Genomic DNA, 72,089 nt, shown 5'->3' on the forward strand with positions numbered 1-72,089 from the left:
CTCACTGGCCGTAACATCACTATAGTTTTTAACAGATGCAGTGATATCAAGATTGGAAAGATGGCTCCACAGTTAAGGGGACTGCTGGCTCCTCCAGAGGACCTGCACTGAATTCCCACATAACAACTCAAACCATCTCTAGCTAGTTCCAAAGGACCTGACATCCTCTGCCCTCTGAGGACATAAGACACATATGTGGTACCCAGATACACCTGCAAGAAAACACTTATGCACATAAAATAAAAATAAATGAATCTTTTAAAAGCTTTAAAAATTTCAATGATACAAAGTCATACAGTGTAGCCTATCAAAAAGGAATCAAATGAAAACAAAGAGGAATTAGATTTTAAATAGCAGTATTATTTGGTGTCACTATGCAATGAAGTTGTTTATAAGCAAAATTGAATGGTGTGTCTGGAGATACTGAGCCAGTCTTCTGTGCAATAATAGAACGGATTATAACAGTGCTTCTGACTCTGCTAGTTGGTTATTATTTTATCTTATCATTATGCTCTGCTTCCTGCTCTGTACTGCAGGGAACTATGTTCTGCAAGCTAACATTTCTAGGCTTCCTTGACAACTGGCTTTGGCAGAAAGCCAACCAATGGGAGATTAGCAAGAACCTGGAGCTTCAGGGAAGGAAGGTCAAAGGGGATGCTTTTCCTCTGTGATTTAGCCTGGTGTGTTCAGGCTCCCTCCAAGTGACAGCAATTGAGAATTCTGTTTTTGACTGTGTTCCTAGAACCCAGGTGAAAATAGATATTCATTCCTAAGAATGCACATCGCTGGGTCACATCATCTTTCCATACCAGACATCAAGGTGTCCCTGCTCCATTATCAATGCTCTCTTTTGTTCTCCATGACATTGTGTGGGCTCCATTTTTCTTATTAGACTGATAGATCCAGCACTCCTCCTTGAAGGAACATATTATGTTCTTCTTAATAATGGCTCTTTAACTTAGTTAATTTCAGATTAGTTCACTCAAAGCTCCAAAAGACAATACCCTGCTAGGGATTATAGCAATATGTGTGGGATGGGGCATAGTCAAATGGTTACCTGTGTGTGGGAAAAAAAAAAACCAAAAGACACTCATGTGATTCAGATGCCTTCTCAATGGCATACATCCTTCACTCCTGTGGATGAAACTTAGTGGGATAGTTTAGGTTTCTTCAAAACATTATACAGTATAATGCTGCCTGACTGTGTGGCATCCACTAATCTTAGCAACTAATAATGTTTCTAATAGTTCTGTGAGAAGGGGAAAAAGCATAAGCAAGAAATCTGTACTCAGGAATGCGGCACATCTCTGAAATAAAGAAAACATTTGAAATTTCTAGCACCACTCAAACGCTTGCAATTGAGGTGAGAAAATCTACTTGTGGAGCCAAATGAAGAATCAATGCAGTCATTCCTGGGATTTGGGCTGAAGGCGAGCTATACAGAAAGATTCCTGACAGTGACTTTTAGCACTGAAGACAGACCTAGGTCCAGCACAGGGGTGGCACAGCAGGTGAGAACGGACTGGAGCTTGCACTTCATTTGCAGTTCAAAGTCGATGACTGCTCCCAATAGAGCAGGCACTGTTTCCATAGCCAAAAACATGTGCTGGGGGGTGGGGGAACAGGTAGAAATTGTGTGGGTTTTCCCTAGGTGTAGCATACTGATATACCAGTTACTGTGGAGGAAATTGTGAGTAGGATATAAATGTGATATTTTCGCTTAACAGATACCAAAGGTAAGGAACAAGGGAAGGTTCTGGCATCCTACTCTATTTAATACCAACTTCTACTATTTCTTAGTTGCGTGGCATGGAACAGCAGCCTACTGAGCCTCGGCTTACACATTATAGAATGAAACAACTGTTGCTGCTTTTTTCATTTTGAGAAATTTGAATGAAATAGTGTATATGAGTTGGTACATGCTATAAGCTCAAAGAGAGTTCATTAGAGGTATGATAATTACCATTATGATTTCCTTTATATCCTGCTGAACATGATAAATGTGCACAACCCTTTTATACTAAATGGTTTTCCTTTTTGACTAGGAAGGTGATCTTGTGTGACAATGACCATAGGGATACCTTTCCAACAAGTGGCTTTGTTACGCCAGATGATAAAGTGGCTAGTTGTTTTTCTTTTATTGCGACGTGGTGGTTTGTTTGTTTGTTTGGTTGGTTGGTTGGTTGTTCTGTGGTTTTGTTTAATGCTGCTTTTTTTATTGTCTTGAATGCTTACTGTTTATTTATTCAGCTCCCACCTCGCTTTCATCAGCAATCAATCAACATAAGAACAAGAGGGAGCTCCATTCCTTTCTGGCCATGGATCTGGAACATTTCCATTCTCAAGTTCAAAAGCTTAAAGAGTCCTACACTTACGCCAATCCTTTTTAATCCCCTTAACACAATTTCTGAGTTAACAGGTTTTACAGCCCCATTCTGATGACAGACATGTTGATTCTAACTTTTCATCACAGGTACTAGGACCTGTTATGTAGGACGCTAACTCCATTTGGTAGAATATTGGCTCCAGCTTTTTATCTGTGAAATAAGAAAATAAGAAACATGGATCAAATGACCACATTTCCTTTCTGTACTAAAATCCTGTGATTGCTTCATCCCCTCTGAAGACTGACCCATCTCCCTGAGTAAACATCAGTTGCCTACCTATTTGTGAGGCTTTCTCATTTTTTTCTCACCCTCCACAGGCTGCTAGAGATGAAGGTGCTCAGAGAGATGTTATATGGGGCTGTGTTTGAAGTCTCCAGACTCCAATAGACTCATATTGTGGTCCATTTCTTCTGACCATGTGTCCTCCCATTGTCCTGCTATGCCAGCCTAGCAACATCTGTGCTGCCTGCTACAGATGTCACCTCAGGGAAATATTCACCAACTCTGGAAGACAGGCATTACCTTGCAGAGTTCTTCAGCTGTTTGGGAAAACAAATATGCTCATCCAGATGGGTTAGCAGAGCATTTCCAAACTGATTCCACTGCTCCTCTCCTGCACTCTCTGCACAGAATCTGCAGAGAACAAACTCAGAGAAATGCGACCTCGTAACCTACCTACACTGTTGGCTTAGGCTGGGCATATGTTCTTCCTCTTCCACAAACCATTTGTTTCTGCAAGGCTGCCTGATCTAATCACAAAACCACTGCAGACAGAGGCACAGAACAGCAACAACAAAGCAGTAACTGCTCCATCAGATAAATTCCACAATCATTTAAGAGAACAAAAGGTCAAAAATTCACTAATATACTTGATGTGAGGGTTTTTAATAAGTCAGTTCAAATTATTTGAACCAAAAGAGCTATGCAATTTCATTTTAATAATATGGACAATGGAATGGAGCAGGAAGTTAGACATCAATGACATGAAGTCCCTGGTTAATTACTGTTAGTTATTAAATTGTACAGTTATTAAGATAGTTTCAAGCTATAGTTACTGAAATAGCTGGTGGGAAGCAGGAGCTGTGTCTTCCCGAGTGCCGGGGTTCTGCTGCTTCTGCAGGCAGATATATAGTGTAAGCGTGTAAACTGGGCTTATGCACAGCGAACAGTGATGGTGCCTGCTCCTGTCACAGGATGCTGCTGCAAGACTATTTCTCTTTCCTCCTTTAGTCTAAATATGGCGATGTCAGTGTGAGGAAGAATGTTACACTGGGAAGTGGTCCTCCATTTAATGTTTTCTTTTATGAGAGTCATCTTGGTCATGGTGGTTCTTCACAGCCATAGAACAGCAAGTAAGACAGAAGTTATATCATTTTCCCCTTCCCATTTCTCCCTCCAAACCCTCCCTTGTCCTCTCCCATTAATCCCCCCATTATCCCATTCTTAACTCCCTCTCAAATGTATGGCCTTTTTCCTTTGAGTACTAGATAGATAGATAGATAGATAGATAGATAGATAGATAGATAGATAGAACCAGATGAGTGCATTTAGTGTTGTTTGTATGTATACGATTTCTAGACTGCCCATTTGGTATTTTACAACTAATTAGGGGATTCATCCTTGGGGATGACTAATTCTCATTTTCTCAGCAGTCTTGGTTGTCTTTAGTTCTTTGTCTAGAGGTGGGAGCACCTTAAAAATCTTCCCCTTCAACATTAGGGTATATCTATTACAGTTCTCATTTGGGGGTCATATGTAAGCATTCATATTGTTTTGGTATGAGGGTAGCTCCCCTGTCATTACTAGGAGACACAATCTCAGCATAGTTCTAAGTCTCTGACTGTGATGGTCTTCCTCCCCTGTCTTCCATGATGTTCTTCAAGCCTCAAGTAAAGGAATTGTGTTGTAGATATATCATTGGCAATAGATACCCCATGATTGGTTGTTCTCTGCTTCTTACCCAGTTGTGGTTTTCCTGTGATGGTCTCCATTTGCTGCAAAGAAAAGCTTCTTCATTGTGAGTTGGAAGTTATATCCATAAGGCCAAGATGATGTCTAAGCCACAGGTCTGTAACTAAGCCAGTCAAAGGAGATGTGTGAATCAGAAGTGCCTTTCATTCCCACCTAGTTTCTAGATTTGTAGTGGTATTTTCATGTATTTGTGCTTACTACATTCTAAGATTTCTAAAACTCTACATTCAAAGATAATAAGGAAAGGGCTAAGTTTCAAGATAGAATTGGCATTTTGTGAGGGTCAGTTCTTTTGATCAACATAAAGCCATAGTATAGTGAAGAAAGATAATTATGAAAGTCATGTTATTCACACCCATGAACTGAGAGGAATCAGTGTCAACTTGACCATTTCTATTCAGTTTATGACATCTTTTAACTCACACTTGTGTCTGATAACTGTTCTAACAAAAAAAGAGATAAATACAATTCCTATTGCAATCTTTCTATTGAGAATAAAAGATTTTCAATGTTCTTTCAACTCTGGCTATTTCTGCTCTTGCTCTAAACATTTCTATGACCATCGCTGCAGGTGAGAGCACACAAACACAGGACTGGGTGAGAGAGTTCTCCCCCACTAGACCTATACATTGAAAAGAAAGTCAGCGAGGAAGTGATAATTGAGTGAAAAGAGCACATGTTGACTATTCCTTCCCCTTCAGCCCTCTCTGTTACAGTCCTGGATGTGCACAAATGTAGTCAGTGTTTGAATTTTAATCTTTCTGAAAAAAAAGAAAGCAGTTAAATAGATTAGGAAAACAGATTTTGTAGGTTTGCAATATACAGACATTAAAAAAGAGAGTGTGCAATACCCCTTGCTATACTTAACATTTGGGTGCTTAGCTTAAATTATTTGAGAATAGAATAAATTACTTAACTTATAACTAATATCCTAATAATATACTATAAAGTAGAGGGAAAAATAGTCTTTGCAACTGTATAACAATACAGTATTAGAGTTAATTTAGGAGAATTTGATTATATTTAAGGTCTTTAATTTTAAAAGTTAAATCAGAGAATGGAAGTTATTATTAGAACATAAGAGGACTATAGAAGGAAAATCTTACAGTAAAGAGAGGCTAGGCTAGATGACCTAAGGTATTTTTAAACTCAACAAAATTATTTAAGTATAGATTGCTAATAAGCCAAAGTAAGATTGGATGAATTTTAATGAAGAACAGTTTTAGTGATGTTAAATAATTCTCTACAATGGGAATTATTAATCTAAGTTCTTTGAGAGACAAATTAAGTCATTGAATTTTTCAACAAGTAGGAGCTGAGATTCTAGTTGATGCCAATCCTGATTTTCAAGAACTTTTAAAGGAAGGTAATTCTCATGGCACAGTATAGAAATCTAAGAATGGTTGGAGAAAACTGCCTCTTTCGAGTTACAGATGTTAACCTTCTTTAAAGATTAGTCACGTCTTTTGTACTTTAGATTCTACACTCAATCTCAATTCACTAAACTCAGTTCTGATGGATTATTTTAGTGTTTTGTTGTAGTTGTTGTTTTAATTTTGGGTTTTTTTTTTTTTTTTTTTTTTGGTCTATTTTTCTTTTCAAGTTTTCACACCCCATAGCAGTTTAACTGAGCTTACACTGCCTGGTGACTTAATTGGGTGAATGAATATGAAGCAGATGTGGTGGTTTTGCTGCCATTACTCTTGTCTTTTACTACAACCACAAAGAGATGACAGCAGGCTAGCCTAATGCCACTACACAGCCCAGTCCCAGAAGCAGATGGGATTTAGACCACAGAATCCCAGAAATTCAATTATAAGGTAATTGCAGCTCTGAGCCATGCTACTGTGCCATGGGACATAGGCCATTTTCTTTGAGGTTAGGCTAAACAGTTCATCCATAGAACTACCAGCAGATAGGCCATTATCTTCTCATGATCAGGAAATTTGACTCTGATTTGCTAAATTTTAAGAAATAGTTGATCGTCTCTATCAAAATTAAAATACAACATGAACTAGACCTTAGATATTCCAATATCAAATGATTTTGTCATTTCATGCATAAGTAGTCCCATCCATTAAATGTAATTACAATCATGTAGTTAAAGCATATTGACTCAGCTGCATGTGTCCAAAGGCTATGCTAATCAATTCGAATCCAAGTCATAAATCCAGTCCCTCAATGGTGTATTTTCCTCAAAACAGTCAAACAAATGTCATTTAATTGATTTTTTTTTATTTCAACTATAGTTACTTCATCAAGAGGTACCCAACATCATGCTTGAAAAATTAAAATATGTTAAAATTTCAGAAATCATTAGAAGAATATAATTCTTTCTACCTTGGATATCCAGAAATGTTGCTGCTGCTTCTTAATTCCACTTAATTACACAGAAGGAAGAGAAAACAAATCACAAAAATGTAGAACAAGCTACAAAATATAAATCAGGAGTCCTCAAATATATTTAGTATTTTTCAAAATCATTATTCAAATAGCATAGCTAAACAAAATAACAAACGCATGTGCATTTCAAAAAAACAATGGAATTAGTCATTTATAACTCCAAGTTAATTTTAAATTATTTTCATAGATCATAATCCAAGCCAGAGTCATAGGAATATGGAAATGATTTCTGTAAAACATCAGAATGTATTAATAAAAATATAGCATTCTAATAAGAATTACTCATTGTGTGTTGAATTTAGTATACAAGAGAAATTGTGCCAATTTATTTACAGCTATTTGCCTTACAATAATAATACCTGAAAACACTGGCCATTAGGGTATAGGCTGTACTTTGAAGTAGCAGTTCAGGTATAATCATGAGATGTTACATAGATTTGGTAGACAGAGAATATACTATTTGATCTAATTAACAATGAAAACCAAAGATAATAATTATCTAACATTCTGATTCAAGTATATTTATTTTCTACCTAACTTCAACATGTCAAGTATTTCCAAAACTTATTTCACATGTGGCACAAGACCCTGACAGTCACCCTATGGAATTTTATAACTTCCTCGATGTGTCATGAGTCTAAAACTTAAACATCCATTTCCCACTTGAATCTTTGGATTAATTATCCATAGAAGGAACTTATCAAGGGTGTGACCAATGAGGAGAGCCTGCTATTGACACACGGCAGAAGATGTTGGAACCTTACTCTCTCTGGATGTACACTTAATTTGTGTACCAAAAGAGTGGTGGATACACCATAACAAACGCTAAACTCCAAATTTCATGAATACCTTCTTGATGTGAGTGACTTCCCATGTGTTTGTTTCTTTCATCTTCGAGGAATGTAGCTAATCCTGATGCAAAATCTTTTCCTAAGCATTAATAGATCATCCATCAGACAACCCAAGTCAGTTCCCTCCCCTAAGCAGGCAAGCTTCCTTCTGGAACACTCACTAACTACACGATTACTAATTTGTTCATTATTACTTCAGTGAGGGAAGTTATGTACCTTTGGCTTGAAATAGTTAATGATTCTGCTAATTGTCTAATTTGCTCCTGGGAAACACTCTTGACTAGAATAAGCTCGCTGAATACAAGATGATACAAGCCAGATGTCTTGACTCTTCACTAAAGACTCAGAATCTGCAGAAGAGCAATTTCTTCCATATAAACTCAGTTGGTGGAGATGCAGGGAAACAGCAATAATCCAACTAGGAGAATACAGAACCACACAATGCTGTTACTGTTGCTTCCTGGGGCTTTCAGGTACAGAAGAGTCCTAGAGTAAATACTCTTAAATTGAACAGTCTGAAACAGAGCCCATTTTATTTGAAATTTAGTAAAAAGAAATATTTTGAATAGGAATTGTACATTTCCTTTACTTAATAAAAACTTTGAGATAAGCTGTAATTGTCATGAGCTACTCCAGAACATTCTAGTACAAGTCAATAACTGAGTGTAAAATTATCCTAGATGAGTCTAACACCCAATGCTAGTTAGTCTTTTGTCAACTTTGACAGAAGATAGAGTCACCAGGAAAGGGAACTATCAGTTAAAAAATCATGTCTACCTCATTCACCTAAAGACAAGACTGTGGGGTATTTTTTTAAATGACTGAATGGTTAACATTAGAGTTAGGATTAGGGCTTAGGGGCTAGGGTTAAGTTAGTGGGAGGGATCAGTCCCCTCTAGGTGATGCCAGGGCAGGTGATAATGGGTTGTATAAGAAAAGTAGCTGAATAAGCCAAGAGCATCAAAGCAGTATGCAGTATTTCTTCACAGCCTTAGCTAGCTTCAGTTCCAGCCTCCAGGTTCCTGCTTTGAATTCCTGACTTGACGTCTCTTCATAATGGACTACAATTATAAGCTGAAATATTTCTTTTCCTCCTCAAGTTTCCTTTGGTCATGGTGTTTATCACTCTGACAGACCTGTCTATTTATGGGGAAGACCGTGAAAGTGTTTTGAACTTTGGGCTGTAAATGCTGATGAGTGCTCAATGCTTAATTTGCTGTGTTGCCCAAGCTTGGAGGATAAGAGTGCTGAGAGAAATGTAGATGATGGAGGCCTGGCTTGAGACGACGTTTCAGGGGGAAACTGGAGAATCCCTCAAAGACCCTGTCTGGGCCATTCGAATGATATTTTGAAAGAAGAATACATGGTTTTCTGCTCAGTTGAGCCTGAAGATTTGCCTGGGATTAATAAGAGACCAACCACTAGAAGGAAATCTGTGCTCTACTGGGACAATTTGTGCTTGTTAGCTGGGCTGAAAAATCAGTTGTGGTTAAGAGACGTGTCATTGAGGTGAAATCTTCAAGGAAGTGTCTCCTCGGGGTCAGCACATGGTAACTGTGGTCCAGAGGGGGCTAATGATGCATCTTGAGTTGGCTGTTGAATTTGGTAATGTGTCAGATTCCCAGGTGGTGCTGCCTTTGTCAGCATGAAAGCTGTAGGATTGAAGGATTTATGAAGAGACACTAAGGCGTGCCACTGTGACAGACCATTGGCGAGTTATCAGTTGCAGTGGAAGCCTGAGGATTGAAGGGGTCATGAAGAGAAGCTGAGACTTGGCACCATGAAGCAGTCCCCCAAAACAGGTTAGCAGGCCATCAGTGAAAATGCTGCCTCAGTTTATGTGGAGACTTCGTCATGCTGGGGGGACCAGGACTGTGGGATGTCTGATGAGAACAGGTGTGACGGGAGCTGACCTGAATCTATAAGATAAAGCTGTGTGTGTATGTGTGTGTGCTATGGAGTACAGAGCTAGGGAAGTAAAACTTCATGAGAATTTTGGCTCTCTAGTTTTACCAGAAAAATAGGAGCTGAAGTCTAAAACTGGCCAAGAGGGAGGAGTCCACCTCAGTGGCTTCCAAGGCTAAGTAATTATATCCCATAATAAAGCAAAACTGTATTTAAAGAATGGTATTAATGGGTAATATGAACAGTACCATTAAAATATCTGCCAGGCAGTGGTGGCACACGCCTTTAATTCCAGCATTTGGGAGGCAGAGCCAGGCAGATCTCGGTGAGTTCGAGGCAAGCCTGGGCTGCCAAGTGAGTTCCAGGAAAGGCACAAAGCTATACTCAATTTGTCACTACTTTTTTGTAAGGTTGATGTTAGAAATTTACTTGTTCAATATTTGGAAGACAAAGTTGTAACTTCTTCTCATTGATATTTATAAATTTAATTACATCCCAATACAAAATACAAGACAAGACATTTTGTTCACTTTTATTTCTTATTTGTATTTGTTTACGCGAATGTTGACCATCTGATTCAGAAATTTACACTGAAAAAAAAAAAAAAAACATTCTAGTAACTAAGCATGATGGTGCATGTCTCAGGACTTGACAAGCTGAAACAAGGAGTGAACATCCAGGCCTACTCAAGGCCACATAGGGAGACCATGTCTCAAATTAAAAAAAAAAAAAAAAAAATTAAAAAACCAACAATAACAAGATACCCATTATCTTGAATGGACATACTCAAGTTAGCCAGTAAACACTGGAAAATTTTTTAACCCTATCATGGTTGGGGATATGCAAATTAAAATTAAGATACTATTATTTACAAACCCAGCATACAATTAAAAGTAAGACTTACACTGATATGTTTTGACAAGAAATCTCTCTTGCTATGTTGATAAGAGAACACATTTTCACAAATGTTGAAATAATTTGATAATATCTATTAAATTTGATAGTATCTATTAATATATTAATAACCTAACATTTTAATACTTGGCATATATAAAATAGAATAATATCATTGCTAGGTGTTATTTTCATAGCAAATGGATAACAACTAAATAATCTGCCAAGAGAATGAATAATTAAATTGTGATATATTGCCACCTTGGAATGTTAAAAGCATTCAAAAAAGCCATATAAAAGATGAAAGATGGAAGTCATAAACATTACAAAGAAAAAACAATGGCTGAATTTTACGTATGAACATGTAATCAAAGAGCAAGCAAAATATTAGTTATGTATATCCAGCAAAATAAGGATTCGAACATTTCTTTGTTTCTCAGTCTCCCACTATCAATTTTGTGAGGATTAATATGTGTTTTGTGTTGTAGTAGTGTTTCTTTTACAAACTTGGTTGCCTTTGTGTTTGGTGCATTAATGTTAACATTTACAATGTCTATGTGGTGACACTTTTCTTTTTAGTTTTTGTTGTGAAGTCTAGTTTGACAGATATTAAAATGGCTACACCAGTTTGTTCCTTAGGTCCATTTGCTTGAAATATCATTTTCCATACTTTTACACTGAAATGATGTCTATCCTTGATGCTAAAGTGTATTTCTTGGGTACAGCAGAAGGATAGATCCTGTTTTCACATCCATTCTGTTCATTTGTGTCTTTTCATTAGGGACTTGAGACAATTAATATTGAGAGACATCAATGATCAATGATTGTTAATTCTTGTTCTTTTGTTGTTGCTATTATTATTGTTGATAGTGCTGCTGCTGCTGCTGCTGGTGATTGTGGTGGTGGTGGTGGTGGTGGTGGTGGTGGTGGTGGTGGTGGTGGTGGTGGTGGTGGTGGTGGTGGTGATGATTATGGTGGTGGTGGTGGTGGTGATTATGGTGGTGGTGGTGGTGGTGGTGGTGGTGGTGGTGGTGGTGATGGTGGTGGTGGTGGTGGTGGAGGAGGAGGTGATGGTGGTGGTGATTGTGGTGCTGGTGGTGGTGGTGGTGGTGGTGGTGGTGGTGGTGGTGGTGGTGGTGGTGATGGTGGTGGTGTGTGTGTGTTTCCCTTCTTTTGACTTTGCTTGTCTGAGATCATTTATTCTCTGTGTTTTCATGGATGTAATTAACCTCCTTAGAATGTTGTTTTCCTTCTAGTACCTTCTCTGGGGCTAAATTTGTAGATAGGTATTATTTAAGTTCGGCTTTACCAGGAACTATCTTATTGTCTCCATTTCTGGTCATTGGGAGTATTGCTGGAGTAATCTGGGCTGGCATCTGTGATCTCTTAGGGTCTGCAGCACATCTGTCCAGGCATTAAGGCTCTTAGAACCTCCATTGACAAGTCAGGTATAATTCTAATAGGTCTGCCTGTATCTGCTACCTGGTCTTGTACACTTTAATTTCTTTTCTTTGTTCTGTACATTTAGGGTTTTGATTATTGTATGCCAAGTGACTTTCTTTTCTGGTCCATCTAGTTGGTGTTCTGTATGCTTCTTTTACCTTGATAGACATTTCCTTTAGGTTAGGGAAATTTCCTTTTATACATTGGTTTTGGATTAAAATATTTTCTGTGCCCATAACCTGGATTTCTTCTCCTTCCTCTATTCCTATTATTATTAGATTTGGTCATTTTGTAGTGCCCTTGCCTCTGAGGTTCCTGATTAACTTCTTAAATTTTATATTTCCAGATTTTCCTCAATTTCTGTTTACTTTGTTTCTTTATTCTATTTCAGGCCTTGATTTTATTCTTTTCCTTCACTGTGTTTTCATAGATTTTTTTAAAAAGGGGATTTATTCATTTTCTTTTTATGGCTTCTTTCATATTCATAATAAAGTTAGAAAAAGATGTTTTCTAATTCCTTGCTAAACCTGACCTCAGGCTATTATTTAAGTCAGCCCCACCCTCAGGTACACATCACCAGTCATTGTTCTGCTTCTGCAACTACAAGGCTTTCTGCTCTCCTCCCTAGTCAAACAGTGATGCTATGGTAACACAACTGTATCCCTTTTTTGTAAGAAGTTCATATCCTGTCATGCTTGCCGGCAGCCACCATACCTGCATCAACCAACCTACATTGTCTTTATAAACCTCCTGGTTTACAAACTCAGGGCCACTTCTTGAGACTTGTAGTCATAAAGTGTGTGCCCCTGGCTGGTCTATGGGGCTCAATAAAAGCTTCAAATTGATGAAGAGCTCAAGTTCATAAAGAGTTCATCACCAGCTTCTGTTGGGTGAAAACAGCCCGACTACAATAATAAAGGCTATTTTAAGGTCTTTGTCTTGTGTTTTAGCTATGTTGCAATACTTTGGACCTACTGTGGTAGAGTTGCTGGGCTCTAGTGGAGACACGTTTTCCAGGCTATTGTTGATTGTGTTTTTACACTGGTGTCTAGATATCAGCATTTGGAATGATTGTAATATAGGTGCTAATACCTTGTTGGGTAGGCATTTTGTTCCTTGGTTTCTGTTCTTAGGAGGCTGTGGTAACTGTGTGTTGTTTGGTGGGGAATTTATCTGGGATACTGCCAGGTGTGGCCACTGGGGGTTCTGGGTAGAATGGGTTTGACAATATTGAAGACTTAGACTTAGGAACAAGGATGAGCCAGAAGGAGGGGGGCTGAGGAGGTTCAGAGGATGGAATAGAGCAGTGTGTTCCACCAGGATTTCTTTGTTCTTGGGAATGAAGGAAGAGAGTTAAGAGAGGCCACAGCAGGTAGTCTGCTACAAAGCTGAGGATAAAACTGGGGACTGGATTTGTAGGAGAGTGAAAATCTGAAGCTTGCCTAACTGATTCCCTGTCCTGCTTGCTTTCCTGGCAAGCTTGTCTGGCACATTTCCAGGGAATGCCTGCTGGATTCCTGGGCTGGGACAAAGGAATGAGTGGGAGGAAGGTTGGTGGAGAAGTTCTGCATCATTAGCTGGAGCTTGGGGTAGTAAAGAAGGGGGGGGGGGTTCAGGAAGTGTTCTGCCCCAGAGCTGGGGATGAAACTGAGGGATTGATTTGATTTGGAGGAAAGGATGCTGAGCTGAAGATCCTGAGTTAGGCTGACTGCTTCTTCCCTGGAGTGTAGTAACTATATCTTTCATTTGTCAGGGGGCAAATGCAAGCCCCTAGAAGCAGGTATTCTGCCATATAAATACAGACTTATTTGAAATACACGTCCAAAATATTTTAACATGCACTCTGAAATAAGACTAATGAATAAAATTTTCTTTTAATGTTTTAATTAGCTTCATTTGAACCCCTCCAATTACCTTCTCAATTTGATAACCTTGTTTTCTTTGATTATTGTCTGTTACACACACACACACACACACACACACACACACACACACACACACACAGTGTACAGAGGTTGGGCAACCAAACATGGGGACCTATTCTTGGCAGAGGCTAACTCTCCTTCAGCCAGGAGTCCTTAGTTGTCTGTAGTTCTTCTGGTTGAGAGCCTTTAAAATGTTCTTCCTTGTGTCTTGACATGTCCGTTGACAGTGCTGTTGTTCTTGCCTTGTTTACGCAGCCATTTCTAGCAGGGACCATTTCACAGCCAACCTCATCATCTTCTGGCACTTAGACTCGTTCTCTCCCCTTTTCCTTCGTCTTCGCTGAATCATAGATGCAGGGCTGTGGGTGATTCCTGTTCTTCTGCAGGCTGGTGAGACTGTCAGTAGTTAAGAGCCCTACTGCTCTTGCTAAGGACTTGAGTTCAGTTCCCAGCAGCACCCTGACAGCCACTTGTAGCTTGAGGTCGAGGACACCCAACACCCTCATAGGCATTGCACACCTGTGCACACTGCCCTCTCCCCCAATTTCACTCCTTTAAAAATAAACATAAATCTTTTTTAAAAGTGCCACCCTTTAAAAACTCAATACCAATTTTATTTATAATGCATGACAATAGCAAATACCCTCCAGCATGATAAAAATATAATCATTTGATCATTAAAGGAGAGTTATTTCGAGTCACAAACTTAGTTTGAATTTATTTAAACACACATGCAATGTTATGTGCTACATGAGAGATATTTTGGGAAGCAAACCAGACAGAGTTTGTTACCTTTAGGTAGGGCATTCATATTCCTTACCTCAACAGCGTAGCTTCAGAGATGCAGATGTGATGGAGCCACCGACAGAGGCTGGATATCAAGCACTAACAGGCCTCTGATGTCATTTCTTCAATATTGTTTACTTGACACCCAACCACAGGCTGATTCCAAGGGAAGGAAGCACTTGTTGCTACCCCCGCCCCCCAATGGAGAGCAGTGTGGTCCTATTTCAACTTCTTTGGGAATTTGTCAAACAGAGAATTTTTTATTCTGGACACTTTAGAATTTTAAGGAAAATACAGAGGCATATCACTCATTTGGAAGCAATGGCCTGTGTGTCTTTTTCATGGCTCTATACTCTGACCTTGGCTGTAGAGCTGAAGTAGCCTTTAATACATACTTGGAGGGGAACAAAGGGCTTAGAAGTAGATGATAGAGTCCTGGGAGGGAGAAGAGTGATAACGGCAAATGAGTCATATCCAAGAACATGACATGACTCATACGGACAAATACAGAAGCTGGCCATCTAGTTCTTGCTAGGTCTGTGTGTGTGTGTGTGTGTGTGTGTGTGTGTGTGTGTGTGTGTCCTAATGAAATATCTTAATGAGAAATTGGGTACGTTTAGCCCTCTAAAAGAACCAAGTCATAAAATTCAAGAAGAGATAGAGCATTTAAACCCTAAACCTACACGAAATCACCAAATGGTCTGTACAGGTTGAGATTCACTAGCTTCTGTCACAGTTCCAAGGAATTAAAGTATTAATTACTCCTCCTTGCTTTCTCAGCAAATTTATCTTCTCTAAACAATTATAATAAAGAATTAAGGAGTTAGATGGATTTTACTTTGGGAAGATAAAGTTAATAATTATATATAGATATATAGTACATGAAAATTAAGATGAATAAAAACTCATTTCTTGAACTGCTGCCTTGTTTCTCAGTAAATTGTGATGAGTATATCCATGTTTATTTATTCTTAGTGTCGTTATATATATGGGTTGTTCAACACCTCTTTTGTTGTTCACAACCTAGAAAGAGTCAGACCATTCTCTAAAACTCCCTGGTGTGGGTGCTTCAGAATCAAAGATGAAGTGAAGTAACAAATACCTCAAAAGGTCTTTTGAAAACTCAGATTTTTCACCAAATTCCTACTTGTTAATAGTGTGTCCTTATTTGTATTATTTATTTATTTACTTTGAGACATAGTCTCTCTGTGTAGCCATGGATGTCCAAGAACTCACTATGTAGACCAGCCTAGCCTTGGACTATCTGCCTGCCTTTGCCCTCGGAGTGCCCCTATTTAAGTCATGCACCACCACGCTTGGCTCTAAAGGGTTTTTTTTGTTTTGTTTTTGTTTTTGTTTTTGTTTGTTGTTTTTTTTTTTAATGTGCCTACAAGCATATCTGTGACTCAGAAGTAAAACTATGTATAGCAATCTGTTGTTGTTTACTGTTTGTGTTGTTGCTGTTTTTCTTCAACTCAATTTCTTTTCAATATCAGTTGTAAGATTACAACAGTGATACAATGCTCTGCAGCTCCTCCCTAAAGTCGGTGGTATGTACCTTCTCCCTGCTCTGTAATTAACCGGGCCAGCTGAAAACAGCAGAGATGACTTTGCAGACATTCTCAATCTAGCTTCTCCCTGGTCCCAAACATGTATGCACACACATTCACGCTCTGGTCCTCCAGTTTCTCCTCACAGCTTTCCGCCTCTTGTGATCCAATCACATTATTTCCCTAGCTAATAGCTAAGCGATGTGCAGACGTGAAAGGCCATCACAGACCCGTTCGTGCAGGCAGGATAGGATGAACCCAGACCAGGTAGTCTAGTGTAGTTCTTGAGTAGGTGACATAAAGGCTCCTCCTTTCACAGTGCAGGCCACAGCATTCCAGGTTATTTGTTAAATAATAGATACCTGACATACTTTTATCCTTTTTTTTTCTGCTTTCCTCTTTACTGTCACCGGGAAGATATTCTCTGTTCAGTGTCTCCTCATCCAGTCCACACTCCTATCTTCTTCTAATCCCTCCTGCTTTCTGTATTCAGGTATATGCGTTCATACATATTGTGTGCCTTTTCTTTGCCACAATGCAAGGAAACCAGCCTCTATTGTATTTTATAGAAAAAACATCACAGCACTTCTCTTTGGGCTACTGTAAAAATAAATTTGGGTGGCACTATAATGTCTGAGGTATTATAAGAATTCAACAAATAATAGTTAATAGTGAGGAAAGAAGTGAGTGGGTGTAAGAAGTTTTAGAGTCTGCATAGTTCTTTGTTGTAAATTGACCAGCTCTGTAACCACACACAATCCTTTTCCTTTTGCAGACTCAGTCTTTCACTTTTTGTTTGTTTGTTTGGTTGGTTGGTTGGTTTTTTCCACAAGGCAGGATAGTTAATACTGGTGACCTACCTTGACAGGACTCCTGTACTAGGTTTGTTTCTCTCTTCTCTGGTGAACATATTTTTATTCATCCTGTTACTCTTGCATAATGTGAGTTTGCTCAAGGTTTACTTGCTTTAGGTGTTTGTTCAGTTGTCTGTGCTACTTATTGTGATGTGGTACAGGCTCGCAGGAGAGGTGACATGTAATAGTCCCTTAATAAATCATTGTTGAATCACAGATTCTCTACAACTGAAGTTTTTAGGGATTTGAAGCTATTAGACAAATTTTATCTTAGAGGATTGCGGCAACAAATAATGGTCAATGAAATCTTACTGATCTTTTTGTAAAAAAAATACAATGTCATAATATTTAGTACTATTGTCCCTATACTTTTTTTTTAACCACTTTTATTGTCACAGCTAGAGACTATAAACATGGAGTAACAAAATACATCAAGTTACAGAAACCACCCTCCCCTCACTTGATTGAGCCCTCCCTCTGAGCCTCTACCCTTCTGATGTGAAATAAATAAAGCTGCTCAGTGTTTTGCTGGAAGAGAATGATATGAATTCACAACATGCCCCTATGGTTGGGCATGCCCAGCAGACCTAGACACTTCTGCCTAGTTATTTCCGGTTCAAAATAGCCATTTCCAGGTCAAAACGTCTTGCTTTACTAGGACCCTGTGGCTTTGCGTGGTTGCGTAAAGCACACCCAGCCATGTTATCTATGCCACATGGGTTCCTGAACTCACGGCCCACCCTTTATAAGCTGGCGCCATATTCCCCTAGCCTCACGCTCTTTCCCTTGACCACATGTGTTTTCCACAGGCCTGTTCATGTCTGTCTCTTTCTTTCCTATCTTAATAAAAACTCTTGCTAGTGGATTTGTTGTGTTTCGGGATGTTTCCTTGCAGGGTAAGAGCACCGCCAAATAACTAACAGAGAATCCTCAGATGGAATTGCCATCTTAGGCACAAGCCAGCCAGTTTTCCTCTCATCACCATGTGAGCTCTTCATGGAACTTGATTTACTTCGTCATCCCCCTTCTTCAACAGTGAGCCACCGTTTTCCATGCAAATCGTTATGTTTGTGGTACGAATTGTCCTTTCACAGTCCATGTGTTGAAGTCTTGGTCCCCAGCTCATGGAGATATTAAAAAGCAGATGCATCATTAAGGTACTTGCCTCTTCAATTAGTGTGTTAATGAATTGATAGATCAAAGGGTTAGTTGAAAGTAGTCCAGTCAAAGCAAGGAGGTTGCTGGAGCATGCTTTTGAAGAATCTGTCTTGTCTTCAGACCCTTCTGTTCTCTCTCTCCCTTTCTAGACTCCTTGGAGGTGAGGAACTTTTTTGCCATAACCTTCTGCCATGATATACTGTTTCTGCCTATGCACAGGCCCAGAGCAATGGAATCAAATGATCATGAACTGAAACCTCTGCCACAGCCACAAAGAATCCTTCATTTCTTTTTCTTAGATACTTTCTCCCAGCACTTCAAAAATTTTCTTTTTAGAAAAACGATGGGACAAATATTTTATAAACATGAAACTCATTTAGGGATGATGTTAATGCAAATATTTTGATGTACACAGATCTGCTTTGTCTAAGGTAGAGCCTACATGCTGAGTCCTTTAAGTATTTCACACTCAGTGTTTTAGTATTATAGTCTAGGAAAATACGGAATGTTTTGTATTGCAAGAAGATGGTCATTTCCATGAGCTCCTCTTCATTTGGAGGCTGTTCCTTGTGTTGAATTCACCACCACAGTGACTTCCAGAGTAGCTCTTTTAGAGTCAAGCCTGTAGAATCATAAAGGGAATAAAATATCAAATACGTCTACACCAGCCTAGTCAAGCATACAGTATTTTGAGTTTGGCCTTAAGAGAGGCATTTGGTTTTAATATCTCCTTTCTGTGTGACTATGTTACTCATATAAACAATGCTAAAATATATTCTGGGTTACAATTGCTATGAAGAAAAAGAGAAGTTATCAGGTATTAAAGACGAGTAAGGTCAGGTGGTGGTGGCACATACCTTTGATCCCATCACTAAAGAGGCAGAGGCAGGCAGGAAAATCTCAGTGAGTTTGAGGCCAACCTGGTCCACAAAGCAAGCTCCAGGACAGCCAGGGCTACACAAAGAAACCCTGTTTCAAAATACGAAACAAAACAAGTATGGAAACTACATTTATTAATTAATACTGCAACTTTTTTTCTGTTTTGTTCTATTTGTCTGTTTTTTTGTTTGTTTGTTTGTTTGTTTGTTGTTTGTTTTTCAATATAGTTTCTCTGTATAGGCCTGGCTGTCCTGGATAATGGATACTGTTATAAATCGATAATGGATACTGTTATAAGCATTCCTTTATAGAAAATGAATATTGGCTTAAACACCAAACATAACAATGCTAATTTCTTGACAAGATTATTTTTTTTAGATACTTAGCAGACATTATTAGGGCTATAGACTGTGGGGGCCCACAGGGACCACAGCTTGTGGCTTGTTTTCATCTTGACTCAAGGTCACAGAGTCTGAGCTTGTTTGCCCCCTGCAAGGCTGAATAATAGGATGTTTTTGCCAAAGGTATCTTATACTTCAAGGCCTATTTACAGGATTCATTGCAATAAGGCGTGGTCACCAGATATCTTGAGTACAAAGGAGGTGTTTATACTTGATTGTACTTTGTACCTTGAACTGTGATGTCCTTGAAAGGGAGAGGTCTTTTCCGGGTGGGACAGGAGTGGGGCGGGGGGGGGGGGGGGGGGGGGGAGCTTTTGCATATATAAAGGCTGTGAGTAATAAACTCAGTATCTGTGGTATTGATCCAGAACCCTTCTGAAGCTGTCTGTTTCTTCATCTACATCTATATTTTATAGCATTATTTCCCAGCTCCACACTCCTCACTTCAGAACCATTCAACGGGTCAAGCAGGACTCAGCAATAGATAAGGCAAAAGCCACCAAAATATTTAACTGAATCAAAATTTTAATTCAAGAGGTTAGGTCAACTCAGTTCAGAAACACTGGTTTTTTTTTTTTGTTGTTGTTGTTTGTTTGTTTTGTTTTGTTTTGTTTTGCTTTTTTTGTTTTGTTTTGTTTTTCGAGACAGGGTTTCTCTGTGTAGCTTTGTGCCTTTCCTGGAACTCGCTTTGGAGACCAGGCTGGCCTCAAACTCAGAAACACTGGTTTTTTGGTCTTTGTGCCTGAATACAAAATGTACTGAGCTTTTCTAGAGTCAATGATAAAATCTAGATGCATGTTAAACTGTTATTGTATTCACCTTGATAATCATGTTATGGGTTGTTACTATGCTAGTCATTCACACTTTCAGTGATGTAAGTAAGAAGTATTCACCTCAAGTAAAGATGTCATGTTGATTCTTTTTATTTATATCTTTTCCCAGTCATAGTTAATATTCCATGTTAATGCTCTGTCCAGTTTCATTTCTGATACTATGATAAAATACCTTAATGAAAAGCAACTTAGGGGAGAAAGGTTTTATTTTAGCTCATCTATGATAGAAAGGTCAAGTCAGGAACTTGAAACATCTAATCACACCCATGGTTAAGGGCAAAGAGAAAATAAATGTGTTCATTCATACTTCTTGTCTTAGTTACATTTCTTTTACTGTAATTGGACACCATGACCAAGACAACTTTTAGAAGAAAGAATTTACTGGAAACTTAAAATTTCAAAGGATTAAAGTCAATGACCATCACGGCAGGAGGCAAGAGACACACAGAATGGCCTGGCACAGGAGGAGGATTTACAATCAGCCACTGTGAAGGAGCCATAAGGAAAAGCAATAGAACAAGACTGCACATCAGAGTTCTATTACACAGCCTTCAATACAGGAAGACAGGAAGTGGTGCTGGAGAGATGATTGCTGAGACTGAGCACTGCTCTCCAGAGTCTGGTTTCCAGAACCCACAACTGCCTGTAACTCCAGTTCCAGGGAATCCAACAGTGCTGTGCTCAGAATACATGCACACACACACACACACACACACACACACATACACACACACTCACACACACACATACACATATACACACACACTTAAAAATTCTTTAAAAAGAAAATAATGAATTCACTACAGAGTTATTTGGGAGGAGTTGCATTAAAATTCAATGTAAATTATTTAAGTGAGTTGAAAACAATTATTTTCATAACTGCAAAGATGAACTTTTTTTCAATGTCCTAAAAGGAAAAAATGATTGCTCAACATTAAAAAAAAAATTCCAACAATAAGAAGTGTTCATGAAGTTGACGGTGAGGGTCATAGACAATTTGGAAGAGATGGAAATAATGAAAAAACAGTACTCATGTATAAGATTCTTAATAAATAATAAAATAAAATTTTAATGCCATAGAATATGTATGTTTTCATATATAAAAACAGACACAAGTCCATTTAAAACAAACAATACACATATTAAAAAGTAGGGCAAAATCCTTTAAAATTATGCTATCAGAACTATAGGCCTCCAGATCATAAAAGAAGGCTTCAATAAATGTAAGCCCGGCCATATTACTGAATACAAAGTCACAAGAGGATCAAGATGCCGACATCCCAGCTCCCCTCCCCTTACTCCTAAACATCTAAGAATACTTAGATACTAAATCCTGTTAGGGATGTTCTTACTGAAGAAATGCCTGGATAAAGTAAAGTGGCTGAGAGGGTCAATATTTGCATGCTAGAGAGGAGAGGAACATTCAGGGAAATGATTCCACAAAGAGAGAGCATCACCAACATTTAAGAGGAAATTAGGGGTATCCACTGCAGCCTTGCATTCCTGAGCACAGAGACAGATCCAGGGAAACAAAAGATGGGGTTGGCTTCCATCGGGAGCAAATTGAGCACTTTTGTAGAAACCTCAATGAAACGTGGCAATGGTGGCTGTGTTCATCAGCCAGGGGTTCTAAAAAACAAAACAAAAAAAAACAACAATATAAAGATCCTGAGTAACAAGCAAAGCAAAGACAACTGGACTCTTAACACATTGTCCCTGTCTCAGATCAGGTTGGTCCAATGAGGGACCATCAGCCAAAGCAGGCCCAGCCTGAGGACTTACGTTAGAAGGAAGAGTTGGTTGTTGTAAAATTAAATCTATCCTTTACATTTTTTTCAGTCTTTTTAGTTTGTTTGGATTTTTGTTTGTTTGTTTGAGAAAGTGTCTCCTGTATCCCGGTTTGGCCTTGAATTTCTGTGTTGCTGAAGGTGACCTTGAACTCCAGATCCTCTAGCTTCCACTTCCCAAAGGCTGGGGTTACAGACACGTGCCAGCCCTTCTTTGACTTCAGCTAAGTTAAAAATTTTAATTTCTTTTTTAGTGCTTTGCTTGCTTTTGTTTCTGATCTTACTTTCATGCCAGTAAATAACTTGGAAAGAATATTGTACAAACCTCCAGAGGGAATGCTAAGGTCAGTTCTCACCTGTTCTGTGGTAATGTTCAACACCGCAGCAGGCTGATGCAAGTCTCAGGTGCTGGATGGCAACAGAGGTTGTTGGAACATCGTATCTTATGTTCTGGGAGATTTGGCGCACAGCTCCTTTTGATGAAAAGTATATCCTTTTAGAAAAAAAAATTTAATCAGTATAATAAAAATGCACACTATGAACAGTCTCTCCTTACCCTGCTCAGCCCTGAATTCTGCTTGTAAGTTTCCTGTGTCCTGGAGTACCCTCATTTTATCATAGTTATATTTGAAACACAATTAAATGGGCAATTTGAGCAATAAATAACACACATTTAGAGAACCCGTTGAACAATGATAAAGTCCTTTGTAGATCTAAATGTATATTACTCTATCCAAATATAGCTCACTCTGGGGAGGAAGATGGCTGGCATAGACTAAGGAAGTCCACCAAGCCAGGAACAGTGCAGGTACTTTAATCCTCAGAATAGAATTCCAAAACAGTTATTATGAACCTCCATTTTTGCAGATCAGAAAATAAAAGCTATGAAAAGTGTAATAGCTACTGAGTGATGGATCTATAATTCAATCCCAGAGTTGTGGGAGTATGAACACCTTGCAGTTTCCATTCCGATATTCAGATCCTCAGTTTGTGAGGCCCCTTTGACTATGCTGACCCATACCAATCTTTTTTTATCTGAAATTCTCCAAGTTTATAGTTTATGCAGTTCAATTCACTGGAGTCTATATTTTTCTCTCATGGTCTAATTGTCTCATTTCATCCACATTCATGCAGGCTGGCTGAATGCCCACAGACATTAGACTAGGTACCAGTGATTACTTGTCATTCAAGACATCCACAGTGTTGCTGATTCTGATCTGCAGAGCACTTGCATGAGAATCATCCAACAATCTACATTTTGAGCAGGATGATGTTGTTGCATCTAATCTGAGAAGCACTGGCCCAGACAGTCAAGTCTATCTCCTCAGCCCAGATGGAAACTATGAAGCAGAAATTATGTTACTGTTTCTGTGTCCGTACTATGTCAAAAGTACCAGTAGGCATAAAGAATCTCCTAACTATTGGCTTCAAAATTACCAAGCATTTTTCTTCAGGCCTCCCTCAGCTGTGATAATGCAGTCTTTCTTAACACTTCCATTTCTGAGCTGTATTCACTCATGTCAAGAGCAAGGTGATTTATACCTTATACTTCAGTTTTAAAAAAAAATACCCATGATGTGTCTTGGCATAGGGAAGAGTGAAAAAGCTTCATGAAAGAGAAAAATCCATCTGACTCTCCAGGATGATAAGAGATCATAGTAACATGAAAGACTGTTCCAGGTAGAAAATGAGTCTGAGCAAATGACAGACACTATATGCAGAAGGAAGAGCTATAGCAAACTTGTCAGTAGTGACAGGTTAAAAACCGATGGCTCCCTGCTTCAAGAGCCGAGCCTTGTGCCAGTTCTGGAGAGATTCAAGACCATGACTCTGAAACTCTGAGAAGCCCAAGCTTTCATAGGTAGCACACACAAGTGCTTGTTCCTCAGACTCAAATCTCAACCTAACTTCTGGAATGGCCACAGCTGACTGTTACATATCCTCGCTACTTCTTCATCTTGGGAGATTTGGTTTCTCTGTCCTACATTTCAAAAGGTGCCAATATTCTAGACAGTAGCATATAGTGTTTACTTTTGGACCGTTCCCGATTTATTGTGAATAGAGGGTAGAGACAGGAGCCCACGACTAGAAAACTATCAAAGCTGTCTGATTGAATCTTGGAGGCTGAGTAAGGAAGACTAGGAGAATGAAAATGTCTTGGGTCTCATTCTGGAGGAGCCCACACAAAATTTTATGAGCTTTATGATTCAGAAGCCAAGGGAGGTTCTTGGGTAAAGATAAAAGTTTCCTGTAAGTGGAAATAAATATGTTTAAACATAATCAGATAATTTTGTTTTCTTTCAAACAAACAACAGCAAAAGCCTGCCTTCAAATAAAATTACTTGCTATAGTCCAATGACCTTGTGTTTTCCCAGATTTTTAGCTGACCATGCAACAAGGCAAGGACCCAGATGCTGCCCCATCCATCCTTCTGAACTCAGCAAAGGTAGGGAAAGGGGATTATAAATCTCCTTAAAACTCAAGATTTGATCACATAAATATGAAATGCTTCACCTCTCTGTGTATACCACACCTCCACTTTGACCAGACTCCGGTAGAAGAGACCATCACAGCTGAAAGAAATATAAGCCACAGACTCTGTTTATATAGAAGTTTCTGGGGAAATGGAAAACCAAGACCCCTATGGGAGATCTTCACTCCTGACATTTCAAGCTACAGCATACATTAAGCATATCAAACTCTTGCCCAAATGAGCAAAAAAATTCTAGACTTGTGACCTATTTGGCTCAATTTTTTTTTTTTTTTGCTTGCTGCATTGTCTGGCTGTCAACTGAACATCATGAGGTATGCTGTAAAGCCAGCTACAAGGCCTGAAGAGCAAAGCAAGCATGGAACCCAACAGAACTAGGCATTAGCAAATCAGGATTATAAAGCGGTTGTGATGGATGAGTTAAAGGCTTTAATGGAACAGATGAGTGACAGACAGAGGCTGAGACACTAAGAAACCCACACTCTAAGGATATTGAAAACATTAAAGCCTTAAGGGGAGAAATAGGTCACTAATTTAGGGCTTTGTGTGTACTAAGATTGCTTGGGATCTTTTTTCTTCAGACAAGGACCACCTGCCTTCTTGAGTCAGGTCCACATGGAAGAAGCTCACCTATATCCCCACAACCCCCTGTGTCATCTGAGTTCACCCATTAACAATGACAGAAATGGACAAAACAGCTTTAAAAAAAAGCTTAAAAAATAAGCTATTTTGTGAACTGAAGCATTTGGTTGAAGATAACTAAGCTAATATGTTACCCTAGAAGGTTACAAACAATCCTCTTTCGCTACCAACTGGAAGGCTAAAGAAACTTCAGAAGATAATTTTGTTTCAACCTGTTTCCCACTCTTCGCCACGCCCCTTTCTGAGTTAATCCACAAGCCACTCAAGAATACTTCATCTTTCTCGTAACACAATCCCTCACAGAAGAGAAGGAAATAAGTGTCTCTCATTTCTTACATCAGTAAACATGCAGTCTCTTCTCTACACTAACCAGTATAGAGGAGAGCTAGCAACAGAGAGGGAAAGGACTTGGCCCTTTTCTTGCATAAAAACAAACTATTTACAGATCCTGCAATGAGCATCAATTATGCGTGGATAAGACAATATCACACCAGACCATTGCCTCTGGGTCAAGTAGTCCTAGCTACAGAGGGCAATTTCTGAGGAATTTAGAGGACCAGGCAAAAGTAGGACACTCATAAACATACCTCTTTAGACTATGTTCAATATTTAACTCTCCGTAATTAAATCACAAAATTCTGAGGAAAGCCCCCGGCTGACAGTAATTCTTTCTGAGCATAATTAGGAATTTCTGAGGGTTCTGCCATTTGTCAGTTTCTTGGGCCATGTGTCACCCTCAGAAGCAATCATGTTGCTCCATCCATTTAAAATAAGGGTTTTTACACAGTGCCAGCCATGTGTCTTTACGCATATAAAACAAATTGCTGTTAAGTTTTGCTTGATGCAATTTTGTATTTATTTATAACTCCTCCTCTAATTGGAACTGATAACATTTACTGAGTGAAACATATAATCCTGGCACTCTTCTTAGCTTTTAAATCATGCAATCTTTGTAATGAATTTATGAGCTAAGATTTGATTTTAGAGATGAGGAAAATGGAGTACAGATAAATTAAGTAATTTGCACATATCATTCAGTAAATAGATGTTTCAGAACTGCCTAGCTTTTAAAGCCATACTCACCATATTTAAATTATTAGCAGATAGCATATATTTGTGCTGGAGTCATGGACAAATTCAGGATACACTGACCAAGCAGAGTATAGAGTCCAAATTTACCTGCCTGCAAGCTATCAAGACCATCTGCTTCACTTTCCTAGATGCTGTTAGAAGACATGAAATCTTTGGAGCAAAGGAAACAACAGTATCTTGTTTACTAAAAGGCTCCTAGACACAGGATCGCTATTTTTACACGGTTTCATAGAGCCCTGAACACTATAGGACCATTGAGCACTTGTGAATGCCGACTGGACTGTGGCTGATAAAACTCTGAACTTAGGAACCCTGATTTTTACAGTGGCCAAAAGGATGCTTGTCAGTCCATTGCTCCCCCACAGCTGTATGCTAAAACCACCACCACCACCCCAAACAAATTGGAAGGAATTCCAGAAACGGGAAAGCCACTGCTTCAGGTACAAGAGAGAAGAAATGCCAAACAGGCTTCAAACTTTTCTCTCAACAACTTCTTTTTATTTTCTTCATTTTACTTTATTAAGAAATTTTCTACTCACATACCACCCACAGATTCCCCCCTCCTCCCTCCTCCGGTCCTCCAGCCCTCCTTTCCTAGCCACCCCATATCCCCACATCCTCCAAGCTAAGGTGTCTCATGGGGAGTCAGCAGGGCCTGGCACACTGGGTCTAGGCATGTCCAAGGCCCTCCACAATGCCACCAAGGCATCACACCACAGTCACCGGGCTCCCGAAAGCCTGCCCATGTACCAGGGATGGATTCCAATCCCCCTGTCTTCAACAACTTCTATTTGTAAAACTTAGGAAGCTGTCCCTTGTAGTTAGAGTTTTCCTGCCTGGCCCAGTCAGGACAAATCTCTCTTACCCACCAGTCCCACAGTTGCTCAGACCCAACCAAGAAAGCACACAGAAACTTATATTGCTTACAAACTGTATGGCCGTGGCAGGCTGCTTGTTATCTACCTTTTCTATCTTAAATTAACCCATTTCTGTTAGTCTATACTTTGCCACATGGCTTGTGGCTTACCGGTGTCTTTACATGTTGCTTTTTCTGGCGGCAGCTGGCGGTGTCTCTCCCCAGCCTTCTACTTCCCAGAATTCTCTTCTCTCTTGTCCCGCCTATACTTCCTGCCTGGCCACTGGCCAATCAGAACTTTATTTACATAGAGTGATATCCACAGCAGTCCCTTCTCTGTGATGGATTTATCACTGCTTTAGAAAGTGTTTCTGTGTTGACCATTTTCACCCTGCCCAACTGGGCTGATTCCCATCATGCCTAACAAGCCCCCCAGCTCTCAGAGGGCATGTGTATCTCCAAGATAAACACGACATTTTCATCTTTATGAGAGACTATGGGTTCTCCATCAGTCTTTGGCCACTGTAGCAAGTGTCTAAAAGTTTCAATGGTCACATATTCAAACCTCGTTGAGATAGCTGAATATTTTAAAAGTAAAGAAAGAAAAGGTAAGAATAACTATGGGTGGAACTGTAACCCACTATATCTAAAATATTAGCATTAGAATATGAAATCAATATAAAGCATTTATGCTGAATTTTGTATTCTTTCAAATTCAGTTTTTCATTAAGACTTTTATTTAGTGTGATTGCATGTACATGCACATGTGTGCAATGACATGTTCACCTTGGTGCACATGTGTGGGTCAAAGGAGTCAGGTTTTGTTTTCATTTTACCATGTGGGTCTTGGTCTTCAGCTTGGGGTCTAGGGCCTTTAACCACCAAGGCATCTCACTGGGCTTCAAATAAATCTTTTCAAAAACAATGCAAAAAATTATAAAACATCTCTATATAGATTAGGTATCTTTTTCTATTAGTGACTGGTGAGAGAGAGCCCAGTCCATTGTGACTGATGTTACCCCTGGGCTAGCAGGCCTTGGTTCTAGAAGAGATCAGGCTGAGCAAACCATGGGAAGCAAGCTAGTAAGCAGTGCCATTTCATGGCCTTGGCATCAGCTCCTGCCTCCAGTCCCTGCCTTGTTTGAGTTTTTGTACTGACTTGCCCATGATGAGCAGTGATGTGGAAGTATAAGCCATCTAAACCCTCTCCTCCCCAGATTGCTTTTGGTGTTTCATCAAAGCAATAGAAACCCTAACTAAGACACTCACAAAACTTTGAGTAACACAAATTATTATTTATTGTCTATAAGTTGTACCTGATCATTGGCGTGTATTCATTGTACATTCTGTTGGGTTTCACATAGACAATCTTTTCCAAGTACATCATGCACTTTGTCCACATTCATGCCCCTTCTATCTCTTGACTACTTCCTCCCTCTTCCTCACCCCACTTCATCAATAAAATTCACTTGTTATTGTTAATAGTAGCATTTGTGATCAACCTCAGCAATGTTAGCCTGATGCATTCTTCTGGATAGAAGACAAGACACTCAGCTAGCAAGAGAACTAAGAAAAGCAGTTAAAACTCACCTATGGGTCAGTAAAAGCCAGTCTGAAGTGTGCTGCTCTCTTTTAAATAATTCTCTTATTTAGTGGCCAGGATTATATCCATAAGTTATACCACTGGGGCTTGACACAGACATACATCCTAGAGACTTGGTGTGTGTGAAGTAAGTATGGAAGTCTAAACACATTGGAATAATTGCTTTTCTGTCAGCTTTTACTAAGATTGAGATAAAATGTGAAAGTGAAGGTTCTGAGAAACTCTGAAGTAAAGATCAGGGATGGGTTCATGACAAACAGACGAAGTGAATGACCATGCTGCCAGGTCAGGGACAGATGGATGTGCTTGTCCACCCATGTTGTCTTCAGAGACCAGAGGGAAACGTAACTGTACCCTTCCCACAGTCACTTTAGCTTCATATCTTCTATTCTAGCCTCGTATTTTTGCCCTAAGTGTCATACACCATCCAACTTAGCACTGCAGACGTATCCCAAGAATGTATGAAAGGGGTCCCAACTTCGCTTTCACATGGAGAGCGAAGCCTGCGGTGAGCGAAACCTATGAGAGCTGGAAGCGAGTTTGCATTCAGCCCAAGTCCATGCGCAGTGAAAAGTATCAGAATCAAAGAGCTGTTGTTGATGTTAGTGAAGTGAATTAGTCATTTCATGCCAGTTCCTCACGGACAGATGTCCAGACAACCGTTGCTGTGGTAACTTTTAGTAAACTGGAATTTGGAAAGTGAGTAAAATCAATATGCAAATTGAGTTCCTGTCTCAAATAGATAAAATAAGCGACAATGTATATTCTTACAACAATCTTCAGGGTGTTACACCTACTCTTAGGTGTGAACCTGGAAAACCCTGTTCCTAAAGATGGTGTGATTTTCTTGAGACCATACTAGAGATTCATCCCTGGTATATACCTTTATCCAGGATGATAGAGATGAAAGACGAAGGCAAAGGAGAAAAGACAGGGGAAAAAAGACAAAACCCAAACAAAAACCTATTGCTGATGATGCAGCTAGGACCTCTGTCTACCACAGGCTTTAGAAGCAGCCCTGTCCTAATGCACCATTAGCTACAGGAGGCAATAAATGGTCTATTGTCTAACATTACTTTTAATTGTGCTTCATGAGTTTTGCATCTGAAATCTTAAATAATTCCAAGGGAAAGTACTAAAAACTCTTGTGTAGAAAAGCACATGAAATCTTTTCTAAGTTTATTTTTTCATAGGCCTGTTGAAGTATAAAGCAGGGCTCTATGTCCCAGAGGTTAGAACAGTGGGTGTCAGAGGATGCATTACTAAAATTACCTGGATTGTACTTTATGTGGTTGTACTCCTGGGAGAGGAGATGAATGGGGAAAAGCCAGAGCTAAAGTGTCCTAGTGGACCAGCCAGACACTTTAAATTGTTAAGGAAGAACTTAGAACCTAGGACAAGTTTGAAGGCCACTGATGTAGAGGGTTTTTATTCATAAAAGAAATCAGGCTGTGCAATCCCATCCAAAGGCTATATGTGTTGCTCCGTTGTCAATGAGAAAACTGTAACCGGCTCTCTGGAACCATGTTCATAATCTCATACTTTAATAAAAATGGTCTTCCTACGTGGCAGCCAAGCTCTTTCTAAGTATATAACTTTGTGTAACTTCTACAATTAATGTACTACTTTTTTTTTCATTCTGTCAATGAAAAATAAATGTTTACTCTCTTTTACATAATTTACACCTGTGTGAAAAAGTGTGTTTCTCTAACCAGTACTTTATTAATTTCAGCAAATCAGTTATTCATGCTTATCCGCTGATAGTTTCCCTTACAATTTTTTTCAATGTCTAAAATTCTGTAAAATCTTAAATTTGGCTTAAAATACCCTTTTAATTACAAAAGAGGTCTTCAACTTGCTGGCATGACTCAGTAAGACAATTGTTGCAGAAAAGACAAAGAACAAGTGGCGTCATGGCCCAGGTGCGTGCCACTCATTATCATTAATCATCATTATCAATACAATCATCAATAATCATCACTCCCTCCTTAGAGAGGATTACTATTTTTAAAATGCTTTCCAGATTAAACATCTAGCCAGTCAGCAGTTTCTAATTCTGTAAGTATTACTTGGAATTAAACTCTATCTGAAGTAGTTTCAGGCAAGCAGTCAAGTTGTGAAGATGGTACAATTGCCTCCCAAAAAACTTCCGTTGTTTCAACTAGCACTGCCACTAAAGACAAACAGCCAAATTAATTTTGGCATCAAGATTTAAAGCCTAAAAATCTAATCACTAATTTTTGCAAAACTACTCCTGTTGGACATTTCTGTTTTTTGTACATGCAAATTAATTGTCTAAATAGCATAGTAGCCTAAAGCAAAAACAAGATTAAAGCAAGTAGTTATTATTTTCTGACATGGTATTATAATCAACTGGACTTTGTTCATAAGTCTTAATAAACATGAATTAAAATGGGCAAATAATCTAAAGTAAAAATGTTAAATGAAAAATATAGCCCATTTAATAACAGCTCACTGATATTTATAACTAATGTTTTACTATGGAAGAAGAAATGTGTGTAGAGGAAATAGCTGTAGGGAAAGTCTTGAACAAGCTTAATATTTTCTTCAGCCAGTTTCAAAATTGTGGGTAGCATTGTTAAGGAAATTCGCCAAACCACTTACTATGACTTTTATTTAATAATGCACTTTTTAAAGTACATTTCTGCCAGGCAATGGGAATACATATAAAGCCTTTTTGACTTCTGGTACTTTTAAATACTTCAAATTATTTTCATTGTACTGAATACTGAGAATGATTGGTTCACTGATGTATTGTCCACATGTGGTTATTCTCACTTTCTACTGTGTTAATTCTGTCAGTTGAAATGCTTAAGCTGAACATGGACCAGCCAGACACTTTAAGTAGACGTATCTGAACAATGCCTACTTCTCAATAGAGCAAACCTTATCAGATATATAAGATCTCTCTCTCTTCCTCCCTCTCTCCCTCTTTCTTACACATCCACATAAACATGTATACTTCCTTTCTCTTATCAATTGTTATTTTCCTAGTAAATTTTAATACAACATATATACATATATTTTTACATGTGTATATGGTGTATGCCTGCATGTCTTTATATGCATGCATGTACATATGTGTACACACCAGTGAAGGACTAAGGTCATTGTCAAGTGTTCTCCTCAATAGCTCTTCACCTCAGTTTTTGAGACCTGGGTCATTCATTGAACTTGGAGTATAACAGCAATACAACCATTTGACCAGAGCAGCTGGATAGTGAGATTCAGCAATCTGCCTGGTTTTTTTCCTAGTGTTGGAGTAACAGAAGTGTACAGATACTCATGGTTTTATTTGTTACATTTTGTTTGTTTGGGTTTTTTGTGGGGGGAGAGTAGAGTGTTTAGGAAGCCAAACTCAAACCATCATGCTTGCACACCAAACATTTTATGGACTCAGCCATCTTCCTGGCTCCATTTCCTAAACCATAAAGACTTAAAAAAAAATCTCTACCACAGTCTCCATTTCCAATATGCCCATGTAATAGAAAACTGCAGATAAGTTTTGATTTCACAAAGTACCCCCTATATTGTGCTGATCAAGTTTAGTAAGAAATGAGGGAAGAAAAAGGTATGCATCGAACAGCTGCCACCAGCTGAGCAGAAAGAAAATCATGGGAAATTACATGGACTTCTTCTTTTTTAATATTCAAATGTAAAATGTGCATGATAATAAATAACTTTTATAAAAATAAAAACATATAAATCATAAGATGAAAGGGCACTGCACAACTCCATTCTAAGGAAAATAAATTATGCCTGCTTATAAATCAAGATAATATGAAACACAGATTATGTGATTGATTGATAGAAAATTAAATGCAAACTTCAGTGGTATGCTATATTACAAAGTCAGTGCTATCTTAAAAATGAATACACAATTTTTTCAGAAGGCTATCTAGTACCATGACTCACTCTCTTGTAACCATGAACAACAACAAAAAAATACTTAACAAGAAGGGAATATATTAAAAAGTATAATCACATAATGAAATCATAAGATCTGAACATCTTATCAGACAAAACTTTAAAGTATAATACCAAGGTAATTTAAAAAACATAAAGTATGGAAATAAAACTCAATGATTCAATATGTAAAAATCTAAGCCAGGCATGGTGGTATAAAACTGTAATCCTGCATTCAGGAGGTGATGGCAGGGAAAACTGTGAAATTCAGGCCAACCTGGGAAATTGAGTGAAATGCTGTAACAAGTCTTTCTCTGTCCTGCCAGCCAGTTCCCAAATAACAACACAGAGACCTATATTGATTATGAAAGTTCAGCCTTTAGCTTAAGCTTGTCTCAACTAGCTTTTATAACTTAAATTAACCCATTTGTATTAATCTACGTTCTGCCATGTGGTGTTACCTCTCTTCCACTTTCTGCTTCCTCCAAGTCTGGCTGGCGACTCTGCCTTTCTTCTTCCCAGAGTTCTCTCTCTATCTGGAAGTCCTGCCTATACTCCATGCCTAGCTATTTGGCATTCAGCTTTTTTATTATACCAATCATTGCAATACAGTTTCACACAGTGCTCAAATATCTCACATTTCCCCCTTTTTGTCTAAATAAAAAGGAAAGGTTTTAATTCTAACATAGTAAAACTATATACAGTAAGAACAATTATCAAGTAAGAATTACATTGACAATGTCCAATCTATCTGTATTTGTCAAATTAAAAGAAAATATTCCATTATCTCTCCTATCTTAGTGAGTCCAAAATTTTATACCTAAACCACTTTCTATCATAACTTGTATTACCATCCTACAAATATCTTTTAGACCTTTATCTTCTTAGATAAACAACTTAAGCTTTTATATTTCTCAACCTTATAAAATTAACATCTATTATGTAAGTTTCATTTCTAAATCTGGTAACAAGGAAAACTATAACTATAACTATTAAGTCTTCAACTCCATCAGAGCCCTGAAAATGCTAACTAGTATATGAGTAAACAGGAAGTGCAGAACAAGCAAGTTCCAAAACTATAGAAATGATAGAAACACCTGGCTGCCTGGATAGTTACCCAAGGTTCCTCTGTGACCTTGGGACATCCGTCTTTGGCTTACAGGCCTAGAATATCTGATGGGCTATTCTATGAAGCAGGATATTCTGAAGGGCTGTCCTACCCTGTCTCGGCAAGGTTTGACAGTTGCTTGTTTTGTGTCCTGCTTGTCCAGTTTGGACAGCATACTGTCAGCATCCAGACAAGGGCAGTTTTTTGCCCAGTAGCTAACTTTGACTTAATAAAAGCAAATTCTATATGGAACTTCTTCAATGCCATTGTCCCTTTTTTGAACTAGATTGGTGCTGCCAAGAGTAAATGTGTCTCATTGTCATGAAAAACCTTATGTTATTAAAACATCTTAAATGCCATATTCTTTAGGTCTTTGAAGTATTTGAAGACCATTTATGTATTAAAAATGTATCTCTATTTGACCTTGAAAACATACCCAACATGACTATTAGTTTGATTGTTATAGATGACTAACTACTAACCTGTATTTCTTTATTATTCTAAAGAGCTTTCAAGGACTAGAACTTTACATTACATTTTTAAATGAGCTGCATAGGTACAATACAGAAATAGAAACATATAATATAGTATAACAAAAATAACCTTAAATTTGTATCAATATACAAAAATATCTTGAGTAGAAACATATATACAGTATGGAAAAAAATAACCTTAAATTTGTATCTATGTACAAAAAGACCACACCAATGTAAAATATTTGAGACTAGTATTGTTTTTTTATTTGAAAGTAGATTAAATAATCTACCCATTTATCCTATCATTTATATATTCCCTCTTTTTCTTTTAAGAATGAGATCTCTGAATCTAATTTCTTTTGTTTAGCTCTTTTTCCTGACCATTACCAATAACAACTTGCAACCAACACCTTAAATAATGACAAACATCCATAAGCCCCAGAATAACCAAAAGCCACCTATTGAGGATGTAGACATCATGTTCTCTAGACTGCTTTCTGTTGTATGGGGTCAACAGCATCTTTAGGAGACCCTGAGATAATTGGGATAATGATCAAGTCCTAGAAGAGCTGGCTGTATTATTTTTTGTTTAGTCTCTGTGTGATGAGAAAGTGTAGAGCTTATCTGAAATCTTGGCTGGATAGTCTCTGAGGCTGGATCGATTGGGCTACTTGTTTTCATTGGATTCTGGTCCCTTTTTTTTCTGAAAACACACAAACTTTTAAACATAAGGTAACATATACATATTTGTATTAATATAAATGTGGAATACGTGGTATGCACAAGTCAACTAACAGTGATTTTTTGTTGTTGTTGTTCTATGTTTGAGCAGGTAAAAGGCATCTGTCAACTTTATAAGTCTGTTTGGACTGCATAAACAAACTGTAATATAAATCTCCATCCATGTTATATGAAAGGATGGCATGTAATAATAACACATGAGGACTGTGTAGCCAACAAGATTTATCCTGTCTCATCCAGTCTCAAAGCTGTTCCCATATCAAGGGATCAACACATACATCACCTGTCCTATAGTATTTCTTGGCATTTTAAAACCCTTATGTCTGCAGCCAAGGTTTTCAGGAGGTATCCTCCAATCAAATATGATCTTCATTAATTTTGAAGGAATCCACAATTTTTCATTTCCTGTGGAACAAAAGCACAACCTCTCCCCCAACACATTTTCTGACTTCCATTCTGAAGTTAAGACATTGTTAAAATATATAGTTTGTTTTAATTTAGCAGTTTCCATAATCCAATGTCTAGAAGCAGCTATTGCTTTCTGTCTATTAGTATCTGAAAAATTCAAAGTCAACAAAATATCATACAGGATCCGGATGCCTGTATACTTCCCATCCTTATAAGGCTTATTTCATTTTTTTATGTTACTTTACTCTTTCTTAAAAGATTTTACTATATTATTTTTAAACAATTTATTTTTTTCTATGGCCATCTATACCCATTTTTCACTGTATCTGTTTAGAAGTTTTCTCAGTCTGGACCAATTTACTGTGCACTTGAAGCCTTCTCTGACCACGAGAACCAAGCCTTAAACCTGCCATATGGCTCTGGGCCACTGTTTCCACTTAAGTCTCCAGCTACTCTGGTGTTCTCCGTACAGCAGCCATGACTCTGTAAACAGCAAACACTAGGTTACTAGGAAGCCATGTATGGGTTTTTTTGTTTAGTTTTGTTGTTTTTTGTTTGTTTGTTTTAAGATTTATCAGGTCTTATATGGCAATATATGTCCAAAGATTGGACACCATATGTCTTTCTCTGTCCTGCCAGCCAGTTCCCAAATAATGGCACAAAGACTAACATTACTTATGAAAGCTTGGCCTTTGGCTTAGGCTTGTCTCACCTAGCTTTTATAACTTAAGTTAACCCATTTGTATTCATCTATGTTCTGCCATGTTCCTCCATCTTACACCTCCTGTTTTCTCTGATTCTGGCTGATGACTCTGTTTTTCTTCCCAGAGTTCTCTCCCTACCTGGAAGTCCTGCCTATACTTCCTATCTCCTGCCTAGCTATTGGACATTCAACTTTTTATTACACCAATCATGGAAATACATCTTCTCATAATGTACAAATATCTTGCAACAAAATGCTATCTTCAAAAGCAAAGAAAAATATATAAAAATCCATGTATTCCTTCAAAGGTCTTCATTTGAAAGTCATTTCATACTGTTTTCAGTGACAGCAAAATGGTTAAACATGAGTTCTTCAAGTGGTCGATGAATAATGACTAAAACAGTGCTCCAAGAAGTCATTGACAATAACAAAAACAAACACACCTATGAAAGTCATAGACAATATTGAATTTTTTCCTTGTAAAACAGCCTAAAACAGGTGTACAACATGATGTACTATGACCACATGGTGCCAGCTCTGAGGTTGCCTAGAGAAGATAGATGTTGCCTGAATAGCGACATGTCATGTTCAGACAATACATAAGTCATAACATACTGGGCATGGGGCATTATAGATGAACTAAACATTTTAGATTGAGTCAATAAAGAGGGAAGAAAATTACAGCAATAAAATATACCTTTTAAAAGTTCACAGAGCAGTGCCTTGCTCATGGTTTCATTGGAATTGGGAGTTCAGTACTAGTATAGCAGTAAATATAGCTTGATAAGGCAGGAATATGGAGACCTCCAACACAGACATGTGAAGGAATTGCCATAGTCATTTGTGCCTTGCCTTGTACATATTTCACGATGGCTTCTATTTTTTTTTTTAACTACCAGGACAAAAGCCTTCTGTTCACATACACACACACACACACACACACACACACACACACACACCCTTGTTTCTCCAAGTCGGTCTGAGAAAAATATCCAAGCTGTTCTAGCTTCTGAGATATTTTCTTACTCCATTATTAATTCTACAACTTCACAGTATAACCATCAAATTTCTTTCCTATTTTCAGGAACCCTTTTCTTTTCAAATGTACTAGATTCTAAAAAATATTGGTTCTCTGCTCTGAGTTAACTATTGAGGTTTGTTTGATTTTGGTTTGATTTGTATTTTGATTTTTCTTTCTCTTTTGAAACAGATCCTTACTCTGCCACCCAGGCTGGTCTAGAACTCACACTGCAGTACAGACTGGCCTTGAACTGATAACAATACTCTAATCTTTGTCTCCCAAGTGCTTAGATTATAGGTGTGAACCACCATGCCTGTAGAAATTACCATTTCAACTCAATTGTGTTGGCCTATGAACATTATAGAAAAAAGTGGAGAAAGGTTAACAAACAAGTGACATGGGTTTTATATTTATTGGACCAACACAGAGCCAATTATTCAGTACCATTAATATTTCCTCCAATTTCCCAATAAAAGAAATTAGAAGGTAATTAAATGCATGCCTACCTCACTGATGAGGAATAGGGAAGGGTGATGGGATAAAAAGAACTTGGGAGTCAGGAACGATCTCTTGAGAAATGATGGTGTTTACAATTAGTATGGAAACAAGGCAGAACTATGAAACCACAACATAGGCTGGGAAAAGAATTTATAATAAACTACCACCCAAAAATCTGAGCCACATGTCCAAAACGCCTTTCCGAGAAAGAAGCTTACACAACCTAAATGCAACACATGGTGCCTTGTGGCATCTTTCTTGCTTACGGTCACATCCATATGTAGATGTTCCTATCCCTCTTCACTCATTTTTTGGTATAAAAGTTTGTATTGTGTAACTCAACAGACTTTTTGATTTTGCTCCTTTAATTTTTGTGTTATCTATTATCTGTATTCATGAGTATTACTTCAAGGAAAACACACACAATTGTTATGCTATGGAATCTTTTCTATACTGAGTCATAAAAGACCTCAAAATTTGCACACAAGGTCATGCTCTCTTAGAGCATGCTGAAGAGTAAGAAGCTGAGTGTGTAGACCTGACTACTAGGTGCAGATTGGTGATGGGAAGGCAGGAAAGAATGTTCTTACATTAATGTGACATTACAAAATCATTACAAAATGTGACGTTTTGGCATTGTATCAAGTTCATGGAGTGTCAAACTGAGGGGAACAGGAACAAGCTAAAACAATGAGAGCTCACTTACAGAAGAGTCCTCCTGGAAGGTCTAGTGTTTGAGCTTATTTTATGAAACAATTTGTATTTGTGAGAAGATGTAAAATAGTCAATTCATTCCAAAATGTCAGAAATGGGCTAGAGTTTTTCCATGAACAATATTTCAAGACAATATATCCAGAAGTAAATGCTCCAGACTCATGGTGTCATGAAATCTTATGAGAGAAAGGGATTCAGGGGTCAATTCTGAAACACTAATAGTCCTGTATTTGTTACACAGAACATAATTGCTCATTAGATGCTCTTAAGATTTTTGCTGAAATAAGAAAGCCTGCAAATTTTGTTAATAGTCATTGTAAAGATCCTGTTTTATCATATGATTTAAAAAAATTTCTGTCACACACATTGGATTGCAAGTAGATGCATATAAGCAGGGACACCTGCCTTTTTTGCACAATATATACTGACGTCTGAGCTCATTTGTAAGCTGTATTGTTAGCCTCTGAAAAAGAACCATTCATAGCTTCAGTTCAGCCCCACTTGCTAGGAAGTGATTTAATTACTACAACCTAAATTGTAATTCTCTCCTTTTAATTCTGAGCTGTTTCTAGTCAGACCTCTAATGACTCTCCAAACAATAATGTTTGGTGAAGAGAAATGCTGTCAGTCAAGCAGAACCATAAACATCTGTGTTTGTTTAAAATGAACTTCCCTTTTAATTAAATATATACATGTACTAGGAAATTTCCATGTCATTAGAAATTGTACTGGAAATATATCAGGTCTTCCAGAAACAGTGCATGATGAGGAGAAATTCAACTCATCTCTTCATTGGAAGGTTAATGTTTTTATTTCATACTATTTTCAAGATGCATGTGAATTAACAGGCCACCTTTATATTTCAGAACATTTAAATATATACTTTATTATCAGAGCATAAGACAATACATTTTGAATGCCCAAGAATTTGGTTTTCAAAGGGATCCTTATTAATGAGTAGAGTATCAAAGATTTTATGTTATGGCAAATTCAATCATCTACAGTCTGTTTGAAAACTTTGTTCATCTCATTTTATAGCCAAACTCCAATAAAACAATGGCAATGTTCTTTCAATTGTTCACTAGTCTAAAAATAGAGCATTAGCATGAATGTTAGACATGATTAAACACTGCAGCATAATTATTTTGTCCTGGACTACATAATATCAATGTTTCTTTCCTTGAAATCATTCCAAATCTTTTTAAAGCTTTTTTAAGCTATAAAATTTTAAGACCTGAAATAATATAACATTATGTATATATATATATATATATATATATATATATATATATATATATATATATGAAAATATTTCTTTAAATTTTTTTTCAAAACTTTTCTAAACTATCTAACTAACTTATGTCGGGGAGCAGTTATCTTTATATTAATTTTTACAAGATAACAAATTTTAATTATCCAAAATAAAAAATAAATTTTAATATAGACATACCCACTATCCTATAAAATTCAACTTTCAACAATACTGAATGGCTGCACTATGATAAAGTAGTTATAATTTAAATAATTTGATGACCATTAAAAGAATAGATTAGAAAGATAACATCACTGATAATCATGAGTATTGTATTACAACAATTCTACTCTGCTTCACAGCTTGAATAGATCACAAATTTTTGCACAAGCAACATCAGTGTGATTCCTTAACATGAGTGTTTATAGATTTCCTAATATACATGACCAATAGGAGAGCTTCACTATTAAATGTATTTTCATTTAAGATACAACTAACAAAACTGCTAAGGAAATTCTGGTATGGGAGATGATTCACAATGGTTTTGTTCCTGTGTCCAGTGAGCAGGAATTTGGACAGCAGCATTCTATGTGAACTAGCGCTCCTTTGGTTTATTGGGTAATCTTTCTCAGATGGGCTGGGAAGTGTGGTTCCAAAGTGCAGCCATCTGCAGGTCTCCAACATAACCACCCTCCCTTTCTTATATTTTATGTTAATGGAGAAGTCTTCCTTTCCTGGCTGGGGTATGTCATCATCATGGACTTCTGACTAACCATCTCTCGGATTTTTACCTGTAAAATGTAACAATTAAAAAATAACCATTAGCACAGCAAGAAGAATATGATTTTTAAAAAAATATCACTACCTGTTGTCAGAGATTTCCTGTCACTTCTGATAAATTTCAGAGCCCTATCACTCGGAGTCACTTCTATAGCAATTAAACACGTGCATCTGGCAGAGGTGGGATATTGTCTAGAACAGGAACTGAACCAGTTACTCCATGCTTATTCTGCTGCATGCAAATGGCCGCATATTTCTTGTGTCTGGCAGCTGTGTCGAGGATCATAAACTTGCTTGCTGCTCTGGCTCAGTTTCTCATCTTCATGTTAGGCAGCAGCATTGCTAATCTGTGAGTGAGTACACCACTTCACTTGGTATTAGGTTCCACCAGGCTTCCAACTCCTCTTGCTGGGCTTTATTTTTATTTTATTATTATTTTTTTAAACATTTCATTTGTGCCTTAAGCCAAATCCATTCCCCAAGACTGCTAATAAACCCAAGTATAAAGAAGCATGCAATTTAATGGTCTCTGCATAAATACCTACTTCATTCTCTGATAATCTCTCATTGAAAAATGAGCTTTCACATTATTTATATCAAAGCGCTTTTGAACATATTGTGGACTACTTTGGAAGCTGAATACAAGATGTGTTGCCTATGCCAACCCCATTCTTAGCACTAAAACTGCTTCTTTGATCCTATCTCTATTCTGCATTTCTTACTTCCTCCAAGTCCAGGTGCTGAAGCATCATATCCACAGTTAAGTACATTCTACAGACTGACCTAATACTGAGCTGTTTACCTGGATGTCACATCCTTATTTTCTCTGGTGGCCTTTGTTCCTAGATGTTACCTTTGTGTCAAAACAGATTGTATCTGTTCATTTTAGGGACCTGCTCCAAGTTGTATCCATGGCAGTCTCCTGAGCTTCCCTTCCTCTGAAGCATAAATCTGTTGTATGTATCCTCAGGTCCTTTTCTACCCATCTGTCCACAGTGGTCCAGATTTTGTTGCTGGTATTGAATGACTGGCATTAAAACAAAGGCTCTGTAATGCAACTCAAAGTGAAGTCTATAAAATTTGGAGAGCTGGTTAAGTAAAAAATACCAAACCAGAAAGCTTCCTTCATATTTTAGTACAGTTAGCACAATCGGGGACTGAAGTTTCATTACACAACCCCAAACACCAGCTGCCTTCCTGTCAGAAATCAACCGAATATGCCAAGACAAGATTGGAATTTGGACTTTCCTGACATCACAGAATTACAGAACTGGAGAGGACCAAAGTCCATCTGCTCCGCTTACCTGTAAACTTGCATAAGGAATTACGAAGTCACTAAGTCCAATAAGTTTCCAAAGACAAGCTTCAGCAAACTTTGTAACATATTTGAGAACACTATTGCTTGTTAGGCTGAGTATTTGCCTTCTCATGGCAATGGACACAAAATTTAAACTATTTTGACAGTGTCCTTGTATAACATATAATTTTCTTCTCAATCTTGTAGACCTAGTGCCATCATCATGATTCTGTGTAAAATGATATTTTCTCCTGAATTTTTTATATAAATGCTTTTTGTTTTTCTATGGCAGCCAACATTGATGAGAAGTAGTAAATACAACTGAGGGAATTAGGGTCTCTACTTCCCCATCCCATGTATCCTGTAGCAAGATCATGTAAAACTGAATTGAGTCGTGTGGGGATCAAAGAGAAAAATCTAAAAGATGTTTCACTGACCCTCACGCCATGATTTTGAAATTTAAATGAGTCAATTGCAATGTTTATGGTCAGTGTAGGGGATAAACTCCATTTGAAGTCAGATTAAAGAGTGCACTGGAGATAAAGCAGTAATACATGTTAAAGTCAGCGTATAAACAGGTGGCACTTGGCAGAAATTGTGACCTCAACTCAAAAGAAAAAACAGTTGGAAAAATTAGTGTTGGTGAGAAACAAGTTACCAAGGTGTTTTCCTTTTAATATGTACTGCTCAAGACAGCATTTGGATGCCGCAGTTGTAGGAAAAATAAGCTTGCAGATATTTGAGAAGATTGTATTGCTTGAACTTCAACTAGAAGACAGAATTTGAGAGCTAAAATAAATCATCACCAAAATAAACTAATTTTCTTGATTGAGCATCCACCCAGAATGCCAAAGCAAAAGCCAGTCACTTGTACTATCGCTGTTACCATCTGTCCCACTATTTCTCAAAGCAAGAATGATTGTTGATTAATGTGAGCTATGTAAATCCAGCCAATTTATAAGTAGTGACCTACAATTACTCATGCAAAAGTATCTGGTGAAGCAATGAGGCAGTCAATCATTGCCAATAAAGTATGATCATTGATTGGATGAGCTAGAGGCTACAGATTAGGTAATACATTTTATCTACTGGAGATATATTAGTCAAAGAAAACAGCCCAACGATAAGTTGAATTATGCATTTTTGCCATTCCACATAGGGCTCATGATGCAAGAGGGAAATAGAGCGCTCTTATAAATCAATTAAGTCATCTGAAATTGAGAAATAATGGTGCTTTCTTTTCTGCTCCTTTTACTCCTTATATTTTTCCCTTAACAAATTTATAATCTATTTATCAATTACAATTCAAATTTTACAAATAAATTTGGAATGTTGGGTTAATCTACACATATGTTCTTAACTTTAGGCAAGTTATTTCTTTTTGGTGTGTCTTAGGAACAATTGTCCTAACAATCATGAGATTATGATATATTTCTTAAATTTACATATGTGAAGCACTTAGAATCAGGCAAACATGCTCAAGTAAATCATAATTAACTCTAGTATTCTGTATCCTTTTATTATTGTTTGATCAATGTCCCTTTCTTTAGATATACTTTCAGATTTGTGAGAGTTAGGAATATGACTATGTCATTTTTACAGTAACATATATTATGACATAATTGCTCAACCAATACTTTTATTTTGTTTATAATGAATCTTCACTATGTGAATTAAAAGCTTTTAGTATGTTTACATTTTTACTCAGCATTTCTATAGCTATGATATTTCTAAAATGGAAAAATAAAATATTTTCCAATGATAAAAGAATGACCATGTTAGCATTAATATTGATTTTTAAAGGGAAAGTGGAAATATCTAAATTTTATTCAGATCAAAATTAAATCATATATAATTATTGCATCAAATATTATAACATTATTTAAGGTAATTTTCAAAGACTATTTATGATAAGAGAACAATGTTCAGAAAAAGAAATACATGGCATGGCTTCTTTTGTATGTGAAAGATTAGTGATTGGTCTTTCATTATTTATGTAATTTGTCTATCATCTATCATCTAGGTATCTATTATCTACCACTCATAAATTTATTTATCTAATGTTTAATTTGTAACTTCCTCTCTAAGGGAAGATTTTAATGAAGAATGGACTGTTTCTATGACTTCAAAATGTCTCCCTATAGAATGGGAGAAACAATATCAGCCAACATTTGTTTGACCAGGTAATTAAAACTAATGTCTACAATAAGAAATACAAAATCAATATGTAAATCTATGGACTGAATGTTATACCAAAATTAATATTTAAGCTCTGTAGTGGTTATTCTTGATTATTAACTTAACTACACCTGGATTCAACTAAAATAAAAAAAAAAATTGAGGTCATACCTGTGAAGGATTTTTGCTTAATTTGAGGTATGTAGTCCTACTTGTAATCCTGATCTTTGATGTAGGCAGACACACACCTTTAATCTGGATCTTGATGCTAGAAGACACTTGTCTTTAATCTAGATCTTGAGTGGGAAGACACACCTTTACACCTTCAATCTGGATACACCTTCTGCTGGAAGCCTATATCAGGACATGGAAGATGGACGCTTTTGTTCTTTGCATGATTGCCCTCATCTTGCTAGCAAGTCCACTCCTTCACTGGCATTAGAGTCTATTTCTTTGGGATTCCAGCATACACTAAAGACCAGCCAAGAAATCCAGCCTTGAGCAACTACTGCATTCTTGGACTTCCCATTTTATAGTCAGTCATTGCTGGATTAGCTGAACTGTATCCTGTAAATCATATCTATCTATCTATCTATATCTATCTATCTATCTCTATCTCTATATCTATCTATCTATCTATCTATCTATATATATATATATATATATATATATATATAGAGAGAGAGAGAGAGAGAGAGAGAGAGATATTCATTACATAAGTTCTGTTACTATGAAGAACCTTGACTAATTTTGGTACCAACAGTAGTTCTAGTACATCAGAAGTATAAATCTATTAGGCTTTTCAACTTGTCAACACCCACAGTTACCGAAACCTCTCCAATTACTCCCCTCCTGGGAGCTCAGAGAGTACTGAAAGCCCATGGTGTGAACTATATTTGAAACTTAAGGAGATAAATAGGTTTGGTTATCCTGATTCACCAATTATAAGCAGCAATATATTTGATGACCCTGTATATGAAACTTTTGACAGTTTGGGGAAAAATAAGGAAAATGATGATGCTGTTTGCTTGATTGCTCTTACATCTCTGGATAAATTGACAAGGATAGGGATGAGCTCTGTGATAAAATGAACCAACTTCTATCATCCCAGAATATGGTGAAGGACAACAATGCAACTTATGATTTTAAAGCCAATGATTTTAGTAATAAAATTGACCATCACCAGATCTGTATAAGCAGTCTAAAGGTTTCTAAGTGTGCCCTGGGAGAGAATCTTCTTTCCAGTGGCCATGGAGGCCAAGTTGTGGAAAATCAAACCAAAGCCCTCTTTACAAGGTTGGCTGAATTACAGCAAAAATTAAGTCCTAGTCTCTGATGGTGTCAGTGGCTCAAGAGCATTAATTGGTTAAAAAAAAGTCGGGGGAGGTAGAGCCTATAACTTGGGATGAGGATGTGTTGCAGTACTCTATTGAAGCCAAGAACCCTCAGACTGTCAAAGGTTTATCTCACCTGAGGAAGTAGTACCCTTAGTCTTATGTTAAGCACACCAAGCAAGAATAAGATCACTACCACAATTTTTGAACCAAACTTGAAACAAGCTTTATTAAATACTAGCCAGGAATATGGAATACTGGCCAGGCCCATACCAGAGATCCATGCATAGACTATGGCACTGAATTATGTTAGTCAGGGACTTAGGACAACAAAACCGACAAGGCTCTATACTTCCTGCCCTCATCCAACCAGAAGTAAGCATACATCCTGTGGTACTTCCTATCTACACACCTCCTACCCACATGTGCAAGGATGTTTACAGAAGCTTCTTTACAAAGCTTGTTTACTGAATCAGAAACAAATGGCTCATTATCATACAAGAACAATAGCTACCAGCATATCAGGAAGTTATCTGTCCTGGGGCAAGGGGGACTTACAGGTTAGAGGTGATTTGTTTTACAGATCTCTTAAATACTGTAATTTAAATTTAAGACATAATGTTAGCTATTGCCATCTACTCCTTGAAATATTGCCCGTTTCATCTTCAACTCAGGAAATTTATCCTTCATTGTCTTCTAAACCAGCAGTGACTTTCTCTGAAGAAAATCCAGGACAAGACGATACTGATGCCCCTCAGGGCCCACTATAAGTTGTTTCCAGATCAGATTTAAGGCAAAGCAAGCTCCTAGAGGGGAGGTGGAAAGTGTAGCCCATGGGGAGGTGCACCACACTGCTAAAGAGCATAGTGCATTTTCTAATCCATTCAAGCAGAGGTGTGGGGAATACATGTGGGAATGGATTTTAAGGGTGTTGGATAATAGTGGAAGGAACATAAAACTGGATGAGGCTGAGTTTATTGATATGGACCGTCTGAGTGAAGATTCTAGATTTAATATAGAAGCTTGCACAGCTTAAAAAAAAAGTGTCAGAAGTTTGTTTGAATGGTTGACTAAAGCATTTGTCAAAAGATGGCCTACTAAAAAGGAGTTGGAGATTTCTGGTGTCACTTGGCTTAGTTGTTGATGAAGGAATTTTAAGGCTCAGGGAAATTGTATTGCTACAGTGGTACTCTGTATGAAACCTAATCTTCCACAGTGAGAAGGCCCAGAAGACTCACTTTTTACTCATTCTATGAGATACAAAACGGTGAGAGGGGCACCAGCACCCTTGAAGGGCTTTGTTGTCATTGTTTATCATAAACCAGGCCTTAGGATTAGAGATATTGTTCTTCAGTTGGATGAATTAAATGCAATGGCTTAATTGGGCCCGGAGGTAGCAGGGGCCAAGTGGAGCACTAAATAACTAAAGGCAATGTGACCATAGTTATCATAATGGGCAACACAGACAGTCACAGACAAAGTGAATTTTATAGCGGCATGACTCATGTGGCCCTTTAGTACTGGCTAATAAATCATGGTATTTCCAGGCATTACAAATATAAGAAGTCTACTGAATTTTTGTTTGATCTGTACAAGAGGAAAAATCCTCAAGCAAATGAAAGAAAGGCTGTGTTAGATTGTGGCAAAGGGCAATCTTTGCCTGTGAATCGATTTCCAGACATGAGCCAGTTTGCAGACCAAGAACCCCTTGAATGATAGGCTGGTCAAGGTCCCCTGAGGAAGGACTTTGATGAAATACCTAAAAGTTTTACTGTTGTTGGGACATAGTGGAAACTAAATGTTTGACAGTGGGTCACCAATTACCATGAGACCTGAGCTACCAATAATGAACTGAGTGCTATCTCCACTGACGAAGCCGTAAAGTAAGATGTGCATGGCAGAAATCTGTTATCAAATGGAAATGGTATACACATGATCAGGCCTGAGTAGGCCCCAAAGGCAAAAAGCAAGTTACACATACTAGTTGCCCAAATGCCTATAGTTTCTACTCCTAGTACAATGCCATCTGCTGCCAAGTATGTACCCATAGCCTCATGAGGTGCTCCCTATAATTGCTTAACTGATGAAGAGATTACTGGGACCTTGTTTACTGATGGCTCTGTACACTATACAGGCACTAACCAGAAGTGGACAGTTGCAATATTACAACTCCTTTTTAGAACAACACTAGAGAAGGGAAATTTTCACAGTTGGCAGAACTCTAGGCAATACACATGATCATACATTTTGTTTGGAGGGAGAAATGACAAGATATATAACTGTTCACTGATTCATGGCTGTACCCAATGATTGGTTTGATTGTCACAAACTTGAAAAGTACATGATTGGAAAATTGGTGCAAAAGATATCTGGTGAAGAAGTATGTGAATAGATCTCTCCAAATGGTCAAAGGATATGAAGACACTTTTGTCCCATGTAAACTATCATCAAAAGATGACTTTAGCTGAGGTGTTTAATAATCATGTAGATAGGAGGACCCATTGTGTAGAGTCAGCCTGTTTCCCCAGCTTTTCTTGTCACTGCCTAATGGTTCCTTAAACAAAATGGCCATGGTGGATGTCTTAGGGTTTTTTATTGCTGTGAAGAGACACCATGACCAAGGCAACTTTCATAAAGGAAAATATTTAATTGGGGCTGGCTGACAGTTTCATCATGATGGGATGTTGTAGAATATTATTTTAACTGGGCAAAGATGTGTTACATCTATTTATGCTACAAAATATTACTTTAACTATGCAAAGATGAAATCTTGGGCATATACACAATTATGTCACAAGGACACTTGCTCATCTATGTACATAGCAGCATTATTCATAATAGTTAGAACTTGGAAACAATCAAGATGCACCTCAACCAAAGAAAAGATTTTTAAAAAATGTGGTATATTTACATAATTATTAATCAGCAGAAAAAAAATGATGACATCATGAAATTTGCAGACAAATGGATGGAACTAGAAAAAAATCATCCTGAGTGAGGTAACCCAAACTCAGAAAGACAAACTTGGTATGTACTCAATCATAAGTAAATATTAGATGTAAAACAAAGAATAACCAGGCCCCAGAGAAGCTAGGTAACAAAGAGGACCCTAATAGGGATGTGTGGATTTCCCTTAGGAAGGGGAGATAGATGAGATATCCTGGGTAAACTGGGGGTGAGAGGTGTAGGGGAGAGGATGGAGAATGGGAACATGAGGGATCAGGTTGGTCAAGTTGGGGTGAGACAGAGAAGAAGAGCAATGAAAGAGGCAGAAGGGAGCTATTTGGGGGTTAGGGAGAAACCTAGTACCAAAGAAACTCCCAGAAATCCACAAGGATGACCCCAGCTAAGACTCCTAGCAATAGTGGAGAGGGTGCCTGAACTGGCCTTCTCCTTTAATCAGATCAGTAACTACCCTAATTGTCAACAGAGAGCCTTCATCCAGTATCTGATGGAAGCAAATGCAGAGATCCACAGTTAAGCACTGGGATGAGCTCTGGGAGTTCAGTTGACAAGAGGGAGGAAGGATTGATTGTATGAGCAATCAGGGTCAAGATCATGATGGGGAAGCCCATGGAGACACATGACCTGAACTAAAGAGACATGCAGCTAGGGCACCTGCATGAGACTGACCTAGGCTTTCTGAATGTGGATGACAGTTGTATATCTTGATATGTTTGTGGGGCCCCTAGCTATAGGGTCAGGACCTGTCCCTGGCATAAGAACTGGCTTTTTTGGAACCTATTCCCCATGCAGAGATTCTTCTCCCAGCCTTTGCAGGGGGAGGAGCTTGGTCCCACCTCAATGTGATATGCCATGCTTTGTTGACTCCCATAGGAGGCCTGTCCCTTTCTGAACAGAAGAGAAGTGGATGGGGAGTGCAGATAGACATGAGATGGGGGAAGGGAATGGGGAGAGGGGAGGGGGGAACTGTGGTTGGTGTGTAAAATAAATGAAAAATTTTAATTTAAATAAATGCAAAAACTGGATCAGAAACTACGCACACACACAAAAAAACTATGTTGTGTTACATTTGTTTCTGCTTCATTTGGTAACAATGCAAGGACGTGTTACATTTGTTTGTGCTGCATTTGTTTAATTATGTAAAGATGTGTTGAATTTGTTTCCCCTTGCCTGCCTAAGGCACAAGTTGGTCTAATAAAAAGCTAAATAGTCAATAGGTAGGCAGGAGAGGGATAGGTGTGCCTGGCAGGCAGAAAGAATAAATAAGAGGAGAAATCTAGACAAAGAATGAAAGGAGAGAACCAGAGACAAAGAGAGGGACACACCCTGGGCCAGAAGCCAGACAGCTGCCAGCTAAGCAGACTCAAGAAGCTGTGAAAGATATACAGAAGGAAAGAAAGGCAAAAAGCTCCAAGGCAAAACACAGATGAAGAGAAATGGGTTAAGTTATAAGAGCTAGTGGGACAAGCAGAAGATAAGGCTGAGCATTCATAACTAATAAGTCTCTGTGTCTTGATTTGGGAAATGGTTGGTGGCCCAAAAGAAAATATGTTACAGTGGGACATGGCATCATGCAGGCAGACATGGTGCTGGAGAAGGATCTGAGAGTTCTACATCTTGATCTGCAAGCAGCAGAAGGAAAAACTAAGTAGTAGGAGTAGCTTGAACATATATATCTAAGACTTCAAAACCTGCCTCCACAGTGACACACTTCCTCCAGCAAAGCCACACCTACTCCAACAAGGCCATACTTCATAATAATAGTGCTATTCCTTACAAGCCAAGCATTCAAGCACATAAACCCTAGGTTATGGACTTACCTTTCCTGCACATATGCTTCTGCCAGAAACATCATCTGTAGATTTACAGAATGTCTTATCCACCATCATGGTATTCCACATGGTATTGCTTCTGACCAAGGAACTCAGTTCACAGCCAGAGAAGAGCAAAAGTGGGCCCATGGTCATGGAATCCACTGGTCTTCCCATGTTCCCTACTATTTTGAAGCAGATGGCCTGATAGAAAGATGGATGGACTTTCTTTTCCTTTTCTTTTTTCTCTTTCTTTCTTTCTTTCTTTCTTTCTTTCTTTCTTTTTTTTTCCCCTGAGACAGGGATTCTCTGTGTAGTTTTGGTGCTTGTCCTGGATCTCGATCTGTAGGCCAGGCTGGCCTTGAACTCATAGAGATCTGCCTGGCTCTGCCTCCCAAGTACTGGGATTAAAGGCATGTGCCAACACCTCCTGCCTGTAATGGACTTTTGAAAACACATACAGTGCCAATTACTTGGCAGCAGCCTGGAGGGCTAGGACAGTGTTCTCCAGAAGGCACTATATGTTTTGAATCAGTGTCCACTATACGGTAAGTTTTCTCCTATGGCCCAGAAATCAAGGGGTGGAAAACGAAAAGTTCCACTCTCTTTCACCCCTAGGAGGGAAACTTTTGCTTCCTGTTCCTATGACCAAAAGTTCTGCTGGCCTAGAAGTTTGGGGAGCACTCTTGCCAGGACCCACAGCAAACATTCCATTGACCTAGAAGCTAAGACTTCTCCCTGGCTACTTTGGGCTTCTGATGCCCTTAAACTAACAGCCTGGTAAGAAAGGAATAGCACTATTAGGAGGGGTGATAGATCCAGATTACTATAGGAATATTAGATTTCTTCTCCACAATAAGTGTAAGAAAGTTCATATCTGGAGTGCAGGAGATCCTTTAGGACATCTCTTGGTGCTATGGTGCCCTGTGATTAAAGTCAATGGGAAATTACAACAGCCAGGCAGGTTGACAAAGGGCACAGACCCCTTGGGAATGAAGGTACAGATCACTCCTCCATTAATAGAGCCACAACCTGTTGAGTTTCTTGCCGATGGTGGGGGAAATACAGACTGGGTAGTAGAGGAATGTAGTTATAAATACCAGCTAAAGCCATGTGACCAGTTACAGACATGACAGTTATAGTGGACGTGAGTGTTTCTATTGTATTTTACTAAGACTGTCTTTGTACAGATATTTGTGTTTCCTTTCAATTTCTTTAAAATATGATATAACATCAAATAGGATATCAATGATTATCATAGTTAAGTCTGAGATACTAAAAGAAGGTCCTTCAAGTGTTGGGGGAATATTTAACTATGTGTTGCATTTGTTTAACTATGTAAAGATGTGTTGCTGTTTTACTTTGCCTTCCTAAGGTACCTGATTAGTCTAATAAAAAGCAAAGTGGTCAGTAGTGAGGGAGGAGGTATAAGCAGGACTTCCAGAAAGGAGTGTAAATAGGAGGAGGAATTTAGGCTTGAGAGGAAGAAAGAAAATGAGATGCCTGGGAGATGTCAGGGGCCAGACAGATGCAGAGGAACCAGGAAAGTAGGACATACAGAATGAAAGAAAGGTAAAAAGTCCCAAGGCAAAATGTAAATGAACAGAAATAGGTTAATTAAGTTATAAAAGCTAGTGGGACAAGCATTCATAATTAATAATAAGTCTCAGTGTGTTTATTTGGGGGATGGTTGACAGCCCAGGGAAAATGTCAACTACAAATGGCACCCAGTGTGCTGCCAGAATTTCCACATAGGGCCTCAGAAAGTTGAAAAAAAAAAGATAAGGATGTGGCTCTTTTAAGAGACCCTGCTGTGCAGCAGAGTACTTAAGCAGCCAGCAAGCTAAGTAAGAATGCCTGGCAGAGTGCAGGCACCAACTTTCTAGAGCTGGGGCAGTTAAATACAGTTCTTGGTTAAGTGTAGCTCCTGGCCAAGCCTGTGGGCTTAAGGCTCAGCTCTCACAGACTTGAGGATGGGGCAGAACCAACTAGGCAAAGGGCCTAGCTGCCACTTAGCAGTTTAAGGTTTGGCTCATGCAGTCAGAGAACACTACAGGTGCACAGTAAAGCAGATCCAGACCAAAACAAAAAACCAAAACCAAACAAAAACCAAAAAAACCTTTAAACAAGTTACAGTGTGCATGGGTGTACAGGTGTGTAAAAAAGTAAAGAAAATGGGTATAGACAGTCATAGGAAAAAATAAATAGTTAAAAATAAGTAAAGCTTTTTAAAAAAAAGAGTAAAGATGGGAAACACACAGGGAGTCTGGATCCTGTATGGTGCTTTGTTGACTTTAAATGTTTTGAATGAACAACGAACAAATGGCAGCTGCTGAGAGATATGGAATTGTAAAAGGAACTGTTGAATTAAACCAGCCTAGATACCTTAGGGATGTCTTAACTTTAAAATGGAATCCAGAATATGTATTGTGTTGGGGGAGAGACTATACTTTTGTTTCCATAGGAAATAAAAGTTTATGGATTACTTCAAAATTAATAGAAGCCATATTTGAATGGGAAGGCCCTCATGAAAATCTTGGCTACAGAGAAAAAGAAATAAAACTAGAAAATTACAAGACAGGAGACGTACATGCTGATCTCTTGACATGGGAATAGCTCTGAGACTGGATGAGACATGTAAATCTTGTTGGTTACAGAATCCTCATGACTTATTATTATATGCGATTCTTTCATGTGACATTGATAGAAGTTTGGTTATTCAGGACAAACAAACTTATAAAGTTGACAGATGTCTTTTACCTGCTCAAACATAAAACAAAAAATCATCTTCGGCTGGCTTGTGCACAATGCTAATGTGGATACATATGTTACCTTTGAAAGTTTGTATGTTTTTAGAGCAAGGGGACCAGACACCAATGAAAATGGGTGGCCCAGGTGATCCAGCCTTTCAGAGTTCCTCTGTTGCAGTTTCCTTAGAGTTCTGCATTCAGAACAATTTCAAGCCTGCTAGCTGAGATGATCCAACTTTACAGACTATTCTAGCCAAAACTTCAGATAAGTCTTGTACTTTCTCATTACACAGAGCCTGGACAACAAATGATATAGCTAGTATTATTAGAACTGGACCACTATCTCAATTTTCTCAGGGTCCTCTGGGGAAACCATTACCCTCAGAAAACAGAAAGTAGTCCAGATAACTCCATGCCCACATTTCCAAGAGGAGGGGTGGGTGGGTTTTGGTTATTCAATGGATCATGGATGTTTGTAATCATATAGTGGGGATATGGGAATATAGGCTAAAAAGACAAATATTAATCTCAAATATTTTACATTGGTATGAATTTTTATATATTGATACAAATTTAAGGTTATTTTTGTTATACCACATACATGTTTCTACTCTTGTTTAAGGCATTGTTCCTTTGCAGCTCATTTAAAGATGCAATATATTTTTAGTCCTTTCTTCCTAGGCTCAGTGTGCTGTGCTCTGCTGACTCCCCATGGGAGACCTTGATTTGGGGGATATGGGCATGCAGGGTGGCTTGGGAGAGAGGGCTGGGGGTGAAAGGAGGGGAGAGGGGGAATCTGTGGGTGTCATGTGAAGTGAGTAGAAAATTTCTTAATAAAGAAAAATGAAAAAAAAAAGTTTTAGTCCTTGAAAGCTATTATTACAAACTGCTTAGGATAATTAAGAAGTACAGGTTAGTAATTAGTCATCTATAACAATAAAACCTGTAGTCATGTTAGGTATGTTTCCAAGGCTAAACAGACATATTTTAGATATAGAGGTGATCTTCAGATGCTTCAAACACCTACAGAATGTGGTGTGTAAAATGTTTAAGGACCTAAGGTTTTGCATGAAAGTTAGACGTGTCTACTCCTAGCAGCATGAATCTACTTCATAAAAGGATGACAGGCATTGAATAACCTCCATATGGAGTTTGCTTTCAATGTAGAAAAGCTAGTCATTTGGGGAAGAAACTGACCTTGCCTCGACTGCTGACAGTATTCTGTACAAACTGGGCAAGCAGGACACAAAGGAGAAAGATTGTCAGACTTTGCCAAGATAAAGTAGTAGAGTCCTTCAAAATAACCTGCTTTACAGAAAAGTCTTTCAGATATTCTAGACCTATAGGCTGAAGATGGATGCCTCAATGTTGCGGAGGAAACTTGAGTGACTATCCAGGCAGCCAGATGTGTCTTTGTCATTTTTATAGTTTTAGAAGTTGCTTGCTCTGCACTTCCTGTTTACTCAGGCTATACTATATTCTTCTTGGGTTTCTGATGGAGTTGAAGAGAAGATAGTTATAGTTTTCCTTGTTACCATATTAAGAAAAGAAACTTACATACAAGATATAAAGTCTATAAGGTTGAGAAACATAAAAGCTTTAATTGTTTATCTAAGAAAAACTTTTGAGGTCTAAAAAGATAATTTTGGGTTGATTATACCCGTTAGGATAGAAAGTAAATTAGGTTCACAACTTTGGAATCACCAAGATAAGATGGGTTTTTCTCTGAATTTGCCAAATACAATGGGCAGGATTTGTAAATGTAATTCTTACTTAATAATTGTTCTTTTTAAAAAATTATATATTTTAGTTTATTGGTGTTTTTCTTGTGTATGTCTGTGTGAGGGTGTTGGATCCTGGAGTTATAGACAATTGTGAGCTGCCATGTGGGTGCTGGGAATTGAACTGGGTCCTCTGGAAGAACAGCCAGTGCTCTTAACCACTGAGTCATCTCTCCAGAGCTGGTAATTATTCTTATTGTATAGTCTTAGTATATTAAAGCTAAAACCTTTTTTTTTTATTTAGACAAAAGTGGGAAATGTTGTGGAATATTTGTTTAACAATGCAGAGATGTATTGCATTTGTTTATATGATACAGAATATTTGTTTAACTATGTAAAGATGTGTTGCATTTGTTTAATTATATAAACGTGTGTTGCTGTTTTACCTTGCCTGCCTAAGGCATCTGACTGATCTAATAAAAAGCTGAATAGTCAATATCAAGAAAGGAGGTATAGGCAGGAGTTCCAAGTAGGAATTGTAAGTAGGATAAGGAGTTAGCCTTGAGAGGAAGTTAAAAAAAAAAAAAAAAAAAAAAAGAGAGAGAGAGATGCCAGGGGCCAGACAGACAGAGGAATCAGGAAAGCAAAAAGCCCCAAGGCATGACATAGATAAATAGAAACAGGCTAAATTAAGTTAAAAGACAAAGTGAGATAAGCCTAAGCTAAGGCCAAGCATTCACAATCCCCTTGTCCTTATTTGGAATCTGGTTGGTGGCCCAAAGAAAATGCCAGCTACACTCAAGGAACATTTTTACCTATTCTAAATTTATAATGCATTTGAAGTTATACAAGGGATAATCATATTGTATTAGGTATAATTATTACCTGGTTAAATATATAATGTATTTGCAATTGTATGTGGAATAGTTTTATTATGTTTATGCCCTATTATGACCTGCTTATTATTTTCATTTGGAAATTAATTATGACCTAAAAAGACAGGATTCTTTGTAAGTTGGGAAGGGACAGACTTGTGACTGTTTTATATATATATATATATAAAGGTTTCCTTTACTTTTACATACTAACCTGTTCCCCTTCCTCCTCTTCTCCCACTCCCCCACCTATCCCTATCCCACCCCATCCCCTACTCATAGATAATAAGGCCTCCCTTAGGTAGTCAACATAGGCTCTTATACCATGTTGGGGCTAGACCTAGCCTCCCCTCCTGAATCAAGGCTGAGTAAGGCATTGCCCCTTAGGGAATGATTAAAAAGCCAGTTTGTGTACCTGGGGTAAGTCCTGGTCCCATTGCCAGGGGACCCACAAACACATCAAGCCATGCAACTTTCACCCACATTCAGAGGACCTAGTTGAGTACCATGCAGGCTCCCCAGCTGTCAGTCCAGAGTCCATGAGCTCCCATTAGCTTGGGTCAGCTATTTCTGTAGTTTTTCCCATCATGATTCTGACTCCCCTTGCTCTTACAATCCTTCTTCCCTCTCTTCAACTGAACTCCAAAATCTTGGCCAAGTGCTTGGCTATGGGTCTCTACATCTGCTTCCATCAGTTACTGGATGTAGGTTCTATGGTAACAATTAGGGTAGACACCAATCTGAGTGCAGGGGAAGGCTAGTTCAAGAACTCGCTCCACCAATGCTATGAGTCTTAGCTGCGGACAATCTTGTAAATTCCTCAGGTTTTCCCTAGCTGCTTCCCATCCCCTTAATGGTACACTCTGTCAAGATATCTCTTTCATTGCTCTCCCTTCCCTCCTACCCCCCATGTTCCCACATCTCATCCCCTTTCATCCCCTTTTCTCTATTCCCCCCTCTCAGTTTGCCCAGGAGATCTTAACCCTTTCCTCCTCCTGGGGTGATCCATGTGTGTTCCTCTTATTGTCCTGCTCTTTACCTAGCTTCTCTGGGGTTGTGGATGGTAGCCTTGTTATCCTTTGCTATGCTTCTAACATTCACTTATGAGTGTTTACATACCATGTTCGTCTTTCTGGATCTGGGTTACCTCAGTCAGGATGACTTTTTCTAGTTCCATCCATTTGCCTACAAATTTTATGATGACATCATTTTATTTATTTATTTATTTATTTATTTATTTATTTATTTATTTACCACTGCATTATACTCCATTGTGTAAATGTAACACATCTTCTTTATTCATTCTTCTGTTGAAGGGCATTTAGGTTGTTTCTAGGTTCTGGTTATTACAAATAATGCTGCTATGAACATGGTTGACCAGATGTCCTTGTAGTGCGGTTGAGCAACTTTTGTGTATATGCCCAGGAGTGCTATTGCTGGATCTTGAGGCAGATGAATTCCCAATTTTCTGAGATACCACCATACTGATTTCCAGAGTGGCTATACAAGATTGCATACCCACTAGCAGTGGAGGAATGTTCACATTTCTCCACATCTTTTCCAACATAAGCTGTCATCTGTATTTTTTTTTTTAATCTTAGCCATTCTGACAGGCAAAAGATGGTATCTCAGAGTCTTTTGATTTGCATTTCCCTGATAGCTAAGGATGTTGAACATTTCCTTAAATGTCTTTTGGGCATTTGAGATTCTTCTGTTGAGAATTCTCTATTTAGCTCTGTAGCCCATTTTTAAAATTGGATTATTTTACATTTTGCTGTCTAATTTCTTGAGTTCTTTATATATTTTAGAGATAAGCCATCTATCTGATGTGGGGTGGGTAAAGATCTTTTCCCATTCTGTAGGCTGCCTTTTTGTCTTATTGACAGTGTCCTTCACCTTATAGAAGTTTCTCAGTTTCAAGAGATCCCATTTATTAATTGTTGCTCTTAGTGTCTGTGCTATTGGTGCTTATATTTAGAAAGTGGTCTCCTATGTCAATGCATTCAAGGCTATTTTCCCTTTCTCTTCTATGAGATTCAGTGTAACTGGATTTATTTTGAGGTCTTTGGTCCATCTGGACTTGAGGTTTGTGCATGGCAAAAATATGGATGTATTTGCATTCTTCTACATGTAGATATCAAGTTTTGCCAACACCATTTGTTGAAGATGCTTTCTTTCTTTCACTGTATAATTTTGGCTTCTTTGTCAATCTCGTGTCCATAGGTATGTAGATTAATATCAGGGTCTTCTATTTGATTCCATTGATCAATGTGTCTGTTTTCATGCCAATACAAACCTGTTTTTACTATTATAGCTCCACAGTAGAGCTTAAAGTCAGGGATGGTAATGCCTCTGGAAGTTCCTTTATTGTATAAGATTGTTTTGGCTATCCTGTGTTTTATGTTTTTCCATATGAAGTTTAGTATTGTTCTTTCAAGGTCTGTGAAGAATTACATTGGGATTTTGATGGAGATTTCATTGAATCTGTAGATTGCTTTTGGTAAGATTGCCGTTTTTACTACATTGATTCTACCTATCCACTAACATGGGAGATCTTTCCATTTTCTGATATCTTCTCCAATTTCTTTTTTCAAAGATTTAAAGTTCTTGTCATACAGAACTTTCACTTGTTTGGTTAGAGTTACCCTAAGATATTTTATGTTATTTGTAGTTATTGTAAAGGGTGATGTTTCTCTAATTTCTTATTCAGCCCATTTATCATTTGTATATAGGATTGCTACTGATTTTATTTTTTTAGTTAATCTTGTATCCTGCCACATGACTGAAGGTGCTTATGAGCTGTAGGAATTCCCTGGTGGGATTTTTGGGGTCACTTATGCAGACTATTATATCATCTGCAAATAGCAAAGTTTGACTCTTCCTTTCCAATTTGTATCCCTTTAGTCTCCTTTTGTTTCTTATTGCTCTAGATAGAAGTTTGAATACTATATTCAATAGATATGGGGAGAGTGGACAGCCTTGACTTGTTCCTGATTTTAGTGGAATCAATTTGAGTTTTTCACCATTTAGTTTGATGTTGGCTCTTGGCTTGCTGTATATCGCCTTTATTATGTTTAGGTATGTCCCTTGTATTCCTGATCTCTCCAACACCTTTATCATGAAGGGGTGTTGGATTTTATCAAAGGCTTTTTTTAGCATCTAGTGAGATGATCATGTGCTTCTTTTCCTTTTAGTTTGTTTATATGGAGATTATTTTTGACAGATTTTCATATGTTGAACCATCCCTGGATCCCTGAGATGAAGCCTACCTGATCATGGTGAATCATTTTTTTGGTGTGTTCTTGGATTCATTTTGTTAGTATTTTATTGAGAATTTTTGCATCAATGTTCAGGAGGGAGATTGGTATGTAATTTTCTTTCCTAGTTGTGTCTTCATGTGCTTTGGGTATCAGGATAACTGTAGCCTCATAAAAAGAGTTGACAATGTTCCTTCTGTTTCTATTGTTCAGGACAATTTCAGGAGTATTGGTATTAGGTTTTCTTTGAAATATGGTAGAATTCTGTGCTGAAACCATCTGGCCCTGGGCTTTTATTGGTTGGAAGACTTTTGATGAATGCTTCTATTTCCTTAGGGGTTACAGGTCTATTTAAATTGTTTGTCTGCTCTTGATTTAATTTTGGTATGTGGTACATATCTAAAAAATTATCCATTCCTTTTGCATTTTCCAATTTTGTGGTGTACAGGCTATTGAAGTATGACCTGAAGATTCTCTGGATTTCCTCAGTGTCTGTTATTATATCCCCCTTTTCATTTCTGATTTTGTTAATTTGGGTATTTTCTCTCTGATTTTTGGTTAGTTTGGATAAGGGTTTGTTTATCTTGTTGACTGTCTCAAAGAACCAACTCTGTTTCATTGATTCTTTGTATTGTTCTGTTTCTATTTTATTGATTTCAGCCCTCAATTAGATTATTTCCTGTCTTCTACTCCTCCTGGGTGAGTTTGTTTCTTCTTGTTCTAGAGCTTTCAGGTATGTTATTAAGTCACTAGTTTCAGATTTCTCTAATTTCTTTATGTAGGCACTTGGTGCTATGAACTTTTCTCTTAGCACTGCTCTCATAGTGTCCCATAAATTTGGGTATATTGTGCCTTCATTTTTGTTTAATTCTTGGAAGTCTTTAATTTCTTTCTTTATTTTTTCTTCAGTCCAGTGGTGATTCAGTTGAGCTTTCTTCAGTTTCCATGAGTTTGTAGGATTTCTGCATTTTGTATTGTTGTTGAATTTTAGCTTTAAGCCATGGTGGTCCAATGAGATATAGGAGCTTATTCCTATTTTTTTTCTGTATCTGTTGAGATTTGTTTTGTTACTGAACATGTGGTCAATTTTGGAGAAGGTTCCTTGGGGTGCTGAGAAGAAAGTATATTCTTTTGTGTTTGGGTAAAATGTTCTATATATGTCTGTGAGGTCCAGTTGAGTCATAACATCTGTTAGTTCCCTATTTCTCTGTTAAGTTTCTGTCTGGAAGACCTGTCCAGTGGTGAGAGTTGGATGTTAAGGCCTCCTACTATTATTGTTTACAGTTTAATGTGTGATTTGATCTTTATTAATGTTTCTTTTACGAATGTAGGTGCCTTTGTATTTGTGGCATAAATGTTCAGAATTGAGACTTCCTCTTGATAAATTTTTCCTGGGATGAATATGAAATGCCCTTCATCTCTTTTCATTGATTTTAGTTCGAAGTCTATTTTGTTAGATATTAGGATATCTACACCAGTTCGTTTATTAGGTCCACTTGATTGTAAAGTTTTTTCTCAGCCCTTTACTCTGAGGTAATATCTGCCTTTGAGGTCGAAGTGTGTTCCTTGTATGCAGCAGAATGCATCCTGTTTTCACATCCATTCTATTAGCCTGTGTCTTTTTTATAGGCAAATTGACTCTGTTGATAATTAAGGGATATTAATGACCTGTGTTTGTTAATTTCTGTTATTTTTTGGTGGTAGTGTGTGTGTGTGTGTGTGTGTGTGTGTGTGTGTGTGTGTGTTTTCCTTCTTTGGGATTTGTTGATGTGAGGTTATCTGTTGCCTGTGTTTTGGTAGTTCTAGGTAGCTTTTTTGGGTTGGAGTTTTCCTTCTAGTACTTTCTGTAGGACTGGATCTGTGGATATGTAATGTTTAAATCTGATTTTGTCATGAAATATCTTGTTCTTTCCATCTACAATGATTGAAAGTTTTGCTGGGTATAATAGTCTGGGCTGGCATACATGGTTTCTTGGTATCTGCAGAACATCTGTCTAGGATCTCCTGGATCTCATAGTTTCCATTGAGAAGTCAAGTGTAATTCTGATAAGACTGCCTTTATATGTTACTTGATCTTTTCCCTTACTGCTCTTAATAGTCTTTCTTTATTCTGTATGCTTAGTGTTTTGACTATTATGTGATGAGAAGACTTTTTTGGTGTGGTTTATTTGGTTTTCTATACGGTATTTGTTGTTGTTGTTGTTGTTGTTGTTGCTTTTTGTTGTTGGAGACAGGGTTTCTCTGTGTAGCTTTGTCCCTTTCCTGGATCTTGCTCTGTAGCCCAGGCTGGCCTCGAACTCACAAAGATCCACCTGGCTCTGCCTCCTGAGTGCTGGGATTAAAGGCATGCACCACCACCGCCTGGCTTGTACATTTCTTGTATCTTCATAGGCATGCCTTTCTTTAGGTTGGGAAAGTTTTCTTCTATAATTTTGTTGAGTATATTTTCTGTGACTTTGAGCTGGAATTCTTCTCCTTCTTCTATCCTTATTATTCTTAGGTTTGGTCTTTTTATGTTGTCCCAGATTTGCTGCATGTTTTGTGTTTAAAAATTGCTGGATTCATCATTTTCTTTGACCAATGAATCTATTTCTTCTATTGTATCCTCAATACCTGAGATTCTCTCTCCCAGTTCTTATATTCTCTTGGCTATCCTTGGCTCTGTAGTTTCTGTTTGTTTACTCAGATTTTTCTTTTCCTGAATTCCCTCAGTTTGTTTTTTCTTTATTGCTTCTATTTCAGTTTTCATATCTTGAATTGTTTCCTTCACCTGTTTGATTGTTTTTTCTTGGGGTTCTTGACCTTCTTTAGGGGATTTATTGATTTCCTTCAATTTTTTTTGTCTTTCTCTCTATTCCTTTAAGTGAATTTTTATTTCCTTTTCTAGGTCCTCTATCATCTTTATAAAGTTGTTTTTAAGGTCATTTTCTTCTGGATCATCTTCTTTGGGATGTTCAGGTCTTGCTGTTGGAGGATCACTAGGTTCTGGTTGTGCCATATTGCTCTTTATGTTGTTTAATGTGTTCTTACACTGCCATCTACCCATTTCTTCCTTTAATCTGAACAGGTGGAACTCCGGGTCACTCTTCTTCCAATTGGTTCTGGTGGTGCCTCTGGCTCCTGTGGTTGTTCTTCTTCCCAATCAGTCCAGGAGGGGACTTATAGCTCTAGTAGTCACTGTTCCCAATTGTTACATGGTGGGTATATGTCTCCAGTGGTCACTGGTGCCGCAGGAGATGGTAGGCTTGGCAAGGGGGTGGAGGAAGAAGCTGCTTCTAGGTCACTGGGGCTGCATTGGCTGGTGGGGAGGGGCATGGAATGTGCCCCCAGAGCCTAGAGGCTAGAGACCTGGTCTGCCCAGTATGGAGATCTGGGCCTTACCTTTTCCCAGTCGGTGAAGGGTGGGTTTATTTATCATGCTTATTATTCTTGATTGTTAACTTGACTACATCTGGAATTAACTAAAATTAAAAAAAAAATGGAGAGCATACCTTTGAGAGATTTTTCCTCAGTTTGAAATAGGTAGATCCACTTGTAATCTAAATCTCTGAGGTAGGAAGACACCCCTGTAATCTGGATCTTTAGCTGAAAGTCACACCTTTAATCTGGGCTATACCTTCTGCCAGAATCCTATATAAAGACATGGAAGAAGGAAGCTCTTAGTTTTTGCCCACTTTCCCTCACCTTGCCAGCAAGTCCACTCCTTCACTGACATTAGAGTTTATTTCTTTGGGGTTCCAGTGTATACTGAAGACCAGCTGAGACATCAAGCCCTGTTGACTAAACAACTGCTGGAGTCTTGAACTTTCCATTTATAGCCATCTATTGTTGGTTTGGCAGGACTGCATCCTGTAATTAATTCTAATAAATTGCCTTTCTATATATAGAGAGAGAAAGATTGATTCTATACATTCTTTTTCTCTAGAGAACAATGACTAATGCAAGCTCTGACCCCAGTTTCTTGGCATTTGGAGACAGAACTTTGAAAGGTAATTAAATTTAATGATCTCATGAAGGTGAAGACCAGGTGAGAGTACCTATGCTGTTACAAAGGGGCAGTGCGCATGCGATTTGGCAATATAGTGCCTCTTACAATCCATTATTTATGAGGTGAAGGAGTTACAATCCTAGGATTGAAAATCATGGTCTATTCAGTGAGATCCTGACTCAAATATGTTTCACTTTTTAATTTAACTTTGAATTTAAACTAAATAATTTAAAAGAACAAAGTATTAGAACTCCTCCCTGTGTGGACACATTAGTAAGCTGGCTGTCTGGAGACCTTGAAAAATGCCTCAGGAAAGGTATAGTCTGTAGACACACTGATCTTTCATTTCTCAGCTTCTATAACTGTGAATTTCGGTCTTTAGAAACTTCAAGCTCTTGAATTGATAGCATGTGAATCTCATTGTCTGCCTTTTGAAAAGTAGGCATTAAAACTGAATTCTCTCTGTAATCTAGTTTTCTAAATCTGTTCTTGTTTTGAAGTGTGTCTGGATTACCACAGGGGTTCCAGTTCCATGCTATATTCTATTAGCTTGGAAAATTATTGGTCCTAGTCCAGTGGCTTGGATTCTTTTTAGTGTTGTGATTCATTTTCTTTTTAATTTCACTTAATATTGGCTCTGTTTTCCAAGCTTCTCAACATACTTGAGACATCTATATTCCTTAATAAACAATTCTGAAGGATGTATGTCATTCTGCCAGTTTCACACGTAAGTAACCTGAGAGTCAAATATCAACTTATTCAATGGTACACGCCTGGGTTGGGGAGGTGGCTTGATGCTTAGGAGCAGTTGTTGCTCTTTCAGAGGACCAACTTTGGTTCCTAGCACTTACATGGTGCCTCACAACAGTCTATAACTAAAGTTCTGGAGGACCCAGTGCCATCTTCTAACCTCCATGGAATCTGCACACACCAGTTGCACATAAATACATTCAGGCAAAACTCTCACAAATAAAAATAAAAATAAATGCTGTGGATATTGCTCTGTATGCTGTGAATGTGTTGCTCTTATTGGTTGATTAATAAAATGCTGATTGGCCAGTAGCCAGACAAGAAGTATAGATGGGATAAGAAGACAAGGAGAATTCTGGGAAGAGGAAAGCTGAATCAGGAAATGCCTACCTGCCATCCTGTGTGATGGCACACAGGTAAAACCACAGAACACATGGTAACATATAGATGAATAGAAATGGGCTGAGCTTAAAAGTAAGAGCTAGTCTGTGGTAGGCCTGAGCTACTGGCCAAGCAGTTTTAATAAATATAACCCTCTGCATTTTTACTTGGGTCTGAGCAGCTGAGGACCGGGAAGGACACAGAAATTCTTCTGGCTACAAATAAATAAACAAATCTTTAAAAATGTCTTTCAATTATGTACACACCTAATAATATGTACAACCATAATTTTAGTTGATACGCAGACAACAAAATAACTTTAAACTCATGTGGAATAACTTCTGTTCGAATCAGACAATCACAATTTGGAGAGAAAAATTACAAATTCAACTATTAAACTCTTTGCACCATCCTATAAGCTACCAAACTGTCATAGATAGCGGTAGAATATTTAAGAAAATAATCCCCCTTATTTAATAATACTGTTGGCAAGAATAAACAAAAGGCCGAGCAATGTGATGAAGGGTTTCTTTGTTGTTTGTGTTCACTCTGAATTCATTGTGCAAAGGACATGTACAAGTTAATCATTTGCTCTCCACAGTTTTGAGAACTTTCTAAGAATTTGAGTAATTATTTCATTTGTTTCATTGAATCCTTGCCTATGTGCTAGGGGCTGACTTTGAAATGAGGAGGGGAGGAGAGGGGGGAGTGAGGAAACTGTCTATCTTTTGTGAGCAATAGCTCTATTTTAATCTATTTTTATCATTCGTTCTGTTTGACTGTCATTTATTGTGGATGGTAATTAGAAATGATTAGACATTTCTTATTAGCTGTCCCTACCCCCAACTCTCCTCTTTCTTGAAGCATTGTCTTGGGAAGGCAGTGTCACACAGAAATCTGAGATTTCCACATGAAATACCGATTAAACTGACTTTAATAGCAAACATATGACTAATGTTTTGACAGAAGATTCTAAATGAATTATTAATGATAGGCCACTTCAGATATTTCTTCATATGAGACAAGACTTTTGTCTTTTCCTTTTTAAAACTATCTGTAGATAATTAGAATCAGTTCCTTTGGGAAATTTTATCAATTTAGATTCTGTTATCATTTGAGGTGATTGAAATAACACTTTTTGATTAAATAAAAATAAAATGAAGAGATATTTTTAGTATGAATATATTACTTGATTCGAGTTTGTAGTTTTTCATTGAACTTTCAGTGCATATTTTTCTCATATGTCAATGTATTCATTTCCCAAGATAATTGGTTAAGCTATAAAAGATCCATTAGGCTCTAGTAATCACCAATGGAATGCTATAAAAAATAGAAACATATTAAATATTATTTTGTTAGTCTATTGACAGGTAAGTTGCATAAGGTCATACCATAATAATGTAAGCTTTTGGGTATCTATTTAGAAAAGTTAAAATGTAAAAGGAGATGGAGGCATGTAAAGGCTGTTGCTAATTTTTTGAAGACTCAAGGTTGTGATTTTTCACATCTTTGAGGTAAGTGCCTTCCCAAGACCACAGTGCAGATGAATTGATTTGAAAGAACTGTGACCATCAGGTGAGGGTCTCTATCTCCCATGGGAATGCACTGAGTGCAATGCTTATACATACGTTATATGATTCACCAGGATAGCATCCTAACATAGCCTTTCCCCCAGGTTATTCTTCAATACATTTTATAATATATTGACTTCCATGAAATAATTTTCATGCAGGATGACATCATTCAGATTTTGCTTTATTGAGCTGAAGATAAAGAGCTGATATTTTTCTCTGGGCCTTTGGAAGAAAGGGGAATAAAATCGTAATTGAGTGATGACTTTTCCAATCTCCTGTCTATCTCACCACATTATCTCACTCTCTCAGCTCTCACCTCTGTGACAATTGTGCATTAAATCAAAGTACAAGCTTGTGTGTTTTGATTGGTTTTATTCTCCTCTCCCTTTTCACAACATTGCTTTCCAGGGTCAGACCATCAATGCTTGTAAATCAGATTACAAAACCTGTATGCATATCCTGTGGGTTCATACATCCTAAATATAAAGATGCTTATAGTCTTTTGATCTATCTCAAAAGAATTATTATGTTGACAGCTACTGGCCTAATTAAACATTTGTAAAAACAAAAGACTGACTTACATTATTAAAGTTTCTTAATTATCCTAGGGAAATAATTAATATTTAAGGGTAAAAGTTTACTTCAGCAATATACAGACTACACAAACAAAAATGGACTTTTTATGAATCCTATTTCTGCCTGTTAAAATTGCTCTCACTAATTACTGTCTATTTAATCTCTAGGAAAAAAAGATGTGAAATACAGTGAATAAATAATCATATGGATGTTTTCATAAGTCATTTTAATCCTTCATGGTTAGATAATTTTAGAACTACAGAAAAAAATAAATTCCTGACTGGTGCAGATTATAAGTCACAGGTCTTATTTAGTTTTGCTAATCACAATCACCACCATGACTTCAACAAACCACTTTTCAATGATGTGATCAAAATAATTGACCAATCATGAATTTATTCATTGAGTAAATATTTGTTTCCCATCAACCATGGTCAGAGACTTCCCCAAGCATTGAACTACTGCAGTAAATAAAACATAATGCTCCTGTCCTCATAGGGTTTAATTTATATTCTACAGGAGAGATAAATATTAAAGAAATAAATATTAAGTATGCCATTAATAATAATAAGTGTTATTATGAACACAACTAGAACAAAGCAAGAAAATTGAAAATGACAGTGCTGTGGTTATAAAAGTTTTGAGGGTTGATGCTGAGTTAAGACCTGAAGGAAAACAGTGAATCAAATGTGCAGATAGTGAGGAGCAAAATGGTCCATACAGAAGATATTTTTAAGCTATTCTGACGGTAGATGGAGAGGAGACTGAGGGGAGGAGAACCTGGGAGCAGGAGCATGTAGTGACAGCAGATTGCTGGGTCAAGTTGGGAGGCAATAGTGGCTTGCACCAAAGTGGAGGAAGAGACAAGGGAGAGGCAGGACTTTACCTGCTGTGTGCAGTATTCTGGACTGGGAGCCAGTGGACTTTTGCCAATGGATTGACTGGATTGGAGGTATAAAGGAAAGGGGCCAAAGAGTGGTTTAGATCTGATCAATTAAATGGACGGTGGTGCCAATAAGAGATACGAGAGTTGCCAAAGGTGAAGAACCTGCATCAGGCAGAGAATCAGGAGCTATATATAGTCCAGGCTTGTTAACATAGACATGCCTATAACACATTCAGAAGTAGATGCCCAATAGGCAGGTAAGTTCTAATACTAAAATCAGCAGCAAAGTTTGAATCTGGTGTTTTAAATTTCACCATTATTACCTCATAGTTAATATATCTAAAATTATAACTTGAAAAGCAGATATCTTATTTCAAGTTGCTAGAGCAACGAAAAGGAGGAGGAATAGGACAGATATAATAGTAAACAAGACTTCATTGTTCTACATGAAATATTTAAAATAACTAGTATTTTCTGGATACACATTCTTAGAATAGTCAGTGATTTTTAAAAAATGCTTAGCAATGTGCCAGGCAATAATCAACTAAATTTATATTTACCTTTACAAATTCATATCTACATAATATTTAACATATATATAGTAAATATTCCTGTAGAACTGTTTACTAAGTAGACATATATACACAGAAACACAAAGTATTAGAAATATATATAATTGTATATATCAATTTAAGTCCCATCATACAAAGACTATAATATAATTACCTCATTGAATATTCTATTGTATATGAAGAGTTTCAACACCTGGAAAGTAAATTAGGTGAAATTAACACATCAAAATTGAGGAGTTTTTCTTCAGAGATTAAATGATTCCTCACTATGCTATAATAACCTACTGATCCTAAGAATAGCAGCTACTATTTGTTTATTTTGCATTGCTGGGGCTAAAACCAAGGGCCTCACACCTGCTGGACAGGTTTACCACCAATGAGCCACATTCCCAACACTAAACAGCTTAAAATAGGGATATACAATTACTTTGCATTAAAATCAGTTGACCCAAAATGAAATAACTCCACATAGATGTTAATAAGACTATTATTCACTGGCTCATGACAATAGCCTTGCTGGCTATCAGAAGCATATCAGCTTCAGCATCAGCTTCATGGAAATCACGTGTCTATGATGAGTTCCCAGGACTCATGTAATCGTAAAAAGTAATGTTGAAGGACACACGGCTTTTATTACCAATAATCCTGCTGGCTGACTACCAAAATCATACTTACCCTACCATTTTTCTCTCCCTCTATGCCTTTCTCTTAAGACTACTTCCAGGGCCACAGTGCTTCCTTTCAGAGGTTATGGGTACGCCTCTAGAACAGTTACATTTTCCTAAGACTGCTCATTGGACTGTAAGGAAATAAGAGTTTTCCCTTTGTTTATTTAGAAATAACTTTTGAAAACATTCTTATATCTTCATTTAATGAAACTGATATTTTCTATGATAAATTTAGGTGCATCCACAGGAAGTCTCTGTTAGTAGCTTTGTGTATTTTCTTGCTCCATGCCAATGACTGTTTCTTCCCCAGCCACAGAAGTATTTTCTTCAAAGGCAGGGTTTATGTGATAGGATTTTTTTAAATATTCTAGACAAAATCCCCAAGAAAAAACTGTATAGACAATTAAAATATCCTCTGGTTTAATTCTCCATGGATATATTTTATTCTCTTTCAACAACTCTTTCTTACTTAGGCTTGTAACATGCACTGCTACAGAAAGCCTCTTCTTATTGGCATGATGATAATAATAGTTCATCACATACTTGGATTTTTAATCATGCATTGGAGCACATCAAAGCTGAGCTAAGAGTTCATCTCATCCTTATGGACAGCCCAAAAGAGGATTCAGAGATTGCCTCTTTTTGAAGCTTTGGGGTTCCTATGAAAACAAGTGACTTGAAGATATATAACTCCAAGTAATCTAATGTAAAATATGACAGATATTTTAGAATGGAGTTGGTAAAGAATTGCTACCTTTAGATTGATAAGAATTTTTATCACAACAGAATGTGTACCTTTTATTTCTCACATGGAAAAGTATTGTCAGCAACCCAAGAAAGGATCATGCGTTTTAGACATGAAATCAGAATTGCCTTTTTAATCATAAACTTTAGATATATTTTCCTGCCTGTTCAAAAAGAGTGATCATATATGATTAGTCAGGCAGAAAAGAACATACTTGTGAGTAAGTTGAGAAAGATGGCAAACAAAACATGAAAGCACGCAGTGGTGAACAGAATTCAGTTCAGTTTGAACATGATCTAGGCATACTAGTTCATACAAAACACTGATGTACTGTAAACATATAGGAAAATAAATAAATACAAATAACCTGGAGCTTCCAAAAATATATGAGCTAGTAGTAGCATAGACGTTCAAATAACTCTCTGTAATATAGAGCACAGCACCGAGCAGCCACAGTAGGGATGAGCTTGTAAATAATCCATTAAACAACACCGATTCATCATTTAGGTAGCATAGTTAAGCATTAAGTGTATAATGGAAAAATATCCAAGTAATTCTTGTTGACTACCCTAATTCTTGATGCCATATGCACAAGCTTTCTAGACAGGAGAAAAACATGGATTTCGTTCTGCTTGGAAGAACCAGGAAAGATTCACAATGCATAATATATGCAAAAATATAATATTGAAAGACACAATAAATCCCAGCATCGTTTTTCTAACAATGAAAATTTTCAATTGCATCAAAAAGATAGAGTAACAGTATAGTGAAAACACGTGTGTCCAGCCACCCAATGTCTCCAGTGTCAATCCATCGATATGTTACATATGCATTTACTTGCCCCTAAATAATGTGTATATTGTTAACTGAAGTTCACCATTTAATTTCTTCTTTCAGGTCACAATTCATCTACTTGAAAATGAACAGATTTTAAACATTTGAGGAATTTTGGCAAGTGGGTATACTACATAGCCACAGTACCCTTTAAGTCACAAACTAATCCTCAGACTAGAATCAAAGATGTTTGGGGTGCTTGCTGTCAGTTCCCCACCTAGCCTTTCCATGCATGCAAGGAAACTGTTGTTCTGATTTAATGATCAATTCATTGAATTTGTTCCAGGCCTCCACTTGGATGGAATTACACTGTATTTAATTTCTTCTGTGTGAATTTTTTTCAGTCTAAACTTAGTTTTGAAGAGATTTAGCCATGTTTCATCCAGCAGTACTTTTCAATTCTTTATATGGGGTGTTTTCTTTCCTTTCTTTCCTTTTTTAAAACTTTCTTTTTATTTATTCTTCGTGTCTTTCACATCATTCATCTCAACTCCGTTCCCTTCCCATCCCTTTATATTCACCCTCTGCCCTTGCAACGCTCCCCTCCAAACAAACAAACAAACAAACAAACAAAAAACAAAACAATAAACTAAAATTTAAAGGAAAAAGAAAAACTTGTCATGGAAGCTATAGTGTGATACGGTGATCCACGCAGTAAATCCTTTTATCCATATATCTTGGCTTGCAAGTATTCACTGAAAAGAGTCATTTGTCTGGTTCAGGGCCTCTGATTTCTGCTAGACTTTTGATGCTGGGCTGTCACTAGGACTCCTCTTGGATAAGCTGTTGTTGTGCTGTGTCCTGGAGATCCTGCAGCTTTGGGTCTGCAGGACCTGTCCCTTCAAGTGCTCCCGCAGATCATATACAGGGTGGATGTTGAGGTGGGCCAACTCCTAACTCCCGTTCTGGGCCTGGGTAGTTGTAGGGTTGGTAGTCCGACAGCTCTCCTTTGTCTTCACCACCAGAGTGAGCTCTTCGGCATTTCCCTGGTTAGTTCACCCCTTGCAGAGATGAGCAGGCAGTGGGTCCAGTTCTCCTGCCTTTAGGCCCTCAGAGTTGGCTCTCCCACACCTACACCATCAGGACAACGTGCAGGGGACACTCTCCTGAATGCTGCAGATGGTGGGGAGCAGGGATACCGCTCATGCCCTTAAGACCAGCTCTCCCACCTGCCCCAGGAGGTAAAGGGCAGGGAAGGGAGGGCATCTCTCCCCCACCCACAAAACATTATGGCAGATGAGGGGAGGGTCCAGATCTTCCATGCTCACATTATCAGTGCCAGTTCATCCACACCTTATTCAATAGGGTCAGCTCTACTGTGCTGCCCAGGAGAGGTGCAGGACCCACTTTTCCTTTCCCTGAGTACCGCAGCTGATAAGGGGGGAGGGACAAAGGAGGAGGGAATGGCTTCTTTCCCTTGCCCTCACCACCATAAGGCAGATGAGGGGTGTAGCCAGCTATACCACTCACACACCTTCAGGGCCAGTTCCCATGTGCCTCTGCCAACAGGGTCAGCTCCACTGTGCTGCCCAGTGAGTGAGGCCTATTGCAGCTGGTAATGGGGAGGGTCAGCTCCCTCCTCTGTCATAGGCAGTGAGGGGCAAGGAGTAGGGGGAGGCATCTCTCCCCGCCCACACTGCCACATGATGATGGACAAATAGTGGGGACAGCTCTCCCATGCTCACAACTTCGGGGTTGCCAACAGAATAAGGTGTGGATGAACTGGCACTGATAATGTGAACATGCTCTATTATGCTGCCCAGGCAAAGTGCAGGGCCTGTTCTCAGATTATAAGGGGGTTTTCCCATCAATTTGTGATTTAATACAAAATATCCCCCAGGTTCTTGTGTTTAATACTTGGTCTGAGTTGATGGTACTATTTTGGATGGTCCTACGAGCATTAAGAGGATGGCTATAGGAAGGAGATTAGTGGAGATGTGTGTTTGCTTGGTCATCTTGGCTCTATCTAGCTCCAGACTGCCAAGAGGTCAGTGGCTTCTGCTACCATGATGTTCTTTCTGGTGTGCCCAGAATCAACAAAGTTAAGAATTGTGAACTAAAACTCTGAAAATGTAAAACAAAGTGCTTCCTCCCTTGTGTATGTCAAAGATTTGGGTACAGTGATAAAAAGTCTAATATATAATTATTAGGAATAATTTCTTAAATCATATGTATCTTTCATTGGATACATGGTTACACATATTGAATTAAAAACTTTTATCCTTTTGGAAAGCAAGCATAAACATATTTTCCTTTGCAAAAATGAGGCTAATAACTTCTATCGGGCATGTCAGGACTAAAATATAATTCTCTTTAGAAGTCCTAACATAATAACTTGCAAGTGTGTTTATCTAAAATATGTTTTAATTTTTTGCCATGTAATCAAGTATTTAAAGTCCTGATGTTATTATCCACTAAAATTTTCATCAAATTTTTAAAATCAAAAATCATAATTTAGTACAAATACAGCTTAAGAATATATCTGTCTACAATCTATTGAGGATCTCAGGACAGGAGATATATCTATTTACCTGTTACCTTAACTCCGCTGCTTAGAAATACAAATGAGTAATGGTTTTAAAGGAAGAT

This window comes from Onychomys torridus, chromosome 21, assembly GCF_903995425.1.
Source record: "Onychomys torridus chromosome 21, mOncTor1.1, whole genome shotgun sequence".
NCBI classification, from domain to species: domain Eukaryota; kingdom Metazoa; phylum Chordata; class Mammalia; order Rodentia; family Cricetidae; genus Onychomys; species Onychomys torridus.